Consider the following 71,937-nt stretch of genomic DNA (forward strand, 5'->3'; position numbering starts at 1 on the left):
GCGTTGTACCATATTTAGCAACACCCTTGATCTCGGCCCACTAGATGCCAGCAGCACCAACCTCCAAGTTCCTGCCTGCCTGAACAAGGTATGATAATTCCCCTGTGATGAAAGCTAGACCTTAAAAAAAAGCATAGTAGAGTCATGAGGGCAGACTTGGGGTCTGGTCCTGCCTCTGTTCCAAACTCCCTCTCTGACTTTGGGCACAGCTTAGGCTCCTGGTGCCCTCAACTACAAAACGAGAGGGTCAGAACAGATCAACCCAGGTTTTGTTCAACAACAAAATGCTCTCCTGCTAGGCCTGTTTTACCTAAGTGGGCATCGTGCTCGTTGAAGGTAGTAACTCAGGCTCTACCCTGTATCTTGTTTAGTCAAGGCCTGAAGTCCCATCTGTCTGAATGGTTTGACCCCAGTCTCCTAGGTCACATAGGGAGGCCTGCAGGGTCCGTGCTGGGGACAGGTGCTGCTGACAGCCTGGAAGAGTGTCTACCCTGTGACTCTGGAGGTGACTGAGTCTCATGGGCTGAGTGAGGGCACCTTCCCCACTGGAGCCTTCACTGAGAGCCTCAGGCCGGGGAGGGTGTGTGTGTGTGTGTGTGTGTGTGTGTGTGTGTGTGTGTGTAGGGGGGTCAGGGTGGGAGTCCAGAGGGTCCATCAGGCAGACACCAGGCAGGGATGTGAAGCCTGGCCCAGCTGCCTGCTTGGTCCCTCCAGGGTGCACAACCCCACAGTCCGGCCTGAACTGGGCTGAACACATGCTGGAGGCACAGTTACCAGCCACTGACCCTGCCGGGCTCTGTCCTTCAAAGAGAAAGGCCTCGGGGCGCCTGGGTGGCTCAGTCGGTTAAGCAGCTGACTTCGGCTCAGGTCATGATCTCGCAGTCCGTGAGTTCGAGCCCCGCGTCGGGCTCTGTGCTGACAGCTCAGAGCCTGGAGCCTGTTTCAGATTCTGTGTCTCCCTCTCTCTGACCCTCCCCCATTCATGCTCTGTCTCTCTCTGTCTCAAAGACAAAGAGAGAGGCCTCTATCCTTCTCAGAGATGGAAACCTGTGCTCGGCAGGCAAGAGCAACAGTGGGGAAGTCCCATTCTCTCACGTAACACAGAAAGTAGAAGGAGTTAGAGTCCACTGAAGTGGTGTCTGTATCACCAACGATGATGGCCACAACGATGCTAACCTGCTGAGGAGCTTGCTAGGTGCTCTGAACCAGGCTCAGCCCTTTATAAGAAGTATTTCTGTTAGTTCAGGAGACAGGTGGAACTGTCAAGCCCTAATGATTTCATCTCGGAAGCGCTGGCCCTGGGGAGACCAGCCCCTCCACCTGCAAATTCTCTTGTTCCCTGAAGTGTCAGTTGGAAGAATTTGGGACATCTTACGTTAGCGAGTGTGGCCCGTTTTCTTGAAGCACTTCAGATTCCTGGGAAAGGAGAAGGTGTGAATAGAAGGCCCAAGTCACTGACTAGGAGGTGATGGGAGGGTGGTCTCGCTCATGATACCATTTTACACTAGAATTGTTCACATTCGGTTCGTCCATCTCCAGCCATTTGTTAACTCAATCAGTGAAAAGTTAATAATAATCCAATGTATGTCATGTGTTGTGCTGAAGGCTAGGGATCCAAAAAAGAGTCTTACTCCATCCCTGTCCCAAAGGATGCCCAGTTGATTGGACCAGCACCCCTGGTCCAGTGCTGTTGGCTGGAGGTTGAGGTCAAAGCCCCGTGAACGCGCTCCTCTCTGGCCCTGACTCCTTCCCCAGATCCTGGAAATCTACCTGGGTTCACATCGGGCAATACCATCACAACTTGATAATTTGTTGTCAGACTGAAGTTCTCTAGACTCTTCCGTCTTTGTACTGAATTGGCTTCTGATCTGGACATGCCAGGCAGACACGTGGCCCACCCGTGGTGGGCCTATGGTTGGGGGCAGGGGCCCTGGGAACAATCTTCCCCTGCTTCTCTTGTCCCAGGACATGATCTGTGGGAAACAGCTCCCCAAACACAAAGTACTAACAGGGCAGATGTGTCCGGCCTAAACTGAGTCTGGAGAAAACAGCTAAGGGATCTGTTTGCTGCCTTGTCACCTTTGAGGTCTCAGGGCCCAATGGCGGGGCGGGCTGCTACTCTCCTCTCACCGCACGACCCCATCTTCCTCCCCTTCCTCCTCTTCCATGCAGCCCTGACCAGGGGCTGCAGGGGGTGCTTCATCCCACAGCCTTTGTGGTCGGAGGGACCTGTGAGGTCTCCCCTCCGACTCAGAGCGGGGAGTCCGAAGTCTTCCAAAGGGCAGAGCTCCTCCCTGTTTCTATGAGGTTTCCTGGCTCCCTGGTTGCTATGGTACCAGCCCTTCTGTCCTGTCTTTGAGGCCACAACCCAAAGAATCTGGACACCATTGCAGAAGTCTTCTCTCTAGTCCTCTTGACCCAGGAGTTCATCATGCGTTCCTAGAGTCGGGAGACACCTGCGCCATTGCCCCCCTCCCCGCTGCAGCCTTGTGCCCTCACGCTCATTCAGTGTTGGCCTCCACTTCCCTGAGGACTCCAGGACCATTCGGCCGGGCCCTGGGCCGCAGACCTTCTTGCCGGGCCTACAGCACAGTGGGCTCCCGGGCCTGCACCCGCGGGCCCTCTCTTCCTCCCCCCCACCCCTGGGAGGTGAGCTCCTTCTGCAGCAGGCTCACGTCGGGAGCGTGAAGGAGCCCCGTGCCCCACAGTTTTGGCCCTTCCATCCCCAGTCTTGGTTCGTCCTGAACTAGAAGACTAGACCAGACCAGACCAAGGCCCAGGTACCCCGGTGAGTCAGACACATCCCTGCACTCGGGGAGCTCCCAGTGCTGGTGGTGGGGTTGTGTGGGCTTAGTGAATACCTGCAGCAGAGCCAGGAATGGAGAAGACGGAGGGGAGGAGGCCACAAGGAGAAGGTGAGGCCAGAACTAGGCCCAGAAGGGAAGGTGATTGGGACATTCTCCATGGCAAGGGGCATCTGAGGGCAGCGGTTTGAGAATGATGATGAGCCTGCCCCGGTCAGAGGAAGCAGAAGACGTCCACCCAGACAGACCATCACCCCCCCCCTTCCTACCTCTGGGGTGGGGGTGCCGCTCACTACAACCTCTGAACTCAGACTCCCCAAGCTGAAGAGTGGGGATCCCGGCCTCAGGGCTGTGGCTGCGATCAGGTGCGTCAGCACAAGGAAAGGACAGAGTATGTTAATCCTCTTGTCGGTGCCCAAAGATGTCAACACCGAGCCACGGATGCTTTCTGGAGGAATAAATGCATGAGGCTGGAAAAAGAGGGCGACTGTAACTACACTGCCCAAGTGTGTGAGCTGCAAGGATGTGTGGAAGGGAGCGGAGCCCTAATAATAAAACATTACAATGTATGGGGCGCCTGGGTGGCTCAGTCAGTTCAGTGTCTGACTTCGGCCCAGGTCACGATCTCACGTTTTGTGAGTTCAAGCCCCGCATCAGGCTCTGTGCTGACAGCTCGGAGCCTGGAGCCTGCTTCGGATGTTGTGTCTCCCTCTCTCTCTGCCCCTACCTTGCTCACGCTCTGTCTCTCTCTCAAAAATAAACATTAAAAAGAATTTTAACAGTGCAACTTATGCACTTTCTACTATATGCAAAGCACTTTACAGTTATTATTTCTCCTCTTCTCTCTCTCTCTCTCTCACACACACACACACACACACACACACCCCACCAGTGATAAAAAGCTATAATTATTCTTACATAAAGATGAAAAAACTGAGCTGAAAAGCTGCCTCTCCTTCTGGTCAGGAGGCTCTTCTCTTTGCCTAGAATGTCGGCTGTTGACCTGCGGCTACAACCTTTGCTTGGAAAGATCATTTTCTCCATCAGCACAATACATAGTAAACAAAACCTCAGGTAAAAACTTTTTGAAGATGCTTTTGAGATGGTCAAGTTTGGTGATCTTCCGGCTCGAAGGGAAAGGCAGAAGAAGACCGCACAGCTACCTTTGTCTTACGCAGGAGTTCACGAGTCCCAGGCACTGTAGGTCAGAGCTGACGGTACTGTTTTACAGGCCCCCCGTGGGCCCAGTCGGACCTGGCCGTGGAGTCCAGTTTGTCTTTCTGGGCCGAAAGGTCATGTTCAGTCAATGTACAGGTGGTCGGGGGGGGGGGGGGGGCGGCGGCGGGCAGCCATGGCGAGGCCAATGGTGTGCTTGGGAAAAGAGCTCTGGTCTCTGGGCTGGAGCGAATCCAACCTGGTTTCTAAGCTGGCTTCATCACTTATTGACTGTGAGATCTGGACAAGTGACTTAACATTTTAGAGGGAAACTATAAATGGGGGTAATAACAACACGCTATAGAAGTGCAAGAAAGATCGAAGATAATGTATAAAAAGGATAATGAACATAGCAAAGGCTGTGACTTTCCATCATCATTTAATGAATGCAAATTTTAAAGTTACCAGATATTTTTCCATTCCTGGGCAAACATTTTCACTCCGGTAATGGACAACATTGGCAAGGCTGTGGTAAAGCAGGCCCTTCGCATGCTGTTGGTGGGGGTACGAATTAGTATAATAGCTGTGAAAGGTGATTTGGCATTAAAGACCAATTTGTTAAATGCATATAATTTTTGATGTACCAATTCCACTGCTCTGAGTTTGTCTTGTGAATATATTAATTTTAATTAGGATATTGGATTGATTTCTCCAGTACCCAAACTAACAGTGCCTGAAACACATTAGAGATATATTTCCTTCTGGAACATAACAGCCCAGCTTGATTAATCTAGGGCTGGGGTGGGGTGTGTGTGTGTGTGTGTGTGTGTGTGTGTGTGTGTGTGTGTTAGTGGGGGGATGACTCCATGGCATCGGGGGCATACGTTCCATTTTTGTTACTCCTCTATCCCAGCATGCTTTCACTTCCTCACGTGGTGGAAGGCAGCTCCCTACCATAGCCACATTCCAGCCAAAACCAATCAGGAAAGGGCTGGGGGGCACATCTTTCCTTTAAGGCCACAGTCCCAGAGTTTCACACATCCTGCTATTATATCCCATTGACTAGACCTCAATCATATGCCCATACCTAAATGCAGGAATGCCGGGAAATACAGTCCCTATTCTGGGCAACCATGTGTCTACTAAAATTCAGGGGCTGTATGACCAAAGAAAGCAGAGGGGTTTGGTTAACAGAGACCATTGAGCAATTGCCAGTAGAACACCCAGATACATAGGTATGGTGTAGGCAGAAGGGTGTTCGCTGCAGCATTTTTTATAATTGGTAAAACCCTAGTAATGATCCGAATGACATCTACAAGTATGAGACTGACTAAACAGTGAATAATACATTTGTTCAGTGGAGTACTGTGCAGTAGTCAAAATGAACGTGGTAGATGTTTATCTGCTAATAAGACGCTTGCCTGCTTGGCAGGCTAAAAAGAGGTAGATACACGGGAGTTGGGCTTCCAAAGGCCATCAGCCTCTTCTCTGGGCAGACTGAATGATTGGCCCCAATCCTTTACCCCTCCCTGCATCCAGACCGTTGTCTTGGCCTTAACACAGGCAAAGGGCATTTCCCTAAATATTGACTTTGGTCAAGGATGCGGATTGAAGTGATGCCTTCGGATGCCTCTACTTGTCTTCTTGCATAGCTAACTCCTGCCTCTTCAGCCTGGGCCCCCTCCTGAAGACAGGGTGGAGCAGAGTAGCCCATAAAAGCTCAGTGAGGACCAAAGTCATGCCAGCTGAGCTCAGCCCAGATCGCCAGCGGCATCCGGCCAACCCACAGATCCGTGATAACCAGTGATTGCTATTTTATGCCAGTGAGCGTGAACCAGTTTGTCCTGTGGCAAACTGATACATCCCATCCTAGCCTCCATGGTCTGCTCTGTAGAATGATCCAAGAGACTACTGGAGGACTCCCATGCTCTGTGAGGCTTTCCTTCCCTCCCTGCAGAACAGACTTTTCCAATGTTTCCTTTTTTCCAGTGATGGATTTGGATTTTAAAGAGAATTGCTTACATATCCTCATGTGTATATGATTGTTGAGCCTCAGTTTACCAGTTTGGGGTACAAATATATATATATCACTCACATACCTCCCTGTAGGAAGACTAACACCTTCCTCTTGAGGCCTTGAATTGTCCTTTGGACTGAGAGCTCAATCCAAAGGGCTAACCTCCTTCCAAACGTCATGCAGAGGGAGACCAGGGTGGGGTGTCTTGTCAGCCTCTTGCAGGACTGAGGTCTTCGTTGTCATTGCTTCTGTTGTTGCCACATGGCATCTTGATGAAAACTGGTCCCATAAAGCCCAATGTGACCTGGTCCCTGCCTTCCTGGGATGACACTCAACCTGGTCCATGTCCTAGGCTGACTGTTGTGCCCATGTTTGCAAGTCTTGAGGGGGCTTCTAGCCCATGCTACACTTCATGAGAAAAACAATCCCAACGTCAGGGAGGAACAGACCGAACTCGCCTGCTGAGCTCTTCCTTCTGATGCGTTTCCTCTCAGGGTCTCTGGTTCCTTTTGTTGACATTGGACCTTGGTATGGAGCATCTTAGCCTATCAGGAAGTTCTAGTAATATTAGCAGGATCCGTTCACACTCTTTTGTCTCTCATCATTCATAGAACCCGGGCATCATTCTAACAACCGGGCAAGTATAATGTTCGAAAGTTAAAAGCCTGACTTGCTTACAAATAGAACGGACACATGTAAAAAACATTAACTCATTCATTAATGAGGGAAACAATAAATGGTAAGGCTGGTTCAGAGAGCATTGATGGCCACACAATTAAAGAAAGAATTTAAAGAAAGAATATTGGATGCATAGGTTAAGATACAAAGCTGCTTAATGTCCTGCAGGGCAATTAACCCTAAACTTTGAGGTTATCTTTTCTACTGGACAGGAATCATTGGCATCTACACAGCTCTACAAGCTAACAGCCAACTTTCACAAAGCCTGAGCCCTTAACTAATCGTCAATAGTGTAGTCAAACCAGCATACATTCTCCCACAACGTGAATAATCCTTGGGTGGGCCTGGTGAGCAATATTTTGCACGGCCTTGAAAGGACACACAGATATCCTTGCGGCCTTGTTTCCAGGTTCTGGATAGTTTTTCTTAGCACTTGTCAGGTAAGCCTTTCAGCCAAAGCAGCTGGTCAAGGGCATGGCCTCGCAGCCATGGGGCCCTGGACAGATCCTTCACTGTCAGGCAGGGGAGGGAGGAGTTGCTGACAGTGGACGTAGAATGCCAACGAAAAATGGCCAAACTTTCCCCTTCTGTCAACAGCTCCAGAGTTTTGAGCAGGAGGTCATGCCCTGGTTAATTGGCTAGTCCTCCTGCCTGTCCGTTTCCTGTGCACCCACAGTTGTCCAAAGACAGGGCGCAGAAGAATAGGTCCCTTCTCTGAACCCCTGCACTGCTCTGTGCTTTCCTCGTAGCCTCTCTGCCAGTGACTTCTGTATATTTTAGAAAGCACGAATGTGCTAGCATTTGAAACGTAGTCACTTTCTTGTGGCTTCCTGCAGCCCCTACAGCATCTACAAAGTGTCCGTCACATAGTCAACGCTTTATAGACACCATTAACCACACATCTCTGCCTCATCATATGCGGTCAGAGGTATCAAGGCTCGGGCCCCAGATATTTTGCTCCAAGCTTCCGCCTTCGGCCTCCCCCCACCCAAGGCTGTACCCCCACCCGTCACCACCCCACCCAGCCTTTGAGACTCCGTTCTGTTTCCACGTCCTTCGTCAGGGGGGAAGGGGAGTCTTCTCCCTACTTGCAATGATTCCCTCTTTCCCAAACGGCTTTTCCCTGTACCCGGGGGCACCTCATCCTACTGTATCTCACGGGTCATTCACATTTCACACTACCCCAGGGTAAGGGGCTTCCAGAGACCAGGTATTAATCACCTTGATGTTCCCCGGGCAGGGCTTTGCACCTAGTGATGCTAACAAGTGCTGTCTGACTCAGAGAATAGCAGTGAGTTCAGGGCTGGCTGTTTCTAGTTTTGTAAGCAAGTTCTTTCTTGTTTGCTGTGGGTAGTGCAGGATTTGGGCCTCCAAGGTGCTGAGCAGGAGACACATGGCGCCTGTCCTTTCCCACAGTAGGAGTCCATGGCAACCAGCTGATAACTGGAGCACATCCTTTCATGCTTAATCAACAGCTCTTCGTTTCTGTACTGGGGGACGAGGGGGGAGGCGGCTGCTTGCTGCCTTTGCTATTGTCCTAGTCCGCAACAAACCCAGGACACGGAGCCGGGCCTGATACAGAGGCAAGCGCCCCTCAGTGAACACCCAGAGAGCCCAGTGGCTCCTGTGAGCTTCTGCCAGAAAAAGGCCTCGCCTTCCTTTGCAGCTGGATGCTACAGGGGAAGCAGTCGAGGCTTTGCAGCTCAGGCGGTGAAGTTCTAGAAGCAAGCTACTCCATGTGCGGTGCATGGACCAGCAGCACCGCATTACCTGGAGCTGAGGAGAGCTGCAGAGTCTGGGGTGCTACCCGCGCCTTCTGCGTCCGAACCTGCATTCGGGGAGATCCCCTGAGCCACGCGTGCGCGCAGTAAGTGCGAAAAGCGAGGCTCTAGTTAATCCCAGGCTCATCAGTAGGCGATCAGCCCTACCGGTGCGGACCCAGGGTCTGAACTTGGAACCCCTGCAATGAAACATCCTGATACTTCAACCAGGAATGTCCTAAGGCGGTATCACTGGGGGCCCCGGCTGGAGACCGGAAGTGCCCCCACGCAGTCGGATTTGTTACACCCGCGGGAGTGACAAGCACAGAACAGGAATCGATAGCTGAGCTGTGACCCAGTAACGTCTTTACAGTCTTTGCAGAACTGAGGCGAAAACTGGCTAGGAGGCCAGCGCCCGAGTCCCTCACCGGGCTCCTGACTCAGGGTCTCAGGCTGCACAGAAAAATGAAGCTGCGGGCAGAGCTGAAAGCCAAGGCCCACGAGGGCTGACCCTGAGCCCGCGTTCCCTCTGGGCCACCCAGAGCCATGGCAGAGACTGTGCGGGACTTTAAACAGGTGACAACTGGGATTCCGTGAGCTCCCCTGCACCGGAGGGAGGGTGTGGTGGAAGACAGCCAGCGTCACAGGCCGTTAACGACAGCAGACCCTGTGGCAGAGTCTCCGGTGGCCCTCTTGTCCCTACCTGCTCAAGTGTCCACAAAAACTCTTTGAGATACGTTCACTCTTTTAAAACTGCTTTATTGTGGTATAATTTACACACCATAAACCCCACCCATTTTAAGTGCACCATTCAATGACTGTTAGTGCGTTTACAGTCGCGTCACATCCCCACAGTCTAATTTCAGAACATGCCCATCACCCCAAAAAGGAATCTCTGTGCCCCTTTGCAGTCGCTCCCCGTTCCCACCCCCACCCCCTGGCAGCCACTAGTCTACTTCCTGTCCCTCTAGTTTATTTTCCTAAGTGTCCAGAAAACTGAGTTCGAGCACTTTCCTGACCCAGATTTCCCAATTACCCTTACAGGGCTCACCTGCTGCTGCTTTCTCCTGCCAGGGGAAGAAATGGTGTAGAAATGCACACAGTAGGCATATAATAAGTCTTTTAGAAGGAAAACAAATGTGCTCCCGTTTTTAGTGCATTTGCATTTTGTAAGAGGAAGGGGAGTGACCTCAAAGGAACGAACCTTTAACGGGGATATTTGGGACCCTGGGGCCCTCACAAACTCACCCCACGGGTGAGCTGCCGTGCTCCTTGAAAATCAGGACGTGGTGTCTTCGAGAACCACATGCTCCCTGTTTGCCAGTCTGGGCCTCAGAGCAGATGTTCCAGCCAGCACTTGATCTTGGACTCTAGGCAGGGGGAATGGAAGGAGCTCCCGTCCGGCACTTTAACCCCCCCCCCCCCCCCCGTGTCACCTGGCTCTTACCCTAGTTTCCCGTTCCCCTGTGTTTTCACAGCTGAGTGCCTGTCCCGTCTCACCAGCCTCCAGGCCCTCGGCTGTGGACATTTATTGTGCCATTTGCCTGGCATCTCCCCTGGCCCCTTTTCCGGAACCAGAACCCTCCCTCCTTTGGGGAACACTCACCTCCTTAGGATACTTCCTGTCTTTCTGTTTCAGACTTACCCTTCTACACCCTGCTCGGGGTGCTGGGGCTGGGACTCCACAGACACATTTCTACTTTGCTACTGCAAAGCTTGCTCCCTCAGGTCTGCAGAGGGGGGACTTTGGTCGGGGTGGGGGGTGTGTCGCTGAGACGCAGGAGGAGGGCGGGAGGGCGGAGGAACTTGCCGCTGCTTATGGTTTTCTGGCTCCAGTAGCTGCTTTCTGCACAGCCCCCAGCTTTACGGAGATATGATTGACGTGTTGTGTAAATTTAAGGTATAGGACGTGTTGATTTGATACACTTACCTTCTGCGGACTGAGTACCACAGGAGGGGTAGAGAGCCCCGGCATCCTACTATTTTTCTTGAGATGTAATTTACAAACGAGGGAATTCACTCTTAGCAGTTGCGCTTCCAGCACTACAGTCTTCTCTTACAACATTGTCATCAGCCCGGAAAGAAACCCCATGAGCAGTCACTACCCGCCCCCCCCACCACCACCCCGCCGCCCCAGGCAACCACCAATCTCCTTTCCATCTCTATAAATCTGCCTTTTCTGGATGTCTCCTAAAAATAGAAGCATCTAATCTGTCCTCTCGTGTCTGGCTTCTTTCCATGAAATGTCGCCGAGATTGATTCATCACTATTTGACCCCTTTTCACTGTTAAATGGTACGCCATTGTGTGGACGCACCACGTTCTGTTGCCCCATCAGCAGTGAGGCACACGGGTCTGCCATGCAGCTCTCCAACCCAGCTCCACTGCATCCCCCCCAGAGATGGGGTGCCCTCCTCAAAAGGCTGGGTCTCAGCGCCCGGGGTCCTTCTCCACATTCCTAAGCATGAATAATTCCAGCATCTTCCTCCTGTCCCCAGCCCTAGGGTTAGTCGCTGTTCCAGGCAGTAGGTAGCTCCGTGATCCAACTGAATTCTCTTTTTACCTTTCCAGTTATCCACTGAACAACTTTACACGTAATTAGAGGTTCTTTATAGAGGGGCGCCTGTGTGGCTCAGTCGGTTAAGTGTCCGACTCTGGCTCAGGTCATGATCTTGCGGTCTGTAGGTTGGAGCTCCACCTCAGGCTCTGTGCTGACAGCTCAGAGCCTGGAGCCTGCTTCAGATTCTGTGCCTCCCCCTCTCTCTACTCCTCCCCCACTCGTGTTCTGTCTCTCTCTTTCAAAAATAAATAGTAAACATTAAAAAAAATTTTTTTAAATTATTTGTAGAACTGTCTCTGTTCAAATAACAGATGTGGTTTTTGTCTCTTGACTGCGGTGATCCCCATATGTGGCCTAAATGGACCTCTGAGGGCCCCGCCTCTCGGTTCCTGCCATTTGGGGGTAGCATGTCCGTCCAGGTGAACTAGACAGTGTCCTTCCCTGTGAACTTTGTAACTGAAGCATGGCTAGAGGAGGAAGGTGACGGGTGACTTTCTCCTCTCCGTGGTAAAGTACAGTGATGGTGGGACTGGGGGCTGCCTGCGGCTGGAGAAAGTAGGCCTGAGAGCACAAGCAGCAAGCAGGAGGGGGAGGGGTGATAGCAGATTCAAGAAGCCCATGGAAAGTGCCTCCTGACAGCACTGGGGTCCTGGTTCCAGCAGGTGGTCTGGGGAGCGGCCCTCATTCCGCTAATCCAGGCCCAACTGTGTGAGCTAATTTCTATCTTTCTACTGAATGTCATGTCCTTTCCTGGTACCCCTAACCTAGCTGAGTTCGGTTTCCCGTTCTTGCAACCCCAAGTATGCAAGGTTACACCCTGACTGTTGGGTTTCTTCCCTCTGGGTTTCTTCCTCCAAGACCTGGATTTCTGCAGTGTCCATCGACTACCGTCTAGAACCTTCCCTGATCCTTCTGGTCTATGCCTGGCCGATAACAGTACTTTGGGGGCAAGGACTGAGCCAAAGCTGCAAAGGTTGAAGTCCTAGAGTGACCCATGTTACCCAGCTGGTGTGGACAACCTCCCCGCATGCAGGTGGCTGGCACAGCATGGTGGCTGGTGTGACAGATGCCTTTGTTCGCAAAGTATCGAAGTAGAGCACAAAACCCAGAGGCTCTGCCCAGGCTCCATTTTTTTTTTCTTTTTTTTATCTATTTATTTTGAGAAACAGAGAGGGTGAGAGGGGCAGAGAGAGGGAGAGAGATGGAATCCCAAGCAGGCTCTGCACTCTCAGCGCGGAGCCCAACGCGGGGCTCGAACCCACGAACTGTGAGCTCATGACCTGAGCCGAAGTCAAGCTTAACCAACTGAGCCCCCCCAGGAGCCTCCCCCGCCCCAGTCTCCATTTTTAATCAAGAGGCAGTGTGCACCCCAGAAGGGGAGCCAGTGCCATCCAGCTCTGGAAGTTGTGTAGGGGGATCTCCTCTCTCTGGGAGTGTTGATATTCACACCCACGTTCTGACTTTGCGCAAATCAGCAGGCCTGAGGATACGTGGATCCTGGCTGTGATTCGAGCATCAGCAGACACAGCTACCCCCACCTGTCCCCTGAGCTACTGCTTTTCATAGCGGTGCAGATTTGGCCACCATAGTGTGCTGAGATGCGATGGCCCTTTTCGGGAGGCAGGCCGCTCTCCAGAGTTGCTGCTAAGGTGCTGTGGCCAGCACTGGGAATTAAGAGTCATAATTCACATATTCATGCAGTCTCCGGTGTGTTTCTTCCTCTGGTTTCTCTCCTCCCTGGTACCTAATAATAACCCAGCTGCCCATCTGTTGAGCACTTACCATATCTGCCAGGAGCTGTGCTAAGTACTTTCCATGCACTATCATAGTTATCCTCACAACGCTGCGAGGTAGGTAATACTTTTTAAATAAACTTTTTAATTTTATAACAGTTTTAGATTGACAGCAAAATGACAAAGAAAATTCACAGCCTTCTTGTATATGCCACGGCTAGTTTCCGCTGTTATTAACACCTTACATTAGCACGCTACGTTGGTCACAATGAATAATTCAATATTGATACATAGTATTAACAAAAGTTGGAACTTTGTTCAGATTTTCCCGGTGTTTATATAATGTTCTTTTTCTGTTTAAGGATCCCATCTTGAATGTCACATCACATTTAAGTTCCTCTTGGCTATGATAGCTTCACAGAATTCTCTTGTGTTTTTTTTTTTTTGTTTTTTTTTTTTGTTTTTTTTTAATTTTTTTTTCAACGTTTATTTATTTTTGGGATAGAGAGAGACAGAGCATGAACGGGGGAGGGGCAGAGAGAGAGGGAGACACAGAATCAGAAACAGGCTCCAGGCTCTGAGCCATCAGCCCAGAGCCCGATGCGGCTCGAACCCACGGACCGCGAGATCGTGACCTGGCTGAAGTCGGACGCTTAACCGACTGCGCCACCCAGGTGCCCCAAAATTCTCTTGTTTTTTTAATGACCTTGACGATTTTGAGGAGTGCTGTTCAGAAATTGTGTAGACTATCTCGCTACTGTAATTCGATGTTCTTCTTGTGATTAGACCAGTCTTACTGTGTTTGGGGAGGAAGACCACAGATGTGCCTTTCTAATCCTATCAAATCAAGGGCACATGCTGCTAATATGACATATTGCTGTTGGTGTTAGTCTTGGTCACTCGGCCTCAGGTAGGACTTGTCAGTTTTCTCCACTGTGGTTACACTCTTCTCCCTCTTTCTGTATGGTCCTCTTTGGAAAGAAGTCCCAGTGCACATCCCACACCTCCTTCCGGGCAGCACATCTCTATGAATTATTTGGAATTCTTCTGCATGGAAAATGTGTCTCTTCTTGCCCGTTTATTTATTTATCCAAATCATTTCTTTATATCAGTATGGACTCATGGAAATTGATTTGGCACTTTGGGCTATAATCTGATGTTACTTTCTCTCTTTTGTTGCTCAGATTGTTACAGCTTTAGTCACTGGGAGTTCTTTTGCTTGTTCCCTGTGTCCCTTTGACAGACACATCTTTTGCCCCATCTTTGTGAGCTGGGGTGGGGGGAGCGGTGGGGGCGAGCGGGGTTGTGTTTTGTCTTTTCAGCACTTCCTTACTTCCTGGCACTACATGAAACTGCTGCTTGGAGAAGTTAAATAATTTGCCCAGAGTTACGTGGCTATGTTACTCCTTCCTAACTGTTCTCATTTCATTAGAAAGCACCGTCTGATTCCCGAGCTTTGTAGACTATAAAGTATTGCATCTGTGGGGCGCCTGGGTGGCGCAGTCGGTTAAGCGTCCGACTTCAGCCAGGTCACGATCCCGCGGTCCGTGGGTTCGAGCCCCGCGTCAGGCTCTGGGCTGATGGCTCAGAGCCTGGAGCCTGTTTCCGATTCTGTGTCTCCCTCTCTCTCTGCCCCTCCCCCGTTCATGCTCTGTCTCTCTCTGTCCCAAAAATAAATAAACGTTGAAAAAAAAATTAAAAAAAAAAAGTATTGCATCTGTACGAGTTATGGTTATTGTTATTACTGCCTCGTGGTTTGTCTGGTTGGTTGGTTTGGTTTTTATTTTTGCACAAACCTCTGTGATTGGCACATGCCGTATACAGCGAGGAGCCAACTCAAATGGGGATTCTTCCAGCCTTCCTTGTGTCCGTCCCCGACTAGGCCCAAGGCGCGCACAAGAGCTGAGTCAGGAGGTTCTTGGAGAGCGTCCGCCAGGCCCAGTGGCCCTGGAGAGAGAGTGGGTCAGCATTGCTACCTTTCTCATCCACCTGGCCTGCCATCAGCAACTATCTGCAGGGGATGGGAGGTGGAACTAACATTGGAAATTGCCAGAACTCTGTCTGAGGCCCCCCGCGGAGGGAGACAGAAGACCTGAGAAATGAGAGGTAGAACCAGCCAGAGGGAGAATTGCAGGCACCCCCGGTAGGGCTTGGGTTGGGGCACCCCTGTACATGTGCGCCGGGGGCGGGGGACACCCCAGTAGAGGCAGCTGGGACAGACCTGGTGCAGCTAAGCTGACCCTGAGCCGTCCAGTCCCCAGTGGGGCCCCTCCGCCGGTAATCAGCTCCTTTCCATCTAGTACTTTCCTTTGCCTGCTATGTTCCCCTTTGCTGGGGGTGGGGTGGGGGGATGGGGGAGATGAGCCCTGCAGCCTTTGTAGAAGCTCTCAGACTTGGACCAGCTCTCCGCATCCACCCTGGCCCAGGCCTGGCCCCCAGCCTGGAACAGGGGCTGGGTTTCTTGATGCAACAGTGGAGGGCGTGGGGGTGGGCAGTGATGTGCAGAGCCCAGGGCCCTGGGCTGGCTGTGGAGACCAAACACATGGAGGACGAGGGCGGTAGTGGGTTGGTGGCAGCGTGGGGGGTCTTGTCCTCTCTCTGTTCCTCAAACTGTCTGTAGAACGGTACCATCTATATCTTCACGCCGAGGGGAAAACCCAACAAAGCATGGATTCACCACCTGCAGAGACAGATGAATTTTCAGCGAAGTTTAGACAAGAAGAGGGGGCCTCGGGGGCCAGTGGGAAGCAGCAGCTGCAGAAGCCTCTCTCCAGGGGAGGATGCCAAACGGTTCACTCCCTCCCCAAGCGAGAGGCCCCAACCCCAAGTAACAGCACAGTTGGGCTCAGCGGATCCGGCCGGGCAACACCTCTCCCCACTCCCACGTCCTTGATACCCTCCAGGAAGGACTGGGCAGGACTTGTGTTCTTCCACCCATTAAGGCCTTCCTTCGGCAAACGTTTGCTAAGAGCTAGGTGCGAATGCTTCTTCCTTTCCAAATTACACGGGAATGCAGCTCGCTGACTAAAATAAGTGGCTCCCAGGGGTGTTTGGAATAGGCTTCCCCATCCTTGAGTTTTGGCTTCCACGGTAGTCCCTGGCCCTCCCGCCCCAGCTCTGGTTATGTCGCGTTGCTCCGAGGATTGATTTTTCCGTCCTAGTGTTTAAGCAGCAGCAGAAGAGAGTCTGCTGAGACCAGAAGGCAGCATGCGTGGGGCTGGGGATGACAGAGCCACGCGGCTCTATCCTCGCGCACAGTGGGGTGCCAGCTGCCACCCTCCTTGTACCCTGGATCAGCGTGCCACTTGGATGCAGCTGAGACAGTGAGGAGGTGTCTCGGGGACAGAGACTGGAACGAAATCCAAGCTAGACGAGGCGTAGGTTGGGATGGGAGTGGGATGTGTAGGTTCCTTAGATGTCTGAGGAGGAGTGGCCAGGTCACCTGCCGTCTCAGAGCTGGTCAGCAGTGCGGTGGGACCCGGGCCCAGTGAGGGCCTTCTTGGCAGGGGGAAGCTCACACACAAACAAGCCAGTGCACAAGCATCCGGGGACGTAATAAATCCTTGCCTGGAACCCTCTTCTGTCCACACTGCTCACCTCCTCAAGCGTCACCTCCTCAGAGAAGGTGTCTCAAAGCTCGCAGCCTGTCATTCCTGTTGTCACACAATTTCAGAGATCACTCCATACTCCTCCATGGAACTGGTGAGTTTTAAGTTGCAAATGTTCAGTGTGATTATTTGACGGTATTTGATAACCAGAGCTAAGAGAGGGGACTGTATCTGTGTTTGCTCAGCACTGCATATGGCATGTGCAGAGGTAGGACTTCTCGGCGGTTAACAAAACTCGGGCTCGGGACGCTCCCCTGCGCAGCCCCATTAAGGGCTGGTAGTCATTCTAGAATGTTCTAGTGTGGCAGGCTGCAATGAGGGAAGGATTTCTATATCAGCATGGCAGGCCATTTGCCCCAAAAGACCTCAGAATAAGGACCCAAATGCCCAAGACACTAATACTACGTTGTGACTTCTCTTTCCACATTTTGAAGGCCCGTCACGAAGAGAATACCCATGGCGTGACATGCTTGCCAACATTGCCCACCGTTGTTTTCTGATTGTTGACGGTTTGGGGGATTTCAAATTCTTTCCGCAGAATGCCATTGTAGTGAAAACTTCCAGAATCGGCTTATACTTTTGGTTTTGTTATTCCTGATAACACACTCCTAGTAGGGTCTCACCCTTCTCATCTTCCGAACACCCTTCCCAGTCTTCCTGAAAACACTCCCCCAGCTCAGGTGGAGGCGGCCAGCCCTCTGGAAGCCGGTGCTCAGGGATCAGCCCAACACGTCTCCAGGGAGATAGTTTTTTCCGAGAACAGCCCTTCCAACCAGTCAACATTTATTGAGTGTCCTCAGCCCATGGAAGACTCCAGTTAACCAGTGTTGAGCTGGCTGTGTCTGGAGGAGGCCGGGCGTCCCGGGAAGCAGGGAGGTGCTCATGATGGGGGCTGGGCTGGCCAAAACAAGCAGGGTCTGGGAGACGCTTGGTTGGAGAGACAGAGGTGAGGAAAGTGACATTCAAAGACGGGAATATGGCCACAAATACAGGCAGGAAATTACTTCCCAGGACAGTTGGGCTGTTGCAGAGAATGAGAATGATAATGTGCGGCTATAGTTTCTTGAGTGCTTACTGTTTGCCAGACATTTTTGTATGTATTTGAAGTTTATTATTTTATTTCTCACGGCAACTCCAGGAGATGTACACTCTTTGTATCCCCTGAGAAAATGAGGCCCTGAGAGGTAGAATAACTTTCCTAATGTCACCCAGCACGTAAGGGGTGGCTGCAGGGCTTACACCGTGGCGGTCTGAGCTTGTGGTCACCGTGCCCCCCGAAGCACAGAAGCCACCATTAGGGTTTCTCTGTGGCAAGTGTAACAGGCAGATCCCCGAGGACTTTGCCATCACGGACACCTCACGGGGAAGGCGCAATACAAAAGTGCTCTTGGACATCTATGAAGAAAGTGCTAAGCGGGGCATCCCAGGGAGTCAAGGAGGTCCTGGAAGAAGGTGGCATTTGAGAAAGTGGAGAAGGGGACGAGGAGATTCCAACAGGCAGAAAAGGTGACCAGGATGTGCCTGTCCACTCATCTGTGGCCTGGGAGGAGTGTGAGGAAAGCCGGAGGCCTCTGACTGCTCCCGTGGAGGGTGCTCGGTGGGGGGGGGCCTTTTGACCGGATGCTGCTTCTGCCATCTGTGGCCTGGGTCTGAGCCATGACTCATGGAGTCCACCCTTGGGAGCGGTGACGAGCTAAGCTATCTGTCTCGAAGCTGCTGGCATGCAACTGGACGGAAAGGCAATCCCAGTGAAGCCCTTATGAAGGGAGATGGGCCTTATGAAATCTGTCCCACCTGCAGATGACCAGGCTGACTGCTCCCACGCAGTGGGTTCATCAGAAAACGGTCCTTGCCACAGCCGCAGACAATTCTTTCATCAGGACTAATACTTCAACTGCCAGGCTGGGGGTTTTTTGGTGTTTTTTTTTTTTTTTTTTTTTTAGGTTTATTTTTATTAAAAGCTAGGTGGATCAGCCTGGGTCAGCACTGTCCAGTAGAACTTCCGGTGATGATGGTATAATCTGGGCTGTTGAGGGTGACAGCCATTAGTCACCTGTAACTATCGAGTGCCCAAAATGTGACCAGTGTGACTGAGAAACTCAATTTTTCATTTCAGTTAATTTCAATTCATTAAAATTTCATTGGCCCCCAATGAAATTGGCTAGTAGCTGCTGTATTGGACAGTGCAGGGCTGGGGGATCGTGGATCAAAATGAAGGACCACACAAATCTGGGAACACAAAAACAGTCCTCCAAATCTTATGTGACATTAGGTCTTATAGGTCTTATAGGTCTCATAAGACCTTATAGATCTTGTAGGACCCTGGTCATATAGAGTGGGTAAATCTTATACAATGTGTTTGTTTGTTTATCTTAATTTTTTTAATGTTTATTTATTTTTGAGAGAGAGCGAGCGAGAAAGAGAGAGAGAGAGCACACACAAGCAGGGGAGGGGGTGAGAGGAGGCACAGAGGATCCAAAGCAGACTCTGCCCTGACAGCAGAGAGCTGGATGTGGGGCTCGAACCCACCAATTGTGAGCTCATGACCTGAGTTGAGGTTGGTTAAGGACCGACTGAGCCACCCAGGCGTCCCTACGATGTTTTCAAAGGGGACAAGCACACGTGTTCCCCTCTCCAACTAACAGTGAGGTGTTCTGTAAACCCTACTGATTGTCAGAGTCTGGTTTGCAACCCTCTCAGGAGCTTCCTGGGTGTGTGATCTGAAATGAATCCCTATACTCAGAGGACAGAGAGAGACCCAAGAGAGGGGCAGGCCATTCCGGGTTAGTAGATGGACATTTTGTCTGTTTGTCTTTAAATTTTTTTAATGTTTATTTTTGAGAGAGAGAGAGAGAGGCAGAGCAGGGGAGGGGCAGAGAGAGAGGGAGACACAGAATCCAAAGCAGGCTCCAGGCTCTGAACTGTCAGCACAGAGCCCGACGCGGGGCTCGAACTCATGAACGGTGAGATCATGACCTGAGTCGAAGTTGGACACATGACCAACTGAGCCACTCAGGTATCCCTCTTTGTTTGTTTTTAAAGTTTATTTATTCTTTTTTGAGAGAGTGCACACATGAGCAGGGAAGGGGCAGAGAGAGAGAATCCCAAGCAGGCTCCGTGCTGTCAGAACACAGCCTGACGCAGGGCTTGATCCCACAAACTGTGAGATCATGACCTGAGCTGGAATCAAAAGTCAGCCTCTTAACCAACTGAGCCACCCAGGCACCACTAGGGGGCCATTTTAATAAGCAAAAGGAACTTACAGATGAGGCTTATCTTAGGCTGCAGTAAGATGAGTAGATCCCTGCACCCCCCAAGTCTTAAAAGCTTATATAGAGACCTTAACTGGATTCAGTCATGTGCACCATGCAGGTGTTCTCAGCACATCAGCATCTCAAGGCCATGTTCTTGGAGCAGCCGCTGGGAGCAGGGAAGGCAAGTGGAGTCCACATTCTAAGGACAGGGGACAGGTCTCTGAGTGCCCAGGTTCAGCTCATAGGTCAACTGTGGTCATGTCCTCTCAATGACCTTCCCCAACACAGATGCAGGGATGACCCATCAGTTTGAGGGTAGAAAGTATAGAATGGAAAAAAATTGAATATTCCTGAGACCAGGACCAAGGACCAGGACCAAGATGTTTGCTCTTGATAATTTTTTATTGGCAACCTTTTCTTCCCTTGAGTCACAGACCATCATTTTCTTTTGTGTTTCTTGGGGCGCCCCGGGGGGGGGGTTGGGGGGGAAAGTGCTTTGTGTGGGTACTATGTGTGATAACATCTTTCGTATGTTGTCTTTTATCCTCACATCAACACTCCAAGTTGGGTATGACTGAGGGATTGCATTTGAGGAAACTGAACCTAAGAGAAATTGGGTAATCTTAGGAGTGTAGAGTTCCAAGTTCTGAGCCCATTGTGTAGAACACAAGAAAGCGATGACCCAGACAGCTGAGGGGACAGAAGAGAGCTTGACCTGGACTCCATGTGATGATCACAGGATCGTCAATTATCAGAGTTGGAAGGGGACTCGGAGAACCCCCGTCCAAATACCCATTTTACTGATGAGCCTCTGAAGTCAGTGCGAACTATTTGCCCTGATTGATAGCAAGTCAGTACTGGGGGAAGGAGATGGGGTGCGGCAGTTACGTGTAATAATTTATGTTAAATCCACCATTTGGTTGAGTTCTGGGGTGGAGTCCCAGTCAACTGTCCAACCCAACGTAATTCCAAAATACTCAAGATATTTACTTGTATTTTTCTAACCCAGTAAAGCTGTGGTTCCCAGATTCTATGGTCTCTCTTCAAAATCCTTGGGAAACTTTCTCAACCACCTCCAGACCTTCCTAATTCTACTCCTGTTCTTTTTATCCCCCCCCCCCCGCATCCTATCAGACTTTTATGAGGCACACTGACACGCTTTCCCAGTAAATTTTTCCTTGCCTCCCCCATGTCTTTAATTCACTCCCTTTTGCCCATTATAAGTGGTCTTCCTTGCCCAAGAATACCATTTTGTCTGGGCAGTTTCTTTCTTTGGAGGGCTGGGGGCAGGAGAAGGAGAGGGAATGAAAGCTCTGGCTGACAGCCTGCTGGAGTGTGCCGAGTCGGGCACACCCTAGGAACATCCACGTTAACGATTCCCATCCCATCTCATTACAAAGTGCAAACACAACGTGTGACCAGGCAAGTCTGCACAAAGTCAGCTGCACCTTGCTGCGGCAGGCAGGCAGTGGCCAACCCAATGTCCATTCCTTCACCCCCTTCCCCTGCTAATACAACCCTGATTTGATTTAACAAGTTGAACAGATTCAGGTGATAAAACGTGATTCATCTAAGCCAGCCATGACTCTCCTGCTCCCTTTTACAGGCTAATTGATATATCAATCTCCCTTGGTGGCCAATGAGATCTGTTTGGCCAAGGACACTGTGGTGTGGTGCAGAATAATGACCTCCCAAAGATGTCCACATCCCAGTGTTTGGAACCTGAGAATATGTTAGATTACATGGCAAAGAGGAGTTAAAGTTGTAGATGGAATGAAGGCTGCTAATCAGCGGACCTATAGGGAGAGTATCCTGGGTTATCCGGATGCACCCAATGAAGTCGGAAGGGTCCTTAAATGCGGAAGAGGGAAGCAGAGTCAGCGTCAGTGTGATGCAGCATGAGAAAGCCTTGGCCAGGTGTTGCCGGATTGGACATGGTAGCTTGCCACGACTCAAGGAATGGGGGTAGCTTCTAGAAGCTGGAAAAGGCAAGGAAATGAATTCTCTCCTGGAGCCTCCAGAAGGAAGGTAATCCTGCTGGCACCTTTATTTTAGCCTGGTGAGACCCATTTCAGACTTGTGACTTCCAGAACTGGAAGAGAATTAATGTGTTCTTTTAAGCCACTACGTTGGTGGTGACAGTTGTTAGCAGCAATAGGAAACTAATACAGACACATCGGGACACTGCTGTGGGGCTTCTGCCAAAGCTCTTGGTTTTCCGACAGAAGGAAAAACATGTCTGGTCCTACCCTGTCCTTCACTCTTCCTGCCTTGAAAACAGACACCATAGCAGGACCTGTGGCAGTCTTCCTGTGACTATTAGGTCACAGCATGCAGATGAAAAGCCACCTGTCAAGGGATAATTGAGAGCGAGAAACAACGAACCTGGGAACTTCATTATATCGTGGAGTTACTAAAGTAACTGTAGAACTGTGAGCTTTCAGACTGTTGTTGTGTGAGACCACGAGTCCTGTGTGTTAAGCTTGTGGGTTGGGTCTCCTGTTAATTGTACGCCCATCAGAGTTCTTCCTGAACAGCAGATGAGCAAAAGCCCTCAAGAGCAAAACTGTCATTTCCCAAGCACCTACTATTTATATGTTAAGCATTATAGAAAGTGTGTTACCTGCTTATCTCACTTATGTCCAGTAAGAAGAGCAGGTGGTTTAACTGGGAAGGGAGACAAGGGGGCAGAGGATATGGGCCATAAAGAGCCCATTTGCAGTCCCCAAGCCTTAAGAAAAAGGGAAGCTGGCTCCTGCTCTTAGCCCCACCCCCTGGGAAAGCCTAATCCCTGTATTTGGAGTCTGGAAAGGAAGAAGGGCTTTTGGGCGATTCTCCCACCTGAGAAAGTGGTGGACTTCCCTGGGCAGGTGCTGAAATGTGGACTTCAGCCACCGGGCCACAGCTGGAGGCCGTGGACTGAGTTCTGGGGGACCTCCTGACACCCACCCACAGCCTCTTAAAATTTAGAGAAATAGGACTAGTATTTCTCTTTCAGCTTCTCCGAAGAATGGAAGGCAGGGAAGGAAAGAGAGAGGGAGGTCTTGTTCCCTCCAGGCTGGGTATGGAGCTGGGGTTCGGGATAGGGTCGGGGTGACTGAAGATTGCAGCTCCCAAGGCTGCCTCTGCAGTCGCTACCCTGTCACTTGGGTAGATGCCCAAGGGGAGCCCATTCACCCTTGTGTCCCTGGAGGGGGCAGGAAATTGCATGCAGAGACTGCCCCAGCACTAATGCTGGCCAGCAGCACCCTGAGTAATAGCAAACCACTCATTCTCCCTTGAGCCACTGCCAGCTGTGGGCACGGCTAACGGTCCCTAGTGTCCCTTCCTGCAAAGTGGAGTGAGTGTGCGCAGGAGAGGAATTGGACGATAAACCGAAAGTCCATTTAGTTAATACTGCGATATAGTGATTTATAACAAGAAACACATATTTGGTCTTTGTCTCCATTTCTGGCACAAGAGCTTCTAACCCTTGGAATGTGCTATAATGAGAGCGATAAAGATTTCTCTTGCTATGCTAATGAAGTAACTTTTGGACCACACCCAAAGATGGGAGCGGTTGCCTGGAGAACTAATCATGTAATTGAAAGGTTGAATCTTTTGGTCCCAGCCCCTTGAACTGGGGAGGGGAGGAGGGAGAGACTAGAGGTTGAATCCATTATCAAAGGCCAACGATTTAATCAATCGTGCCTTTGTGATGAAGACTTCATAAAAAATCAAGTGGAAGTGGGGTGCCTCGGTGGCTCAGTCCCTTAAGGGTCCGACTTCCTCTCAGGTCATGAGCTCATGGTTCATGGGTTTGAGCCCCGCATCCGGCTCTGTGCTGACAGCTCAGAGCCTGGAGCCTGCTTCAGATTCTGTGTCTTCCTGTCTCTCTGCCCCTCCCCCATTCATGCTCTGTCTCTGTCTCAAAAATAAATAAATGTTAAAAAAAAATTAAAAAAAAAAGCATTGCACACTTCAGACACAAGCAGGTCTCCCGGTAGTGGCTCCCAACTGCTGTCCGATGCCCAAGGCTTGTGGGAATTTGTGGCCACAGCTGTCTGTGGCCTCCTGAAGGAAAATGATGGAGAGAAACGAGGTGCTGGGTGCAAAAATCTGTGAAGCAAAGTGCATCCCCCAATTCCTTCCAAACTGCTGCGTTCTAATCCAGCAACGAGCACAAACTGAGCACCTACTACATATTCAGCCCTAGGCCTCTTCCCAGAACTCTCATGCTTGTTCGTTCATTCACTGAGCAGATATGTACGGGTCCCAGCTCTCTTCCACACACTATACATCAGTGAATGAAAGAGAAAGGAAAGCTTGCATTGCAAGCTCGTGAAGCTTGCATTGCAGTGGGAGACAGACGAGAATCAAAAAATAAGTTGCAAAAAAAAAAAAAATTGCATAGTGTGTTAGAAGGTATTAAGCGTTGGAAAAAAAATAGAGCAGGCACAGGAGACTCAAGGATGCTAGTTTAGGAGGCTCGCAATCCAGTGGTCAGGACAGGCCCGCTGAGAAGGTGACTTTTTTGGGTAACAGCTTTATTGAGATATAATCCACATAGCACACACCCATTTAACATGCATGCTCTGGAAACTAGTTGTATATAGACTCCTGCACTCAAGGACCTCAATCGATTTTCCAACATTTCATCATTCCAGAAAGAAACCCTGTACCCATGAGCTGTCATTCCCCATACCTGCCTTCCTCCAGCCCTAGGCAACCAATCTGTTTTCTGTCTCTGTAGAGTTGGACATTCTGAACATTTCTTATAAATGGAACCACCCTCTGTGTGGTCGTTTGTGTCTGGCCTCTTTCATAATGTTTTTGAGGTTCATTCGTATTGTAATGTGTATCGACACTTCATTCCTCTTGATGGCTCAAGAACATTCCATTGTATGGACATACCACATTTTGTTTATCCATTCATCTGTTGATGGACGCTGGCGTTGGTTTCACCTTTTGGCGGCTGTGAACAGTGCTGCCATGAGCACTCGTGTCTGAGTTTTTGCATGAAGGAGGTGACTTAAGCTAAGATGCGAAGGACATGAGGAAATTCAGCCGTGCACAAAAACGGCCCTACGGTGTGACCTGTACGGTGTGTTTGAGGAAAAGCGAGGAGGCCTGTGGGAGGCAGAGAATGGAAAGAGATAAGGTCTGAGGGAAATGGGTGGTCAACTCACGTGAGGCATTGCAAGCCACTGTAAAGATTTGGGCTTTTACTTGAGTAACACATTGGAGGGTTTTGAGCCCAAAGGGGGCATGACCTGACTCGGTATGAATCCTCTATTTTACCTGGAAGGGTTCTTGGAGGTGATGAAGAAGAAGAGGAAACACTGGCTAGGATAGGAGATGTGGGGGAGCCCCTCAGAGGCCAGGGACTCTGAATGAGCAGAGGTGGGGCCGCGATGCCTGAGACCCATTAGGCACTGGAGGGTTGACCTTGGGAGAGCAAGAGGCAGACTGAGCAGGATGGACAGGCTTCCATGTTTCCGTCCTCCTCTGACAAACACTGATGGTTCTTATCCAGAGCACTCCCCTGAGAGGCACGTCCCTCCCCTGTCCTGAGGTGGGCAGGTGCTGTCACAGGCCAGGTGCTCCCCATCCCCTGTCATCTGATCTCCCGCCCTCCAACGCCCACCCCCTCAGCTCGCAGTAACTCGGCCTTCCCCCAGTGACTCTACTCAAACCGCTGTTTTGGTTACCAGAGATCTTCTCAATTGCCTAAATGCCCCCTCTGGGGCTACCAAATCTCCTTGTCTACACCGTGGAGAGATTTGCTAGTGATGTTGGCACGTTGCCGGCCACGAGCAGCATCGACCTCAACCGGGAGCAGGTTAGAAATGCAGAATTCCAGGGGCGCTTGGGTGGCGCAGTCGGTTAAGCGTCCGACTTCAGCCAGGTCACGATCTCGCGGTCCGGGAGTTCGAGCCCCGCGTCGGGCTCTGGGCTGATAGCTCAGAGCCTGGAGCCTGTTTCTGATTCTGTGTCTCCCTCTCTCTCTGCCCCTCCCCCGTTCATGCTATGTCTCTCTCTGTCCCAAAAATAAATAAACGTTGAAAAAAATATTAAAAAAAAAAAAAAAAGAAATGCAGAATTCCAGGCCCAGCCCCAGCCCCACGGAATCGGTCGGCACCTTAGCAAGGGGCCCGGCTTTGAGAAGTACTGGTGTGGTTTTTTGTTGTTGTTGTTTGTTTTTTTCCTGTCCATCTTTAGAAGCTTCTTCTTCCACTTTGTCAAAGTAAGGAGTGGGAGCTGCCATCCTGTACATGATTTTACTCCCACGCCTCCGTGACTGGTAAGCAGCAGGCACAATTTGAACCCCAACCCTGGGTTTCCCTTCTCTGGTCTTGGGCTGGTAAGGCCACGTCCCGGTGGCGAAGAAGTCAGGATGGAAGAAAAAAGAGCCCAAACACAGAGGGTAGATGTGGATGCTTATGGCTGATCTATCAGGATTTCTCAGTTGCAATCAGCCTAGGTTTTCTGGCCAAAGAGAACTTATCTGAAGGATACCAGATTTTTACAGAATTGATGGAAGGTCTGAAGAGCCATGCCTGGAAATAGATGGGAAGCTGGGCCACTCCAAGGCCTCAGACGCAGGATAGGCAAGGATGGCCTTGTGGTGGAACAGTTTACTCAGAATGCACGAGAGGTGGGAATCCTACTCTTTGCCTTTTTTGTTTCATTCTCTTCGAGATTCAGGTTCCAGGGAGGGCTTGTAGCTTGGCCCAGCTAGAGGCACAGACCTGCTCGTTAGTTAGGGATGGGCCTGGCGGACTATATATATCATGGAAGAGTAAATGCCCCCAGAGGGAACCCGCGTGCTGGGAGGAAGGAGGCAGACTGGTAGACGCTCACAGAACAACCAAGGTCCCTTCAGTGGTATCACTACCAAGCACTGTTGGATTACGGAGCTCATCTTCCTGTTGTCCTTTCGTCTCTACAACCTCTGCTCTAGCAATTCTCTCCGACACCTCTTGCCAAATTGTCATTTTTGCCTTGAGGTTCCCTACATTGCTGCTGCTAATCAGCCAGATCAAGATAGTCTCAAAACCAGCCAATGGCTGCCCCCTGCCTGCGGAACAAAGTCCAAATTTCTTGGTGCGCGTTAAGCGCGGGCCTTACCTGGCTTCCCATCCTTGCTTTTCATTTTGACTCCTCACCCTCTCCAAATACACCCACATGAGACCCGACAGCATTTCTGGACCCTGCCTTCCCACCCTGGGCCTGCCATCTCACCGTGGCCGTTGCTGGAATTTCATTCCGCCCACCACCTCCCGGCCCATCACCTATGATCTCCGCGTCCTGAAATCCTCCCCGCTGCCAGCACTTCACCTGGTGCTTTCGGTCAGTAGGCTCATCCCAGGCGCCCCAAATCCCTGTGAAACTGAGCCATATATATAGGCCAGGGATCTCAAATAAGAACTCTCTGCCTTGGCCCAGATGGAACTGTCACTATGCATGGCATCCGTGCAGGCCACTTGGCTCATCCTCGGTTCCTACTTCCGGGAAGCCTTCCTTGGTTTCTCCAGTGCTAACTAATCTCGGGCTCTGCTCACTTAGCGGTTGGCACAAGCCTCTGCTATGGTTCTTACTGCATTTGCCTCCTGGGAACCTCTGCCTGATCCATTGCACCCCAAGGTCTTCCCAGGCAAGGCCTCTGTCTTCCAAAACCTTGACACTGATCATCTTATAGAGTAGTCACTCCACTGGTATTTGCATGATGTCCTAGAATCTTTGCTGCAACTCCAGCAAGTTCAATGGCCAGCCAGACCCCAAAGGGCGCTAGCCGTATACTTCACAACCTTCATCTTCCTCGTGCGGGAACCGAGACCCCACCTCAGGGCTGGGGCACCGTGTTTCTCAGCCTGATTCCTCACGATAATATTTAAAGAAGCACATTTTCAGAAAAATAGGGGAAATTCTTCATCACGTGACCTTGCCTGATGCCCTTCTAGAGCATTCCACTTGGAATAAGAATTCATCCCTCCATTTCCTTTTTTTTTCAAAGTGCCTTCATGCATGTCAGATTACAGCCGGCCTTGAAGAAGGTGGAGCAGACCAGGCTTTAACTTCACGTGGAAGATGAAATAATGAAGGTTCGGAGAGGTGCAGTGATTTCCCAAGGCCACACAGCTATTAGTGGCAAAGACAGGACCAGTGCCTAGATCTAACTTTCATCTCTCACCTGTCTGAAATTCCATAGCCCACGATCACTTAGGAATTTCATCTCCTTTGGAACTGTCTTTCATTAGATCCGTACTGGGAGTCCCGGAGTCCAACACTAGCCCTTCAACCTGATGACAGCCAGAGATTAGAGCCAAAGGTGGCTGTCACAGAGGTGACAGTTCTCCTTCCCTGCCCCTCCACCATAGGAAACCAAGCTTGGCAAACCTTGACTTCTCTGTAGTGCCGTTTGGGTTACCAAATCTCTGCACATTCTACTTCTGAGGATCTGAGAGGATGTCTTAGCTCAGGCTGCTACAACAAAATACCATGGCCAAGGCGGCTTATAAACAACAGCCATTAATCTCTCTCAATTCTGGAGGCTGGGAAGTCTAAGATCAAGGTGCTGGCAAATTTGGCTCCTGGTTGAGGCCCCAGTCCTGGCTTGCAGACAACTGGATGCCTTGCTGGGTCCTTACGTGGTAGCAAGAGAAAGCTCTGGTCTGTCTGCTTCTTTGGGCACTAATCCCATGATGGGGTCTCCACCCTCAGGACCTCTTCTCAACCTAATTACCTCCCGAAGGCCACGCCTTCTAATACCACCACATTAAGGCTTAGGGCTTTCGCATATGAATTTGGGTGGTGGAGGACAGATTTGGTCCATAACAGGAGATGTCAGCTCTTGCATCCATAAGCTGCAGAGTGTAGAGCCTGGGTCTCTGTGCCTAAAGGATTTGGTGGAGTAAATGCTGCCATCCAAGGGACAGAAAGTGAAGCCTGAAGTGCTGAGTGCTAATGCTGACGGCAGACATTGAAATAGGAGCACGGTGCCTTTAAGAAGGATGAGGGCACATCTCTGGGGTGGAGCCCGGCCCAGTTACCCAAGCGCTTGGAAGCTGCTAGGACCTGCCCTTGTGGAGACCAGGCCTTGCGGTTCTGATTTGCAGTCCGGGCACCGCTCGGGGCCCCGCTCCCCTGCTTCCCGGCTGCCACACGACTCAGCGTTGGCACCGGTGAGAGCCCTCCCACCCACACACCCACGAGCTCTCTGTGCCGTCTTTCCAAGCCCAGCGCTGACGGCTGTCATTTCCAAACTCTTCTCCAGGCCTTTCTTCTTCCTTTCAAGTTCAGGCCCTTCTCTTCTCTGTTTCAGATCAGCTTCCCCACATTTTCCCTTTCCTGCTGGTGCTGGGGGGAGCAGCTGAAAGTAAGGAAGAAAGCTGGTTTTCCAGGCTGACCTCCCCTGATGAAGATGAGCCACCCCAGGCTGCTGGCTGAGCGCATGCTTTGAAGTGTGTGTGTGTGTGTGTGTGTGTGTGTGTGTGTGTGTGTGCGCGCGCATGCTTTGAAGTGTGTGTGTGTGTGTGTGTGTGTGTCCTGAGCTGGAATCGATGGCTCTCTGGAAAGGAGCAAGGTGTCCAATGCCTGCAGTATTCCGGGTGCACACAGTAAGTGCTCAGCACAGCACCAACTGGCAAGGATTAAGAAACGCAGAGTAAAAGGGGCTCCTGGGGGGCTCAGCTGGTTGAGCATCCAACTCTTGGTTTCAGCTCATGTCACGATCTCACGGTTGTGACCCTGAGCCCCATGTCGGGCTTTGTGCTGAGCGTGGAGCCTTCTTAAAATTCTCTCTTTCTCTCCCTTGTTCTCATGCTCTCACTCTCTGAAAGGAAGACAAGAAAAAAGAAAGAGAAGAAAAGCAGAATAATGGAAGGAGGAGGACTGGCCTGGGGAGTGGAGACACCTGGCTTCTCTCTCCAACTCCACCTGTAGCTTGTTCACAGCCCCTCGGTGTCGCTAAGCAGCCTCACTCTGTAAGAGGCAAACAACCCCATCTCACCTCCTCCAGCTGACACAAGACCAAGTGAGAGGCGTGATGAGACCTGTTCCTCCAAGGACCAGGGGGCAGAATCAAGATGGGTGGAAGTTACAAGGAGGCAGATTTCAGATCACAATCAGGAAGACATTTCCATTTACCAAAGTCCTTTCTACAGATTCCTAATCACCCAGAAAGCCTTCTCCTCTGGGAACTAGTCGAGCAGCAGACTGGTCATCTGGCAGTGATCCTGCACGAGAGGGACTGAACCCTGAGCCATAAGGCCCCTTTGAAATGGGACAGTCTGCATGTTGGTTTATGTGGAAGGGCTTTGGGAAGAATCAATGTGAGGCTGTAAGTATGTCGATTTTTCCGTGCCGTTTCCAGAAGGCTGGCCAAGTCTTGGGATGGGAGTTGGGTACTAAAAGCCAGGGGAGAGCAAACTGGCAGCCTGGGTTCTGACGTCACAGAAATGCCCTGCCGTTTTCAGCGGCACCTTTTGAGTCGAGAGCTTCTGTGTCTGCAAAGCGCATTGATGGAAGGCACAGGCTCTTCCTGCCTAGGGTCCCAGCAGGCTGACTCCAGTGGGAGTCACCTCCCCGCCCTGCAGAGCCCAGGGCTTCCCTGGCTGTGCCCAGAGTCGCACAGGGAGGAGGGCGATGGTGGGGAGGGCCACTCAACGTGGTGTGCCCTCAAACATGAAATCTGACTCTGCAAAGCTGGTAAGAGATCAGTCCGCCCTGCCCTCCTGGTGCTTCTTAGACTGTGATCAAAGGAAACATTTTCTCCTACCTCTTTCAAAGCCTACCCTTCAGCTCCGACACTGAGAACGTGTTCCACTCTGTAGTGGTCCCTTTGGTAGGATTCTGCTCCAATGCGTAAGAATTGACCAAGTGCAGAAGGCCAATTTTGGCGGTGGGCTTCTGCCGCCAGTGCCCCCCTCAGGAGCCCCTGCTCTACTCCCCACCGTCCACACCCTCTGGTGTCTGCCTGCCTGTCTCCCATGTAGGGGAGACCATCTCCTTTGACTTGGGGAGGATAAAATGTTTTTGGTAGGGAAAACCGAAGATGAAGGGGATATCAGACATCCTTTTTTTTTTTTTTTTTTTTTTTTTAAGCTGGTCCTATAGACTGGTGGAGAACCCAGCTTGGGGGCAGGGGTGGGGAGGGAGGGCAGAGCCTTGGGGCTCAAGGAGATGGGTCAGGAAACCTGAACACAAGTGTAACTGCTCTTTGGGACTCGAAAGAAGATGCATGGCTGGGGGGGGGTGTGGTGGGTAGGGTGAAAGGGCCCCAGACCCCTCTGGCGCCCTGAGGTCCAGACAGATTAGGGACATCTGAGCCCCCTCCCCCCCCCCCCACTGATATGCCCACTGGGGATACCGGCAGGGGAGCGGGGCACCACAGAAAAACATTGGGAGACCTTGGGAGGTAGGGGAGGGGAGAGGAAAAGCCCAGGCTGGTTTGAGAAGCAGTTAAGGAAGGAGAGTAACCAGAGTGGAACACAGATTTGGTCTCATTAGGGTTTTGTTGTTGTTGTTGGGGTTTTTTATGTGAGAGTGACAGAAACATGTTTACAGGCTGAGGAGGAACTCACAGAAAGGCAGAAGTTGAGCGATCAGGACAAGGGAGATCATTGATGGATCAAAGATACAGGGAGGGCAGGAAAACAGGAAATGGGAGGGGAAAGGCAGGAGAGAGGTGGGGGCCCAGCGCTGGCCTTTATTCCGCTACGACCTGGAAGGGAAGGTTGCTCACAGCCCCGTCTGCGGCCAGGGTCTTGGAGAAGTGGGAAATGGTCGCTTTGTGAGGCTGAGGGGCCTCTGGGCCCCCCGCCCCGGTGTAAGCCTCAGCTGGGAACAGGGGACACGAGGGGAGATGGCCGGAGAATCACAAGTGGGCCTGGAGAGTGTAGACATTCACCTACCCAGGCGGAGGGGGTGGGGGAGGCTGGTCTGAAGACCCAGGACGCCCTGCCCTGGCTCTGTGCCTAAGGCTGTAACGATAGGACATTGGGCACACAGGAAACTTCGGATTTCCACGGACTGCTTGGTGGAGCCAGTGGAAACTCATTTGCCTGGCTGAGGAGCTGATGAAGGTGGGGAAAGCTGGCTGGAGACTCACCGCTGTTCTTGGGAAAAGCAGAGCCTGTTATCAACGGCACTACCCTCTGCCTGGAAGAGCAGATATTCAAGGCAAAGCAAATTGCCCACGGCCCATCAGATTGTTCCCTGGCGAGGCAGTGGCCAGTGGAAACAATGAGAATTCGGTGTTCAGGAGCCCAGCCTCACTCTGCCTCTGACAGCTGTGGGACTTCGTTGAGGTCATTGCAACCTCTGGCCTCGGTTTCCCCTTCTTCTCGGGGGTATATTTCTGGCCAGCTGGGAGGGAGGGAGGGCAGCTCCACGTCATCTAGTGAGGGAGCAGCTTCAGAGTAGTTAGACCTTTCCAGAAAGTTCAGGAAGAGCGTCAAGAGCGAGGTTCTCCCCTCCTCTCCCCACCCCACTGGAAGCACAGATATCCCAGTCTGTGTCCCCATCACACGCAGCCTCCCGTCTGCCCCTTGTCGCATGCCCCAGCGCTCGCACAAGCTTCTGTTGCTGCTGTCTCCAGCCCGGCTCCCAGGGCCGCTCCGAGCAGGCTGTGCTCGCTGGTGCGGTGGCTGCACCCGGCACAGAACCAGAGCCGCCCCGACTCACTGGCTGCAGGCAGCTTGTTCTCTGCCCCCTACGCTGACTGGGATTGATTTAGCCTGTTTCCGTGGCAGCACCAGCTGCATCTGCTTCCCCAAGAGGCTGAGTGAGTCACGGCCACCCACGCTAACCCTTGGCACAGCACAGCCCCGCCAGGAGCACGGATAGTAAAGTCAGCAAGAAGATGGCAGGGCACTTTGCACCATCTGGTGGCTTCCTGCGCTGGGTCCCAGGTCTGGTGCAGATAGTGCACTGGGAGCAGGGCCCTGGGCGGGGCTCACCCACCCAGAAACCTGGCAGGTCTGCCCATGAGAGAAGTTAGAGCGGCTTCAACTGACTCCAGAGGGGCCCATCTTGGCGGCGGTCAGCAGCTGCAAGGCCTTATGGGAGAGCACTGCAAGTTTTCGGACTCTCAGTCCAGTGCTCTTTCCACTACCCAATGACCCGCTCTCAAACGTGTTTTTCACGGCCACCTCTGCACCCAGATCGGCCCCAGGTTCCTCCTGGCTCCCATCCGGGGGCCTGCCTTGATGACACACATCTGCCCTTCCCTCTGGTCAGCAGCCCTCAGCCGGGACTCAGGCAAATTCTCAGCCCCCACCCCGGATGTACTGCAGCAGAAACTCCGGAGGTGAGGGCTGACAGTCTGTGTTCGCACCGGCCCTCCAGGTGGTGCAGATGCCCGCCGAGTTTGATCACCCCTGGTCTAAGGAATGGGTCTGAAGCGGTGTCTTCCTGACCCCGGGAGGAAGGGAGCGTTTTGGTCCCTATCTCTGTCCTCAGAGCACAGCTGCAAGGGTCTCTCGGTTTTGTGTGAGCCACACTGGAGGGCTTGGGTAGGCGAAGACCCCAATGGCTCCAACTCTGGGGTCCTAGAGTTTTCCTAAATCATGTCCTTCCTCTAGATGGTTTGTGTCCCATGGTGAGAAACTGGTGCTTTTTTTCCTTTGTGCAAAAGGGCAGCACTACCTTCCTCACCGGGCAGAGGGCCTCGTGGGGAGAAGGGAACCCACCCATTGGAAATGAACAACCCTGCCATGGTGGCCAGGCCCAGGACCCGCAGAAGTACTTTCCCGAAGAGCTGAGGGATTCCAGCTGAGGCAAAAGCCCAAAAATACTTACCGATGTGCATTATTTTTTGGTCTATCAGCCGCCCCCCCCCCCTTTTTTTAACGTTTTCTGATCACCTCTGTGCCGGACCCAATAAAGGACCCAGTGGCCTGAACTTCAAAGAGCTTACAGGAGGGTGGGAGCATTAGAATAGTTTAGGCCATGCCCAGGGAGCAAAAACCCCCAAAGTCTCAGTGTCTTAACATAACAAAGGCTTATCCCGCAAATGATTCCTATGAAGGTCTGCTCTGCTCCACAGAATCGCTCAGGGGCTCGGACTTCTGGCTACCTTGGTCACTGCAGCAGGAGGAGACAAAGCTGGAGGGGGCGTCAAGCACCCGCCCAGAAGTGAATCCCGGCACTTCTGGTATCTCACCGAACGGAATTAGTCACGTGGCCCTGCCTAACCTCAAGGAGGTGCATGCAGGAAGCATATGCAGAAAGGAGAGAAAAATGGATAGAGTCTGACATTATGAGACGTAAGTACATGGAGAAAGACCGCTCATTTATTCATTTGCTTACTCTTCAATCAATCTTGACAGACTGTTTACCACACATCAGGCGTCTGGCCAGACCCTGGGGATAGCGTGTCCCCAGGGCAGCTGGTCTCCCGCAATCCAGGGAGTGCCATTAACATTGTATTCTGCAGGAATAGCTCCCCCCCCCCAGTGGTGTGACGCAGGACCCCTGCTTTGATTCTCTTTGTTTATGTTCTGTCACTATTATCTGTCTTCCACACCAGAAAGAAAACTCTGAGAGCAGGGATTTTTATCTGAGTTGCTCGCTGCTCCATTTCTAGAGCTGAACACAGTGCCTAGGGGGGCTTGGTCAGTACTCGTTAAGTGAATGATTCAACATGGATCGTTATCAACTGTTTCCTACCAATCCCTGCCTGCGAGGAGCTTACGATCTGTGTCAAGAGTGGTATAAACAATTGACTAAAGTCTAAAAAGAAGTTTCAGGGCAGATCGAGTGAAACACGTGTCAGGCAAAAGGTGGGCTATATAGCTTGGGGACACAGAGAGGCAAAAGGTCATTTGCAGCACAGGTGAGGTCGGGGAAGCTGGCAGACGAAAAACAAAGGTGCAGGGAGGTCAAGGGGCCCGACAGAGGGTGGGATGCAAAGCGGGTGGGAGGACCCTGCCATACCTCTTGGTCTGGGGTTTTCTCTTCTCCCCACATTAGTAACTGGAATCTTTATGCAGCAGTTTGGTTTTCCAGTAGCCTCCGTGTGGAACCACAGCTTCTCTGGAAGGCTCCAAGCCCCCCAGGCTCAGAACTTGGTTCGCTTTGGGAGTTTCCTGACCATCTGGCAGGAGAGGGGGGATCATCTAGCCCTCCCTGCCCTGCCCTGCTCTGCCTCGAAGCACTTTCCCCCACGCCTGCTGCCCAGACAGCCTCCCAGAGGCAGTAGCCAGCCAGAGGGGCATCTGCGGAGAGGCTGGGAAGGCTCCACCTCAGCAAGGCTGGCCAGAGGATGGTTGAGCCAGAACCTTCCCTGCAGGCGAGAATGGGGTTCATTGTTTTCACTTAAGCTCGCAGTGAAAACAGTGACAGAAGCTTCCCATCTGGCTTCCAAAGCGCTTTTGAAACCATTCTACCTACGGCAAGGCCATTAATTTTGCAGGGGCTCTAAAGACAGGGCACTTCCCGCCATTCAGGCTTTGTCACTCACTCCATCCCCACGGCTGTCTCCCTCCTGCTTCTCTGCCCTTTCCTCTCTCGCCTGCCCTCCTTCCCTCCTGCAAACCTCTCCCTGACCAGCAGGCAAGCATTGCCCGAGGGCCTGCTCTACATCAGGCCCCCGCTTGGTGTTGGAGATTCCTGGAGGAGCAGGACGAAGGCAGAATGTCAGGGGAACTTCCTGTGAAATGGCTGTGGCCCAACCACCACACCTGCCCGTGATACCTGCTTTCACCTGTTCCACCTTCTGCCCGCGCCCTCTCACAAAACACCTGCCTTCCTCGGATTCCCCACGTGCACCACGCAGTGAGCCAAGAGTTCGCGTGCATTCTTTCCTTTCATTTTTCACATCAGGGAGATTCTATTCGCATGGCCATTACCTAGATAGGGAGATTAAGGCTCAAAAGGTTATAGAAACTGTCCAAGGTCCCACAGCTAAGAAATGCCCAGCTGGGGTCCCTCCCAGTTTCTTACTGTGCCGCGCTGTCTCCACCGAAACTCGGCAGTTGACCGTCTGCACTCAGAACAGAGAAATGGCTAGAACTTTAGCACTATCGCTACCACCCCTTCCTTTTGAGAGTTAGCTTAAAAAAAAAAAAAAGTCTAGTGATTTTTTTTTTTCCCCCTAAAGACCAGGGATTAGAGATCAATGTCTCCTCATATCCCTGGCGTTTTAAAACCTGGATGTTTTGACCATTTCTCTACCCCCTAGACAGTAGGAGAAGCCTTTCTGACCCTGCCACTTTAGCTTTCTGGTCCAACACAAGGGCTGTGGCCTCTGCCTCAGGACTCATTCCTGGAGTTCCAGAGACTGCATGGGGCCTGGGCTGTCTTTTCACATCTTGGGGGGGGGGGGGGGGGGCGGCGGTTCGATGGTCTGAGAAGTGACTGGCACTGCTGGTCTACTGGCAGGCTTCACTCGTGTCCTCTTTTCACCCCATCGTCCCCTGGGAAGGGCAGGAAGTGGCAAAGACCCCCGTGGAGGTTTCTGAGGGGTCGCCTCTGGGAAAACGGGAAACCCTGGAGGGCCGACTGCGGGTTGCCGTGTGATTTGTACGTTGCATGTGGTCTTCAAGCATTCTCATAAACTAGCCAAATATCTACAGCTGGGTCCACAGCAAGACTTAGTTATTGTGGTGTTTGAGGCTGTCAAGTCTTGATTTGATTTGGGGGGTCATGTTTCACCACGCTCACCCGCTCCAGCCAGCTCCAAGTCCCTACCCCAGAAGTATGGGGAGAAGAGGAAGTTGGTGGGGGGGGGAGGGGGGGAGTAACGACTCCCCAGGTGGTCTTTTCGTGTCACCCAGCTCTCCCAGACAGTTTTGGTGCTGACTGCCTCCGGGAACACTGACTCTCCCCCTTTTCTTCTCATTTCACTCCTCCATCAGTACTCTGCAAAACCTTCACACTGAGCTTTGTCTCGAAGATAGCCTTCGGAGGGGCGCCTGGGTGGCGCAGTCGGTTAAGCGTCCGACTTCAGCCAGGTCACGATCTCGCGGTCCGGGAGTTCGAGCCCCGCGTCAGGCTCTGGGCTGATGGCTCAGAGCCTGGAGCCTGTTTCCGATTCTGTGTCTCCCTCTCTCTCTGCCCCTCTCCTGTTCATGCTCTGTCTCTCTCTGTCCCAAAAATAAATAAACGTTGAAAAAAAAAATTTAAAAAAAAAAAAATAAAAGATAGAAAGAAGATAGCCTTCGGAGCAGTAATCAGGCCTCCATTAACTACAGCAGGAAGGGGGGCAGCTGTGGAACTAAAGGCATGCATCTGGGGATTCAGGAAGCATTGGGGAACCCACCAGCACCTGGTAAAGCTTGGGACCCGGGCCAGGTACAGGGGAAGGACCCCAGCACCTAAGGAGTCCGGTTCTAGAAAGACTGAGTTACTGAGGCAGGCTACCAAAGTGGGGACTCATGTGGTACAGGGTGAAGAACATTACCCAGCTTTAGCAGTCCAGGCAGGGATTTGTTATCACATCCATGGCTTGTTTTCTAGAGCTGAGGCTTAATAATATCTGAGTCCCAGAAGCAAGAGTAACTCTATGCTAAGTGGCAGGAAATTAAAGTCGAACCATTGACGTCTCTCCAGCTAAAGTCAGGCATACCAGACCCATAATTTTGTCCGCCCATCTCCCCCCATCCCACCCCACCCCCAGGTGGTGAACCCTCTGCCCAGTTACCTTTCCCCCCCGACCCCACCTAAGCATGGCTTCTACAGAATCATCAACTGTTTTGTATAACATAACCTTTCCCCCTTGGCCCCAGTTAACCAGTCCAAGGGGGAACATCTGACCAAAGATAGGCCGACGAGGGCCCTTCCTCGAGATATTTAACTTGGGAAGCATGGTGACTTCAGTAGACCCCATCAATGCCCAGTACATATACCCTCACCTTTACTCTCTGTTCTGACTTCATATGATGAATTTTCTTTAATGGATTCTCTTCTGCAATCCATTGGCCAAAAGATTCTCCGAATGGGTAACGTGCCATTGGTAATCTGATGTGCTCCTTTTTCACTTAGGCCCAAAAGCCAAAGGATCAAGAATTTTGTCGTTTTCTTCATTGGGTTTCACACAGCTTCTTTTGGAGCGGTCAAAAGATTCTTGCTTCATTTTGAAGCCAAAGGGTTCCTTTCAACACTACAGCTCTCTCCCCAGCCTCCAGAATCTTTCCTGAATCCAGAACCGCTGAGTGGCCCTTTTTATATCAGATACTGGGCCAAACCTTCCCTGATTTCAGTTAAACTCCTTAAGCTAGGAATTAGGTGAACATGGAGTAAGCTGTCTTTTTAAAGAAACAGACTGATTCTGACCTAGAGCCATATTTAGCTATTTTTGTGCCGTGCGCTTATTTCATTTAGTAGATTGTAAACTTCTGTTACTGTTTTGTTAGTTTGAGAGAGAGAGTGCGTGCAAGTCGGGGGGTGGGGTAGAATGAGAGAGAATCTTAAGCAGGCTCCATGCTCAGGGAAGATCCCTGGGATCATGACCTGAGCTGAAATCAAGAGTTGGACGCTCAATCGACTGAGCCACCCAGGCATCCCTGTAAACTTTTGGAGAAGTGTTGGATATCTTTGTTTCCCTTGGCTCCTAACACTTGGTCAATATTCAATAAATCTGAGTTCAATACATAAATGAATCATTCAATCACATTCCTTATGTTAAATATAAAATTCATGATTCAAGTATCATTAATCAAATAGATAAACCCATAGGATACATTTTAAAGTGTACTGTTATATATACTAGAGTGGTTTTAAAATAGACTCCAATATTGGGGCGCCCGGATGCTTCAGTCAGTTAAGCGTCTGACTCTTGATCTCAGCTCAGGTCACGGTCTCACAGTTTGTGGGTTTGAGTCCCCGTGAGGCTCTGCACTGAGAGCGTGGAGTCTGCTTGGATTTTCTCTCTCTCTCTCTCTCTCTCTCTCCCCTTCACCCCCCCCCCCCCCCCCCGCTCCTGTGCATGCACTCTTGCTTGAAAATAAATACTGGAAGAAATAAAAATTAAATAGACCCCAATGTTAATAAAATTGAGCAAAACAAATTGGTACTTTTACATATAGCACAGGGGCACAGAAATTCCTACCGCCTTGAAGGTGAGAGGAAATTGGAGGGCCCAGGCGAGAAAAAATATGCTATAAATTTATACCTTTGAGGGGCACCTGGGTCGCTCAGTCGTTTCAGCCGCCGACTCTTGATTTCGGTTCAGGTCGTGATCTCACAGTCATGAGATCGAGCCCCACATCGGGTTCCAAGCTGAGCATGGACATAGAGGCTGCTTAAGATTCTCTCTCTCTCCCTCACCCTCTGCCCCTTCTCTGCTTGTGCTCTCTCATGAATTAATTAACACCTTGATTCTACTTGTAGGCTGGTGACCTGGGTGAGGTGCATACACACGTGTGGATGAACACATAGGATTCTGGGCAGCTCAGTGGAAGCACAGAGGTGGGGAGAGACCCTTTGCTCCTGACTGCCTCTCCACGCCTCAAGTGTTCCCAACTATACCCTGCTTTAGAACAGGTCTGATTGCTAGAGGATACCGTTTTTCTAGCCTGCCCAGCACCTATCCCCCCCCCTCTTCTGGTAACAGCACCCTGATTTTCTGCTGGGGAGCCACTCTTCCTCTACTGTCCATGCTGGTGACCTCATACTCCTGCTCTGGAAGTGGACACATGTCCCTGTCCCGGCCAAACGGTGGGTTCCATCTCCCTGGCCACAGTGTTGACTTAAGAGGAGCCCTACCAGTCAGCTCAGGCTAGGTGGCTGGAATAGAGCAAAGAGGGACTCTTTCCCACAGGCTGAGCCCAGAGATTCGGGGTGAAGTGGGGAGAGGAGGGGCACCGAATGGGGAGTTGGTGCCTGAGAATAAAAGCGACCCGGGGTGGTCAGTTTGAGCCCGGGGCGGCTCAAATTCTGCTCAGTTGAGCGCCCAGGCCGAGAACCTCCCTTATTCTCAAGCCAGATTGAGTGGGTTCTCGGCAGAATTTTTTTTTTTTTCCAACGTTTATTTATTTTTGGGACAGAGAGAGACAGAGCATGAATGGGGGAGGGGCAGAGAGAGAGGGAGACACAGAATCGGAAACAGGCTCCAGGCTCTGAGCCATCAGCCCAGAGCCCGACGCGGGGCTCGAACTCACGGACCGCGAGATCGTGACCTGGCTGAAGTCGGACGCTTAACCGACTGCGCCACCCAGGCGCCCCTTGAGTGGGTTCTTAATGCAACAGAGAATCCCATGGATGAACACAACTGCTGATGGTCCTGGCAATCAGAGCGGGGAACGAAGGGAGAGAGGGCCCTGCCAGAGTCACGTCACTGTGGTGCCAACCTGGACGGGCTCCACTTCCGTGCCTTCCCCAATCTCTCCCCTGACGGCATCTCACACGCAGGCAGTAGTCCTTGAGAGGCTGCCTGCAAATCCCAACAGCCCCGAGGGCCCCTGGCTTCCCTCTCCCCTTCCTGCAAAGGCACCAGTGTAGCCGGCGGGGAAGGGGTGGGTTTCCTGTGAGGGCACTTAAATGGCGTTCAGAGCCATTTTTAGACTTTTTATTCTATAGACCAGAAAATTGCTGAAATTAGGAGACATTTGAAGAGGCTGTTCATCAAGCCCAGAAGCGATTTCTGCTGCCGCTATATTTAAAAGCCCAGCAGCAGGTTGTTTGGGCTTATGTCTTGCTGTTATGTAATAAACATAATGTTAAGCTTTGGAAGCCCCGCACGATGGTTGTGAAGAAGGAAAACAGCCTCACAGCAATGCGTGCCCTGGAAATGCTTTGTAGAGGCTGGGGAGAAGGCAATAGAGCTTTCCGTGTTAAATAGTGTTAAAAATAACAGCGTGTGCACCGCAGATCTTAAGTACTATGTAAATTCCCAAAGGAAACAGTAGAAAAGAAAAGAAAATGGAAAGGAAGTGGTGTATTAATGTAAGGGGGAAATGTAATCAACAACCAAATAGCTGTTTTTAACAGGACAAAGGAACTCAGGTGTGGGCTGATCTGTTGGAGGAAAGGAGATTGTATTCGTTTTCTCTGCTGTGTAACAAATGACGATTGGCCTCGTGGGCTTGAGACAGTGCAGCTTTATTATCACACAGGTCCGTAGGCCAGACCTCCAGCCATGGAGTGGCCGTGTTCTCTACTCAGGGTCTCGGGAGGCTGAAATCAAGATGTCGGCGGAGGAGCCACATCTGAAGCATGGAGTCCTCTTCGGAGCTCATGTGGCTCTGGACAGAATTTAGGTGCCTTTGGTTGTAGGACTGAGGCTCCCATTTTCCTGTTGGTTGTCACTGGGCACTGCCCTCAGCTCCCAGAAGCCTCCCACATCTCCTCACCATGTGGCCCCTTCTACAGGCTCTCTCACAATATCAGCTGTTAGCTACTTCAAGGCCCCAGCAAAACCACTCTCATGCTTCCAGTCTCTCTGACTTCTTCCATCTCTGACCTCTACACTGTCTTTTAAGGGGCTCACCTGATTAGGTCAGGCCCACCCATCTCCAGGAAGGAGCTACCCAGGATGTACACCCTGCGGGGGCAGGAATCTGGGGGGCTATCATAGAATTCTACCTCAGTGATCAAACTTTTGCACAAAAGCAGAGCCACAAAACATGTAATCTTAATACACTTCTGTTATGGACTGAAAGTTTATGTCCCACCAACATGTAGTTTTGTGCCCCCATTGTGATGGTATTTGGAACAGGGGGCTCTCAGGAGGTGATTAGGTCTAGACAAGGTCATGAGGGTGAGGCCCCCACAGTGGGAATGGCATCCTTATGAGAAGAGGTGGAGAGGCCAGAGTTCTCTCCTTCCACCATGCAAAGACAGGGAGAAGACAGTCATCTTCAAGCCAGGAAGAGAGCTCTCACAAGGAACTGAATTAGCCAGCACCTTGATCTTGGACTTCCAACCTCCAGAATCGTGAGACATAGATGTCAGTCTGTGGTATTTTGTTATAGCAGTCTGAATTTGACTAAGACAACTACAATACTGAAGGTCCCATTAATTTACCTCAATAGGAGCCTTCTAGAAAACAAGTTCTTCAGAGGCTGTGGAAACATCCAATATCTGGGGCTTTCCAATGAATGCGTCCTTCCCTGTACACCTCATGTGTTTATTCATTCAACACGTGAGCTCCTATTCTCTTGACATTGTGCTTGACCCCAGGACCGGGCTTCTTCCCTCCCACCCACAGCATAGGGCTGAACCACTCACTAAAATCTGATTTGCCATCTTGTAGGTTGTTTAGAATTCCTCTCATCTGGCTCTATTCCGGGCTCTGGTGGGGGGCGGGGCTTGACTCAAAGGAGGATTGAACCCAGCGATCTCAGCCCTAGAACAGAGCCCAGGAAAGGAGACCACCCCCAAGACTTCTTGCTCAGGGTCTTTCAGTCTCTTTTAGGCTCTTGTGATGAACCTTTCTCCACTCACTGTTCTCCACTTCCCTGCCGAGCGAGAAAACGAGCCCCATGTGAAAGCAGTTTTGGGACTGGGAGTCCCGCCATATCCTTGTTCAGGTTAAATTCACTTAAGTAACTGAGAACAGACAGAGTTAGATTTCCTAGGGCATTTCTTTATGCTGAGTGCTTAACCAGGAAGAATGTTAAACAGGCTACTGAGCTGAGGGCAAATAGGTGTGACCAGTTCCCCAACCTCAGTCACAGAAGGGACTTGAGGGATTGGCCCTTGGGGGTCCCATGTGTCTCCACAACCTAGATCTGCATCTTCTAGAATTCTTTGCACAATAGCAGACCTATTGTGAAGACTTCCCTGATCCCCACCCTCATGCCCCAAGCCAGTAAGATGTTTACTTCCAGCACCAGAAGAAGGAGGGGTGTGGCAGAAATGGGAGACATGCTAACCATAACTAACCTAAGTCAGATTGCCGGGCTGGCCACTAACCAGAGCTCTGCCTTGCCCTCTGGGGACAACATAAACACAAGGCTGGATCTCCACACAGTAGTCTGAAGGGTTAGAGCTCTGACTCAAAGTTAGCCATGCCCCCTCTGATGCTATTTTCTATTCCTCCCTTTGCAGAAGAGGTGCCTTGGTATAGACAACAAAAAGACCTCTCTACCACCTGTCAGAACTGAAGGGGGTAGCTTAATTTCTCTCAACTTCCATTTCCTCATCTGAAAACATAGGGGTAATTATACCTGGCTTACAGGATCGTTTTTGAGAACTAGAAATTATATACCTGGCATTGTGCTTGGAAAACTACCACCCCTTTAAGAAAGGGTTACTCCTGCTGTTACTGTTATCTCTGGCTCTGGGTATATAGTTTTTATGGCTCTGCCTCCTCACCTAGGCTGCGAGTTTGAGATCAAAGATGACATCTTTACTGCTGCTGACAATTATAGTACCTGACAAAGAGGAGGTGCTCAGTCGGGGAATAAGTGTCGAGACTCTGGAATTTGAGCAAGGGGCAGCAGCCACTAGGAGCTAAGAGTCTCCTGCAGACAATAGGTCTGCAATTTTACTCTATTTTCTGGGTCAACGGTTCTCAAATTCTTTGTATTCAGGACACAGCCAAAGAAACAGACATATTCAGACACTTGTGAGTCAGCAATAATTGTAACTCTCTCTTTACTACTGAAGAACAATGTCTCTCAATATCTGTGAAAGCGATCGTGTGGTCCCACCATTTATTGGGATGCCTCTGATTGACCCTGTGGTTGGGTAGCTTACTTCCCTGACCTCCCTCACTAATGTGCACAAGAATTCTCACATGGTCAATTAACCACCATATTTCTTGGTCACTGGCTTGACAACACAACTTCCACTTTTTCACAGCACTGTAGGTGGTAGCTATGGTGGAATGGCCTGCCAGTCTCAGGCAGGCACTTCGCCATTGTCCTTGGAATTTTGGGGATTGAACTTTACAATTTTTATTTGTCAACAATCCTGAAGGTCCTTGACATGTAACCATTTGTAAATCATTTCGCTAAGATGCCAATTTTTAAAAATTAGTTTATTATACAACTAACACATGAGTATATAAATACATATATACACTGCAGAATGCTCTTACAATAGAGAAATACACAGAGGAAAAACCTGTAGATGTCTTCCTCTTTTTGTATCAGTCAGAAGAAGTCATGTTATACTACAGTAACAAACACTCCCAAATCTCAGTGGTCTTGTAGCCACAAATGTTTATTTCTTGTTCACATTACGCATTTTTTATGAATCTGCTACAGCTGTGTCTCTTGCCCTCCTCACTCCAGAACCAAAGCTGATGGAAAAACCTAACTCTGTCTGGAGCATTGTCAATCTCATGCCAGAAAGAAAAAGACAAGGCCAATGGTGCCCTGACTTCCAGAACTCTGTACAAAAGTGACCAATGTCACTTCTTTGACTAAAGCAAGTCGTATGGCCATTCCAGAGGTCATCAGCATGGGGATAACCTTACAGAGAGGAGCATGACAAAGGAAGAAACTGGAACTTTTGGTGAATGAGAACCTGTCTCCACCACCTCTTCCTAGGATGACTTCTTTCCCAGAGGTAACTGCTCTCAACTGTTCAATCCCTTTTCTTACGTATTTCAATTTCTATTTATTTATACTTATATAGAGAGAGGCAGACACATTAACATGGAATAGTACCCATATTTCTCTGAAACTTTCTCTGTTCACTTAATATGTCTCAGATACCTTTCCACTTCTGCACCTAAAATCTACCCCACTCTTTCTAACAACTGTATGGCATTTCATGCCATAGTATCTTTACATTCTTGGTGTACTTTTGGATATTTTCAAAATTGTTTGCTATTATAAAGCCGCGATAATTATCCTTATACATGCACATATATTTGTGCACACGTGTGTTTCTGAATAACAGGTTTCTAGAACTAAATTGTTAAAATAGAGCGTGTGTGCGTTACAACTTTAGTATTGCCAGTTTGCCTTGAAAAATGCCTTCATCAACACACACAGCCGTCAGCAATGTAAAAGTTCCTGATTTTCTGAATCCTCAACGACTCAATATTATCAAACTTTTTGTTGATCTGATGAATTGTAAAAGTGGTAGTTCCTTATTTTCCAGTATTTAATGCATTTCTCTCTTTATCGATGAGGTTGGGTATTGCTTGCATTTACCATCTGATTTCACATTTTTTCTGTTGTGAATTATCTGTTTCCATTCTTTGCCTGTTCTCTAGTGGTTGTTTTTTCCTTCACATTTGAAAGAGCTATTTGATATATTTTCTCAATAGTAATCCTTTGTCTGTACCACTGGTTGTAAATACAAACATCTCTTATTTACCATCAGGAACTTTCTTTTTTTTTTTTTTAATATTTATTTATTTTTGAGACAGGGAGAGACAGAGCATGAATGGGGGAGGGTCAGAGAGAGAGGGAGACACAGAATCCGAAACAGGCTCCAGGCTCTGAGCTGTCAGCACAGAGCCTGACGCAGGGCTCGAACTCACAGACCGCGAGATCATGACCTGAGCCGAAGTCGGATGCTTAACCGACTGAGCCACCCAGGTGCCCCCATCAGGAACTTTCTTTAAAAACCAGACACTGATGTTAAATGGTAAATGTTAAATGTAAAATGTAAAAGCAGGCCCTCTCCTATCAATTCAACACTACTAACCAGTTTCCTACAACACAGAAAAATGTCAATATGTGTAATATATCAGCATGTCAGTTGCACGAAACGAAACATTGCTTCCTGATGACCAAATGGTGAATATGACTTTTAAGGGATATTTACATGTGTATAGTCACATGGCCTGAGTATCGTTGATAGCTGACTCAATCCCTTTGTTGACATTGGGCACTTTCCACAATATTTGCATGTGATTCTGACATTCTTTCCGAATGGAAAGTTACTAGAGAACTCCCCCCTTCCAACACCGCTTTGTTTAAAATGTTATATTGAGGGCACCTAGATGGCTCAGTTGGCTAAGCATCTGACTCTTGATTTCAGCTCAGGTCACGATCTCACTGTCGTGAATTGAGCCCCATGTAGGGCTCCAAGCTGAGCATGGAGACTGCTTAAGATTCTCTCTCCTTCTCTCTCTACCCCTCCCCTCTTGTGCACATGCGCTCTCTCTCTCTCTCTCTCTCTCTCTCTCTCTCAAAACTTAAGTTCAAATTTTAAAATGTTCTATTGAATTTAGGGGATGTACAAATAAAACTTTCTGTATAAACCTTGCTCCAAAGCACGATGTATTGGAGAGCAACATTATGCTCTGTGAAGTCTGAGTGTCACAGCTAGGGGGGGTTCTTCTGAGGAAAACTTTCCTGGGAGATTCTTCTCATAACTAGAAGTTGACCACCCTCTACCCATTTCTTTCCCTGTCCCTAGCAACCACCATTCTACTGTCTGTTTCTGTGAGTTCAGCTTTTTAGATTCCACATACAAGTGAGATCATATAGTGTTGGTCTTTCTATGTCTGGCCTGTTTCACTTAGTGTAACGCCCTTAAGGTCTATCATGGTGTCACAAATGGCAGGATTTCCTTCTTTTTATGACTGAATAATATTCCAGTGTGTGTGTATACCACATCTTCTCTATTCATTCATCTGTCTATGGACATTTAGGTTGATTCCATGGCTTGACTATTATCAATAATGCTGCAGTAAACACAGGGGTGCATATATCTTTTCAAACTAGTGTTTTCATAGTCTTTGCATAAATACCCAGTAGTGGAATTACTGAGTCCTATGGTAGTTCTATTTTTAATTTTTTTGGGAACCTCCATACTGTTTTCCACAGCGGCTGCACCATTGTTTATAATTTTGTTCACGGCCTCTTTTGTCGTTGCGCGATTTGCCATTCTCCTGTCCTCAAATTTGTCATTATTTTGTTTAAGGTTGCTGGGTTTGGAGTCTTGCTTTAAGTGACTTTCCTTATCTCCCAGTGTTATTTTTTTAAGTCACCTGCGTATACATATATTTTAAGATTGTTAATTTTGTTTTACGCCTGGCTCTTTAGTCACAAGGAATTAATTATTGGGGAAGTGAAGGAGGTCCACCTTTCCTCTGTCCCCAAAGCAGGCAGCATATCGGCCCAACACCTTTCTCCCACTGGTTTGAAATACACCATACATTAAATTCTCAGCATTTAAGAAAGTGTATTCTGTATCTTCAGGCACCAAATTTTACAATGCAGCCTGTGTGTAGGAGTGCAAATGTTGGGGAGCATTTACTCTACTAATCTACTCTACTACTAATCACCAGCATCTGTGCATCAACACAGGCATTCTCCGCTCATCGTACTCACTGTCACACAGGTAAAAACTTTTTTATGTGACAAACTATTCTGAGAGCAAGACAACTGCTAATGATGCATGGCAAGGGATCTAAGTGAAATACCATTGCAAATAACGAGTCCTGTCCTAATAAGATCACGGAAGTTGCTAAGGGGTCATTTTCAGAATGCATTTTACTTAGGACCTTTATTGATATGATACTGTTGAAGAATTCAAGGATTTAATAGCTCTGGGCTGAGTCCCTGGAAACATTCAGGTTCTACTGTTTTGGGAGCTTCCTGGGTCCCGGAGATTCTCCTGCAGCTGTTACCACCTCAGGGCTGGTCGGGGTTGAGACTTCTCCAGGTGTTTCCATCCCACATGCTTTGTGACGGGGAAGGCTGCCCTCTCTTGCCTTCATCGCTTTCTGTCCCCATCAGTCGCTCCTCATCCCAGGGCAGTCTGAGTGCCCCTTCTCCACGCCTCCAAAATACCTCCTACAAATCTAGTCTAAGAAGTTTGAAGACGCGGAGTCGGGGTAGAGGAGCACAGGAGAGTTCAGATGATGGCTGACATTATGGCCGCTGCCTTTGAGCCCACTGTGTCCAGGGGGATGGACTTAAAACACGTAACTAGCAGACGAGTTGACAGTTGCTCAAAGAGAGGGATGAACGGAGTAGAGTAGGAAAAGGGAGTGATCCAGAAGTGTGTTTCCTCTCCTCTTCTCCTCCCCTCTCCTCTCCTCTCCTCTCCTCTCCTCTCCTCTCTCTCTCTCTCTCCGTCTCTCTCTCCCTCCCTCTCTCTCTCTCTCGCTTGCTCTCTCTCTCTCTCACACACACACACACACACACACACACACACACACACACAGAGTGAAGATTAGATGACAATTTAGAACAAGAGGGGCCGTCTGGGCTGAGAAGACCATCTGAAAGCTGCGTCAAGAATTTTGAGAAAGCCGTGGCCAGTTGGTGGTGGCCAATCCGGGCCAGGCACCTCCTGGCCATGGGCTGCCCTCCAGCCAGCCCATAGGTACCCTTCTCATTCCTTCAGAGGGTTTCACCCCCAGAGACCAAGCCCTTGTGCCCCAGCCAGGGCCACTCAAACGTCCTGCTCAGCCACACCAAGCTACTTGAAGCCGCATCCCTGAACCCTGAAGGGTTCCCACCCTTCCAGGCCAAGGGGAGACCTCTCTGCTGTCCCCAGCTTTATCTTTAAAACTGAAGCCAGGTTTGTGTTGCTGATCATGTATCTGTGCTTGTTTTGATGTAAACATTATGTTTTCAATTTCATGCCTAACCCACCCTCCCCCCTCTCACGAGGTCCCAGTGTAAAATCCAGTACTGCTCTGTGCTTCCTGGTACTCATTACAAGTGTAATTAATTCGTGTTTGCCCAGTCATTTAGCTGCTGTCCTTCCCACAGGACCGTCAGCTCCTACAGGGCAGCTGCTGTGTCTTTCTTGCTCACCACATTCTCACTGGCTCACCAGTGACTGTTGAGGGTGTGACTTTTAGCCTCCGGGGTTATAAGAGCCTTCTTATAATAAGGCTGACATGGAAATTCCAGTCTCATGCAGATCAAGTGTCCCTGCGTCCTTTTACAAGCAGAAATATCTGGACAGGTGGCTCACGAAGAGGTCATGGTTCCCCAAGGGACCAGGTGAGAGGTGCTATCACTGCTCAGGGCCCTGTCAATACTCTTGGCGCTCCCCATTGACCGTGAGACTATGATGTCACCTGCAAATACATACAAAAGGTGCCTATCCTGTAAAGCTCTCTAAGGAGAATTACTTTAAGCTCGTTCTTGCTGTATTAAGTACATAACATCATAACTCACAGTTTCCCAGATTCAGTTCAAGGGCAGAGATGATTTGGTAGTTATTTGATTTATAGAAGTTTTCTCAAGTTGGAGAAGAAATTGAAGCATGTTTTGCTGAGGGTAGGAAAACAACTCCATTTGGAAGAGGAGCTAATATCTCAAAAAAGTAATTGTAAATTATATCAATTGCGCTCACCTTTGGGTCTAATTTTCCCATTTCCTACACGGTTTTGGTGGCAAGCCTTATCCTTACCATTCTTGATATTCACAGAGCACTATTCAGAAGATTTATTGGTTAAAAAATGCAAATTCCTTAAAACAACCAAGTGCTGTCTCTGAGTTCCATGCAAAGATGTGGTTAGACAAACTAGTCAGAATTTGAAGACAATGCTAGAGAAAAATAGTAAGAAATCAGAATTGTGGAATAATTACCAAAATTGCTTGCATTTACTGAACGGCTGTTATATAGCAGGTACTGGGCTGAGTTCTTTATATGGATTAGCTTGTTTAATGGCAACCATTTGAGGTAGGGAGAATGATTATTCCCGTTTCCTAGATGAGAAAACTTATATGTGGAAAATGTATAACTTTCCCGAGATCTTGCCTAGTGGAAAACAAAGTCTGAGCTTTGAGGCTGGTTTACATCATTTTCTGGTCCAGGCTCTTCCCACTGGTCATGAATAAGCAATCAACATTGGTGTTTGAGAAAGGAAGAAACTTCCATCACGCCAAGTACAAGTGCTAGTGAGCTTGTATTATTCAACCCAGGGCCTAACAGATTTGTTTCAATGAACAAATACATAAAGATCCTTTGTAAGTGGCTCATTTATTGACTCTTAGGTGACTGAAAAATCTGTTGTTCCCTGAAAACGTTAAGCATTGTCTCTCCCATCCAAACCCATCACAATCTAACAAATAACATTTTCGTGAGTTTGGTCCGTTTCAAAATTCCAGCAAGACACAAATTTCTGTTTGGCCAGCCATCAAACAGAAAGTCCTGACTAGTGCTCTTTTGAACAGTGTGTTGACACCCACAGTCTCTGTTTAACTTCTTTCTCCGATAGCAGCAGCCCTGGGGTTTCCTTTGGTCACTGGAGTTGGTTGGAGTTCATAGATGTTGCATGCTGCGTTTATGGAGGACTCACTGCAGGCCCGTTTTGGGATGGTATGACCCTTGCCCTATAGCCATTGGTCTTCCTGTCCAACCTGGTCCACAACCATCCTCCACTTTGGAAAGCATTTTCAATTCCATTCTGTTCAATGCAACTGGGGTAGGTTGAACAGACACTATCGGCCCAGTGTTGTGCTTCTCCAAGTCAGGGGCAGGGGACTCTAGGTAAAATATCAATGATAGCTGGTATTTATTGACTGCTTCTGTCAAGCATGACTTCATTTTATCCCTCACAGTCACCTTCCTGGTCCCATCTTTCAGAGTGGTAGAGCCCCAGGTCACTGAGGAGGTAGGTTGATTGTAGATCTGACATCACAGTCTGAGCTTTTAACCTCGACTCTTTGGTACCATTTCTGTGAGTGCCAGGAAGGCTGAAGACAAGGGCTGGAGGAAGAATCAAGGAAGGAGTGGATATCGAGCTGGATTTAAGGATTGCATTGGAAAGACAAGGATCGCACTGGGAAAGAGGCAGGGCAGAAAAGCAGAGAGGCTCTCTTGCTTCTGTTCTCACCATAGAGCAGTGGAGAAGGTGAATTAGACTATTTTGTGGTTGGCATAACCAATTAAGTTTAAATTCAACACCTGTCTTGCCGTTTGAACTTAATCTTATTATACCAGATCTCTTTGCATTTCTTTTGTTTGTGCAGATTTTACACACAGGGGTTTTAAGTCAATCAAAGAGCATCTGTGCTGAAAGGAATTATTTTTGTGTGTGTTAAAATAATTGGCCCAGTTCTTCTCTCAACTAATAAGTAAAACCTCTCTAATTCCTGTCTTAGAGGGAAGGTAATACAGTATAGGGAAAAAAGCATTCACCTAACTACACCTTTTATTTCTAGAACATGGTATGATGTCCAAGAAAATGAATTTACAGTCTGGAGAAAGAGCTGAGATCAGCATATCTATCCTGAACTTAGCATAGACACCGTGTCCTTGACAGCCATGCTTAATTTGCATGATAAGTGAGCAAGGTATGCTAATAACAGAGAGGGAACATACTGAGAAACAAATTTGAACTTAAGTATCCTGCACATGACATCAGAATATACCACTGCCCTCTTCTTCTGCTTTGTACCATACCACCATAAAAGTGCCTCAGATAAAATATTCTTTCTGAAATATCTGGACTTTGTTTCCAAGTCATTTAATTTTCCCCTGGGTGTTGACTCTGTGTCCTTGTTTTCAAATCATCTATCACTTTCACAGTTTCAATCTTCCTGTCTTTTTTGCAGAAAGTAATTTTTCCAAAGACCTATTTCAATGCATATAAGGGAGAAATTACCTGACTTTTATTTAGTGTCTCCAAAAGAGCTTAATTCTGTTTCAGAGAACACCAGAGTCAGGTGACTTCCTTCTCTATATCTGGGCAATCCAAATCTGTCCTTTTATGGAAATAAGCACCATCGGTGGCAGCCGCGTGGTATGTATGGGACCAGGCCTACCTTCAGCTCCAGCAGATAGCCCTGATTGGTCTAGACCCAAGGCAATCCAATTGTGGTGGCCACAGAATTTGATGTTGGGATGAGCCAATCAGCACGAAGTTCACTGTGGGAGACAACCTCTCCTGTTTCATGGGAGTAAGGCAGGATGGGGACCTCACTGCAGCCAGGCCTCCTGCAATCACCAGGGAGTTAGCCCTAGAAGGCAACCAACAGTAGGTGTGAATGAGAGGGACGGGAAAAAGAAACTGAGTCCTCATGCCATTGTAGCAATCAGTGACATTCACTGTACCTCTGGACTCCCAGTTAGCCAATAAATCCCTCCTTGTTTATGAGTTTTAATTCAGTTTTCTGTTACTTGCAGCCAAAAGCATTTTATCTGATACACCCAATGACTAGGCAGTTGAACTGAAACATAATTCCACTTCTCAGAATGCAACCTATCCATTCCAACTAACAATAGCAATAGCATATTGGGTAATTAAGTTGCATCCGTTGATGGTATATGAACTAGGACAGTTTATGGTACAAACCGTGGCCTCTCAGAAATGGTACAAACCTTTTCCTCTCTCCTTTGGCTAAAACCCAGTCATGTGGCCACATCTAACTGCAAAGGAGCCCAGGAAGAAAAAGTGGATTTTTGGTAATTGATTTGTAGTCTTGCCCAGGAAGAATATTCTAGAAGATTATTACATTACATGGGGAAAAAGCTCAAGAACAGTGTGCATAATATCAGCCCAAGTTTCCAAATGCCAATATCTGTGAGGGCAGAAGCCACGGCTTTTTCTGTGTCCACATTTGTTCTTTGTTCCTCTGCAGCCATGTTCTACTTCTGGCGCATTCATGGTGACCCCATTTGCAAATACACTCCACCACTCTCTGGTGAGCAATACAGATTTTACTGAGGATCTTGTATTAGAAACAGACATGTAATCAAATCCCTCTATGGACATCTGTTCTTTCCTCCAAAATTCTCAACCCTTGTCAGTGGTCTGTCCTCACTGTCACTCTTCTCTGGCCACATGCTTCCCTTCCACAATCACCAGCCCCTGAAAGTCTCCTGACTGAGCAATTTGCCCCTGCCCTTTGTTATATGTCCTCTCTGCAAAACAAAAACCTGGTAATAAACTCAAAACCAAGGATATATTTTTTCCTCCAGCATCCCCCTCAAGGAACTTAGCAAACAACTCACTGAACAGAAAAAGCTGCCTTCTTGGGGTGGGGAGCTGTTAAGTAAGAAAATAAATTTAGGGGGCACCTGGGTGGCTCAGTGGGTTGAGCATCTGACTCTTGATTTCGGCTCAGGTCATGATCCCAGGGCATGGGATCGAGCCCTGCATTTGGCTTGGTGCTGAGCATGGAGTCTGCTTAGGATTATTTCCGTCTCTCTCTCTCTCTCTCTCTCTCTCTCTCTCTCTCTGTGCCCCTCTCCCGCTCATGTATTCTCTCTCTCCCTCTCTCAAAAAAAATGAATTTTTGCCTTAACATTTCATTTACGTAGAAAAAAAGACTGGAAGGATATTCCCAAAACGTTAACAGTGTTTATCTCTAAGAAACTAGATTACACGTAGTTGGTTTGTTTGGTTTTTTTTTTTTGCCTCCTGTGTATTCCTGTACATTTCTATAACTTTTCTTTTTGTATTTTTCAAATTTTCTATAGCACATGCTGTATTTCTTTAAGAAGCTGAAAAAAAAACATCAAAGAAATTTCTTTTTTGCTCAACTTCGGTGATCATCAGGGAAATGCATCAAAACTACAGTGAGGCACTGCTTCATGCCCGTTAGGGTGGTTGCCACGAAAAAAAGAAAACCAGCAAATAGTAAGTGTTGTCAAGGATACAGACACATGAGAATCCTGTGCATGTGGCTGGGAACCTAAACTGGTGCAGCCTCTGTGGAACACGGGATGGAGGCTCCTCAAAAAATTAAACATAGAATTACCATACGATCAAGCAATTCCACTCCTGGGTTTACACCCAAATTAGGGAAAAGCAGCATCTCAAAAAAGTATTGGTACACCCATGTTTCTAGCAGCATTATTCACAATAGCCAAGAGATGAAAGCAACTCAGATGTCTCCCAGGGGATGAATGTATGAACAACACGTGGCATACACATATGGTGAAACGTGATTCTGCCTTGAAAGGAAGGAAATTCTGACCCATGCACATGGATAAACCTTGAAGACATTATGCTGGGTGGAATAAGGCAGTCACAAAAAGACATATATTGTATGATCCACTTATATGAGGTACCTAGAGTAGTCAAATTTATAGAGACAGAAAGTAATATGGTGGTTGCCGGGGCTGGAGGAACGGGGAGTGGGGAGTTAGTGTTGAATGGGTAAGATGATGAAAGATGAGAATGTTCTGGAGATAGGTGGTGGTGATGGCTGCACAATAGTATGAACGTACATACTGCCTCTGAACTAAACACTTTAAAATGGTTATTTAAAGCGGTAAATTTTATGGTATGGGTATTTTACCATAATCTGTTTTAAAAGAAATGTATCTTTCCAGAGGCGACTTTATGAGAATTTTTGACTTGGATAGCTTGTGATCTCTTTGGAAAGCCAGATATTTCTGTACTTTGGGCTTCCCCACTAGTTAGTATTACTTTTAAAATGAATTTGTAGGGGTGCCTGGGTGTCTCAGTCGGTTGAGCTTTCGACTCTTTATTTCGGCTCAGGTCACGATCGCATGGTTCGTGAGATCAAGCCCCATGTTGGGTTCTGTGCTGACACAGCGGAGCCTGCTTGGGATTCTCTTTCACTTGCTCCCTCTCTGCCCTTACCCTGCTCTCATGTGCATACACTCTCCCTCTCTCTCTCTCAAAATAAATAAACTTTAAAAAATGAATTTGTAAGAGACGTAAGGAAAAATATTTTACCCAAATTACGCAAGGCTCAGGGATTGATAAGCTATGGCTTCTCTTCCCCAAGGATTTACTATCTAGTAAATGAGAAAGACAGGTAAGCAATTAACTGCAGTCCACAGGGAAATGAAATAGTGGCCTGATGTAGAGACGCAGGCAGTGAATTCTGCCTGGGTGCTTAGCGGGGCTTCCCAGAGAAAGAAATGCTTAAACCGGACCGTGTGGAACACTTAGGAGCTTACTAATAGAGAGGAAGGGGTGCACATTGGAAAGTGGAATCGAAATGGAGGGACAGGACTGGGACATGAGGAAAGCAGTCAAACCACAGGTGCCATCCCCCGAGGCCTCTGACCCAGTCATGGGGCATCCTGGCACTCTGAACATGCCTGGCTGAATGCCTTCGAGAAGCCAAGCTCAGGCCTGCACGTGGCAGTGTTGTCTTTCCTGGGCAGATGACCCAGGAGGTGGGCTGAACTCAGAAAGCAAAACGAGAGCCAGCCACGTGTCAGGGCCAGAGTTGAGACCTCAGCCGGCTCGGTGGTGTGATTCTAGAGAAAGAGCACGCCGGGGCTTCCCATGCAAACAGGGACATGGCTCCCTGCATGTTGGTGCCTGATCGTGTGCAGCTGCCGGTTTTTCAGGCTGACCACAAAAAAGAAGCCTTTTTCATTCAATCCAAAATCTTATGTAATGTTTTGCTGGCATCGTGGACGCAGCCAATCTGAGGCACATGTCTTCCCCCAATACCCACATGCATGGACTTATCTGGGGACCATGGCGTGCAAATGGTGCATCACCAGAGCACGCTTGTGAGCCGGAAGTCCGTGGACGCTGTGTCAGTTACTCTGAGTCGTGGGATGGGGGAGATGGGTTTAGGAAAAGGAGGCAGAGGGCATGTGGGATTCTGTGTGATATATGAATGTGTGATATTGGACCTGGAAGAGCTTCAAGGTCAACTCACTCACTAGCTTATTGTCAGTTGCTGAGGGTCACTCTTATCTCTCTGGCTGTTTCTGCTCTTTGAAGCCTCTACTATGTGCTGGTCACTGCCTTCTGTTGGGCACTTCTATTCGAAGCAACTGCAGAGATGGCCCTCACCGCTCTTCTGTGTGTCCCCAGGCTCCCCTATGAGGACCCTTAACACCGCTCCCAGGGCCATGACAGTGAGCATCCACAGCCATGTCTCATCGGGCCACGGCTGGGGCAGGAAGCGTAGGGAACAGGTCATGTGGAGAATCGCACGAATCCAGATCCAACCACCCCTTGGGGATGAGGCCCTGACACTCTCTTATCCACAAATCACAAAGACCTATCTTCCCTTACCTTCTCGGAAGCCTCCTTAATTCCCCCAGGTGGGCCCGATGCACAAAGGACTGGAAATTCCCTGCCTGGGGTCAGGACAGCCAGCTCTGGGAACACAAAGCCCTGGCTGTTTTCCCTGGAAGGGAAAGGGGAAAATGATCTTTTCATTGTTTTTCTTGAAGGGTCAGAGTAGCAAAAAAAGATAAGCTACAATTAACTTCTCAATATCTCATCTTGTTGCACATTAATGATCTCACTTGCCCCCCCCCCCAACACCTGGAGACAGATAAGCTGGGCTCCTCAACTGATACCATGATGTCAGGGGAGCCGTTGGCCCTACTACCCGCAGCTTTATTTCCTTTAATTTAAATTCTGCTTTGCTCTTAGGACACACTCCCACCCCATCCTACCTCTCTGTCCGTGCGTTCTCCTAGGTTTTCCTCTGCATCCTCGGGCACAAAGCCCCAGAGAATCTGATCTGATTTTAGGGCAGAGTCAACAGTGACACAGCACGACCAAACCCTAGCAAAGCAATGTCTAAGGGTTAAGAATCTGAGGTGTGAACCCTCTTTACTTCCATACAAATTTATTTATTTATTTATTTATTTATTTATTTATTTATTTTAACGTTTATTTATTTTTGAGACAGAGAGGGACAGAGCATGAACGGGGGAGGGTCAGAGAGAGGGAGACACAGAATCTGAAACAGGCTCCAGGCTCTGAGCCCCCGACCGGGGCTCGAACTCACGGACCGCGAAATCATGACCTGAGCCGAAGTCGGCCGCTTAACCGACTGAGCCACCCAGGCGCCCCTCTTCCATACAAATTTAAAACTACCTTTGTTACTAAGAATCCTGACATGTCCGACCCCGAGGAGTAGTGTCATTTGGGACTAGCCAGCTGTCTCCAGGCCCAGGTCAAGAAACTATGAGATCAAATGGCCGGAACTAAGCAAAATGGACAAGGCCCTTCTCTCCTGGCCCTTGAAATGACTAAATGGCTCAGCGAAAACACTTTTTCTTTGTTTAGCAAAGGCCTTATTGGTTCCCTTTTTCTAGAGTATTCTTTAAGGAAGCTTCCAGCTTACTAGAACCTGTATATTTGATTTTCCATCTTGACTGGTTGCTAGTGAAGCTGAAGCCAACCTTCCCTCTGATGTCCCTACTCAGGGACTTTATAAGTTCTTTACGTTGGAAGATTTGCAGCATCGGGGCCTCTCCTCAGGCTTCCTTTTCTAGCCTCTCCTGACAGTCTCTGAGCCTGAACACTTCAGTCTTGTGTCTGGAGCCTGGGATGTATGTCAACAGTTTTAAGGCTCCTTTTGCACGTCAGCTGCTGCCCTCCTCATCTGCTTTCCCAGGTCTGGAAGCCATGACCTTTACCCTCCGCCTGGGTGCAGCCCTCCAGGGAGTTGGAGGGCATGTCTCTGTGCCTGCTGCAGCCTCTGTGCATGGACAGATATAGCATCCAACAATCTGATTTATGTTTTCCAGATTTATCGCATCACTCGCATACCCAGGCCGGCTGATATTTTAGGAGCGTGAATCAGGGTGTCTGGCGTGGCTTCCTCTGCAGCGGAGCTCGGGCTGCAGGCATAATGAAGTTGGGCGGGGGGTGGGGGGGGGAGAACTCAACTTATCAGGGAGGAAATTTGTGTCAGTAACAAGTCTGCCTGGCAACAGCACTATGAAAGAGAGATGCTAGGCCCCAGCATCGGGGCCAGGATCTTCACGCGGGTGGAGAGCATCACACCGTGCAATCTTCCTCCTTGGCGAGCTGACTACACTCTTAAAAAAGAAAAAGAAAAAAAAAAAAAAAGGAAAGTAAGTGTTCTTACAAGCATTCTCCCAAGGATATCCCCTCACCTGCCACCGAGCAGGGAGACTGCGATAAACTGAAATGTCACCAGGCTGTAGCTCTCCATGGATATGTCATGAATGAATAATATGGAGGGAGCTTGTGCAATGGAATGAGAGGTGCAAAGGCAAAGCTTTGAGGGGCAGAGCTAGCGGACCCCCCGTGACTCAGTAGGGGGCTCTGCTTGGGGAGCAGAGCTCACGATGAGGGAGACAAAAAGACGTTCCTTTATTCTTTATTTTTTCCTAGTCTCTTAAGCATCTGCTGCTAAATATAGAGTTCCCCGTTTCTCAAGGAGTGTCATCAGAATGAGGGAGAAGGGATGACAAGGACTGATCTGGACATTCAGTCACTTGGAGGTGCCTTAAAAGCAGCAGGAGTTGTTTCTTCTTTACCCTTGGACCCCAGCACCCAGATCAGTGGTAGGCACGACACAGAAGCCTAATACAGGTGTGTTGAACCGAACCTGGCTCCAGCTCTGTTTGTACTTGGAGTGCCCTTGAGTGTGTCACTCTACCCTTCCAGGGATCCTTTTTACCATTCACCAGTGATCCCTTCGAGGCCGTCCCAGGTCTGACGTTCCAGGATTCCAAGGTCAAAACTAGTTTTAAAATCCTAAGAAAGCAGGGAATTAAAATATTTCCATAAATGTTTATGTCTCAGATGCCTGATCCTCGGTCTCTCCATTAGTATCACAATGTGTGCATGTAAGTCTTCAGGCTTAAATGTTCCCATGAATACATCATCCAGTGGTATCTGGGATACATTTACATTTTTAGCATCAGTGTAATTCTGTTTGGTTTTATGCCACAGGAAGTTCAAGCCTGATTCAATTAAGGGGTTTCGTAAAATGAGTTTTTAAAAAGGAAAGACAATGCGTTGCACATGTGATACCATTGTACTTTGCATTGTTACCCAATCAGGGATCTTGGGGGTGGCTCCAGCTTTGGTCCAAGAATCTGTTAGCAATCCATAAAGTTGAATATTTTACTATCTTATTTGGAAGCATGGAATTTAAGAGCTGGAACGGACCTTCAAGTAGGCAGGCATCTCCGACTAAAACAAGGGCAGGAAAGTTTTGGGTACATTTTTGCATACCGCTCGGCTCCCAATGCAGCTTTGTGGGCCTGAAAAACTGGTCAGAGAAAGCCCTGGTTGCTAAACCTGAGAATGAGGAGAAGGTCGGGAGCATAAAATAGAATAGCGTCCGATCTGAGGGTGCTTTCCTTTTCAGCAAAATCAGCCATCCCAAGAGTTCAAATCCCACGTGTGAGAGAAGGAACAGGGGCAGCCGTGTGGGAGCACACAGAAAGAGGACCGTCCCAGGCAGCAGCTGCTTTTGCAAGAAGCACGCACCAAAGAGAAGCTGCCCTCCGTGGACATAGAGCTGACGACAGACAACTCAGCACCTTTGGGGGGAACTTTGAGCCAGTTCAGACAGAGAGACTGAGGACTCACAGCAGTGGAATCAGACCCCTGATGGGAGGAAGCAGACATGGCAGCAAAGGAACCCAGAAGAGAGACTCAAACCAAAAAGGAGAAAAGCAAAACTCCTGAGATGCTCCAAAAGAGGTGTGGGATGAGAGGGACACAGGGACGCTTGCGTAGGTCCCGCGAGGCAGTGTGGCTGCAGGGAGACCCCGAACCTTCACCCGTGGGAAGTCTAAGCCCCAATGGAGGAGGCTGTCCTCAAAGTGAAGCCTGAGGACAAAGGGAAGTTGCACACCGGCAGGAGAAAAAACAAATCCAAAACCAGGAGAACTGAGAGCAGGGGAGGGTCAGGGCAGCAGATTGAGAACAAAGACTTTCTGGAGTTCTTCTTTGTGATGCTTGACCTAGGACTGGGGTGACCGTTTCAAGGCACCGTGTAGAGGTTTGGACGAAGACGGTGGAATAAGGGATCCAAACAGGATCAGAACAGAATCATCTCCTTTAGAAGGTGTCCTTGGGTACTAGAGGGTGAATCGCAGAGCCACAGTCTGTATGTATCTGTCTCCATTGTACCTTTGGCCGCAAGTAACAGGAGACCCGGCAGAAAGGAACTTGAATCATAAGGGGTATTTATCATGTCCTAAAACAGGTCGTGAGGTGACACAGGGCAGCACCAGGGTTCTTCCCGCCAGGGATCCCAGGCCTGTGGTGAGGACCCCTTTCCTCTCTCCTCTGCAGACCGACACCCCCTCAGGATGGCTCTCCTCATGACTTTGGCAGTTTTTAGGCATCCACGCAGATCCTAATAGTCAAGACAGAAAAAAGACAAAGCCCTCACTTATGTAACTTCTTAAGAGCGAAGAATGCCTTCCCAGAAGTGCCTCTGACAACATTCCCTCACATCTTTCTAGGCACAGCTGTGTGACACCCATGCAGTTGCCCACAGCAATCTTTTGGCGAGGGAAACCAGATAAACAGGCCGAGGCCGATAAGGATTCATTCCGTGGGGCCCTCCCCTGAAGCACAAGGCCATCCGGGCCCAGGTGAACAGGACCAGGAGTCATTTTTAAAAACTTAAAAAAAAAAAAAAAGAGGGCACCTGGGTGGCTCCGGAGGTTAAGCATCTGACTCTTGATGTCAGCTCAGGTCACGATCTCACGGCTCATGGGTGCGAGCCCTGCATCAGGCTCTGCACGGACAGCGCGGAGCCTGCTTGGGAGCCTGTCTCTCCCTCTCTCTGCCCCTCCCCTCTTGGAATCTCTGTCTCCCTCTCAAAAATAAATAAATAAAGTAAAAGGTTAAAATTAAAATTAAAAACAAAGAATTGGGAGTCAGCATGTGAAAGAGAAGGCCTGAGGATCCAGACTGCACGGGGAAGCAGTTGTCCCGGGTGCCAGCAATGGTACCGAAAGGGGCGTCCGCAAACCAGGCCTGCTAAGCCCCTCAACGGACTCTGTACCTCAGGGACAGCACTAACAGAGGAGTGACTGAGGTCAGTGGAAGTGAAGTGACGTGTCAGGGCTTCTCAGGGAGGAAGCACTGAACCCTCCCCCCTGACTCAGCCCTATTTACCACCACTGTTCTTTCCCGCTAACATTTTACACCACCTCAGTTAAGGCCCAATACTTTTTTGTCCAACTTTCTTGAGACATAATCGACATATAACATTGGGAAACTTTAAGGTATAGACTGTGACGGTTTGATACACATATATTTTGCAAAACGATTACCCCAGCAGGTTAGTTAATACATCTATTACCTCACATAATTATCTTTTCTATGTGCACACTGAGAACGCTGAAGATCTTCTCCCAGTAGATCTTAAATAGTTTCAAGCATGCAATACAACATTGTTAACTATAGTCACCATGACTGACTTCACATTCCCAGAACTTACGTCTCTTATAACTAGAAGTCTGTACCCTTTGATCAACCCCTCCCTCATTCCCCCACCCCCCACGCCCCCAGACCCTGGAGACACCATTCTACTCTCTGGTTTTATGAGTTTACCTTTTGTTAATTCCACACGTCAGTAGGTTTATAAGCCGTTTCCGCGTCTTGGCTATCGTGAACAACACTGCAGTGAACATGGGGGTGTAGGTATCTCCTTGAGATAGTGATCTCACTCCTTCAGATACATACCCAGAAGTGGGATTCCTGCATCATAGAGTAGTTCCGTTTTTAGTCTTCTGAGGAGCCCTCGTACTGTTCTCCAGAGTGGCTGTACCAATTTGCATTCCCACCAACAGGGCACAAGAGTTCCTTTTCTCCACGTCCTCACCAACACTTGTTGCTTCTTTTCTTTTTGATAATAGCCATTCAAACAGGTGTGAAGTGATACCTCACTGTGGTTCTGATTTGCATTTCCCTGATGATCAGTGATCTTGAACATCTTTTTTTTTAATTTTTTTTGATAAATTGATAAAATAATTTGATAATTGATAAAAAAATAAATAAAAATTATTTATTTTTGAAGGAGAGACAGAGCATGAAGGGGGAGGAGCAGAGAGAGAGGGAGACACAGAATCCGAAGCAGCCTCCAGGCTCTGAGCTGTCAGCACAGAGCCCGGCGCAGGGCTCGAACTCAAGAACCACGAGATCGTGACCTGAGGTGAAGTCGGAGGCTTAACTGACTGAGCCACCCAGGCGTCCCTTGAGCATCTTTTCATGTACCTGTGGGACATCTATATGTCTTCTTTGGAAAAATACCTATTCAGTTCCTCTGCCAATTTTTTAATCAGATTATTCAGGGAGTTTTTTGCTACTGAGTTGACTGGGTTCCTTACATACTTTGGACATTCACCCCTTATCTGATATATGGTTTCTAAATATTTTCTCCCATTTCGTAAGTTGCTTCTTCATTTTGCTGATGGTTCCCTTTGCTGTGCAGAAGGTTTTCAGTTGGAGGTAGTTCCACTTACATATTTTTGCTTTTGTTGCTTGTGCTTTTTGGTGTCAAACCAGAAAAAAAAAAGTGTGTGTGTGTGTGTATATATATATATATATATATATATATATGCATGCTAAGACCAGTGTCAAGGAGTTTTTCTTTATGTTTTCTTCTAGAGGTTTTATAGTTTTAGGTCTTTAAGTCTTTAATGCATTTTAAGTTAATTTTGGGGAGTCGTGTTAGACAGGGATGCAGTTTGATGCTTTTGCACATGGATTTTGCTTCCCCAGCACCACTATTGAAAAGATTAACCTTTCCTCTATTGAATATTCCTGCTCCCTTGTCAAATATTAGTTGACTTACTATGCATGGGTTTATTTCTGGGCTCTTGATTCTAGTCCGTTGATCAATGTGTCTGATTGCATGCCAGTACTCTACAGTTTTGATTACCATAGCTTTGTAGTATAGTTTAAAATCAGGGAGTGTGATGCCTCCAGCTTTGTTCTTTCTCAAAATTGCTCTGGCTATTCAAGGTCTTTTAGGATTTTTTTTTTTCTTTTTCTGTGAAAAAAAAATGCCATTGGAATTTTGATAGGGATTGCAACTGACTCTATAGGTGACTTTGGCAAGTGGACACTTTAACAATATTCTTCTAATCCATAAACATGAGATTTCTTTCCATTAATTTGTATCTTCAATTTCTTTTACCAGTGTCTTATAGTTTTCAGTGTACAGATCTTTCACTTCCTTGGTTACATTTATTCCTAAGTACGTGATTGTTTTTGAAGGTATTGTGAAATGGGGTTGTTTTCTTTATTTCTCCTTTAGATATTTCATTATTAATGCATGGAAATGCAACCGGTTTTTGTGGGTTGATTTTGTGTCCTGCAACTTTTGGTGGAATCTTTAAGGTTTTCTGTATGTAAGATCATGTCATCTGCAAAAAGGATCATTTTACTCCTTCCTTTCCAATTTGGATAATCTCTCTCTCTCTCTCTCTCTCTCTCTCTCTCTCTCTCTCTCTCATCTCTCTGCTCTGGCTAGGACTTCCAGTACTATGTTGAACAGTGGTGAGAGTGGTCACCCTTGTCTTGTTCCTTATTTTCCTTTATGACTTACTTTCTTCTGATTTTAAAGAAAAAGCTCTTAGCTTTTCACAGTATGATGAGTGTGATGTTAGCTGTGGCTTTTTTCATATACGGCCTTTAGAATGTTGAGGGATGTTACTTCTATACCTAATTTGTTGAAAGCTTTTATCATGAGAGGGTGTTGACTTCTGTTAAATGTTTTTCCTGTATTGGGAGGATCATCATTTTTCTTGGAATCATATGATTTTTAACCTTCATTCTATTAATGTAGTATATAATGTTTATTGATTTGTATATATTGAACCATCCTTGCATGCGAGGCATAAACCCCACTTGATCATGGTGTAAGATCCTGTTAATATGCTGTTGAATTTGGATTCTAGAATTTTATTGAGAATTTTTGCATCTATATTCATCAAGGATATTGATTTATAGTTTTCTTTTCACATCATGTTCTTGTCTAGTTTTGGTATCAGGGTAATGCTGGCCTTGTAAAATGAGTTTGGGAGTGTTTGCTCCTCTTCAGTTTTTTTGGAAGAGGTTGAGAAGGATTAACATTAATTCTTTAAATGTTTGGTAGAATTCACCAATAAAACTTTCTGACCCCAGGCTTTATTTTGTTGGGAGGTTTTGATTACGTCTTCAATATCCTTAGTCATCAGATTTTTCTATTGTTTTATGCAGTCATGGTAGGTTGTATGTTTCTAGGAATTTATTTCTCCTAGGCTATCTGATTTGTTGGTGTATAATTGTTCTTAGTAGCCTCTGCGGTCCTGATATCAGTTATAATGTTTCGTCTTTAATTAATAACTTTGTTTACTTGAGTCCTCTTTTTTCTTTTCTTGGTTAGTCTAGTGAAAGGTTTGCCAACTTTGTCTTTTCAAAAAACCAACTCTTACTGTCACCGATTTTTTTTTTCTATTCCTACCCTGTTTTATGTCTGCTAATCTTTATGATTTCCTTCCTTCTGATAACTTCGGGCTCAGTTTTTCTTTTTCTAATTCCTTAAGATGTAAATTTAGGTTGTTTATTTGAGGTTGTTTTTTTTTTTTTAAATGTGGGCATTTATTGCAATATCCTTCCCTCTTAGAACTGTTTCTGCTGCATGGAATAAGTTTTGATACGTTTTGTTTTTATTTTCATTCGTCTTAAGGTACTGCCTGATTTCCCTTTATATTTCTTTTTTGACGCATTGGTTGTTCAGGAATGTGTTGCTTAATTTCCACACATTTGTGAATTTTTCAGTTTTCCTCATATTGTTGATTTCTAATTTCATACCATTGTGATTTAAAAAGACATTAGATATGATTTCAATTTTCTTAAATTTGTTAAGGCTTGCCTAGTGACCCAGCATATGATCTATCTATGTGCACTTGAGAAAGATGTGTATTCTGCTGCCGTTGGATAGAATGTTCTGTACATGTCTGTTGGTTCCATTTGGTCTGCATTGTTATTCGGGTCAAGGAAAACTTATTTTGCATGAAATTGGAAGATACATCTGATGTGGCAACAATGGGATGTGGCCACTTGGGGCAAACAGCATGGGATTCAGAATCAGAGAGACTTGGTTTTTATCCTTGACTCCATTTTCTAGTTGAGAGGCACTGGGTGGTTACTTAATGTCTGCAGATCTACCTCCAGCACCACAATATCTTTGGCATGTGAGTTCGTTCATGGGAGGCAGTGTTGTGAGAGATACCATGACAATGAATGAGGCATTCTGTAAGTCCACAAAAACAGTATTGGCCTAGGGGCTGAGAACAAGGAGGCAGGAGAAACAAATGTCCCCATTTTTCTCTTCTCTTACCCTTTGATCTCCACTACTATTCCCCACGTTGACCAAACCCAACAAAAAGCTGAAGGGACAAAGAAGGGAAAAGAATGGGTGGGGGAGGGGCAGTATGCACATAGGAGAATATCCAGGACAGTTGTTGTATGTGCCTGATACATACTACCAGATGTATGGATATAAATGGATATTATTTGTATTATTTCTTACTTTTCAGAATCCTAAAGTCAAATTTTCATAAAAAGAAAAGTCAAATTCCCCATATATAAGAAAACCAGACCATGCGTTGTGGACCACATCCCCTGGCTTTCCTCTTCCTCTCTTCTCTCATCCACAGACCAAAACATGCTAAAGGAAAATTAGTGTCTATTGAAATTCAACTATTTGAGGAAAGTTGCGAGAAGTGTGTTTGGAATAGTTTTGTGATCGTCCTGCTCATGGAAATCCAATATGGGCCACCTTCTCAGACTGTCTTTATGTGTCAGACAAGTTCCTCTGCTCTAACTAAACCAACCTGTCAGTGTAGCCAAACACTTGGTAAACAAGTCTGACAGAAGCTGTGGCAATGACAACGTGGAAGGCCATCTATCTTCTGCTATGATGACATAATAGTGTGTGCATCTTGAACAGTTTTTCCTAAAGTGATGAAGATTCCAGATGACCATTTGATACAGCCACACTCTCTGCCCCATACTCATCAATGGCCAGCAAGTGATGACAGGTCACTCTCCATTCTAAACTCAAGAGCCAAACTTCTGTAGTCAATGCAAATTTCTCCTAGCTCAGAGATGAGTCAGTGTGCAAGAGTAAATGGATTACACATGGGATCTGATGAGTGTAGACATTTACATGCACACCCCTCTCCTGCCTCCTGTTCTCACTCCTTCTCCTTTCTCCTTTTCTCCCCATGGTCTCAGATTTTTGCCTTCCTCACCATCTTCTTATCATAGAGCCATTACTTTGTGGTCCCCACCTGTGGATCCAGGTAAACTGAATTAGCACATCCAACCAGACATCCCAACCTTTGAGGAGTGGAGCACATCTCCTGACCCCAGAAGAGAACCAAGTTAGTTTCTAAAGCAGATCAGTTTTCCTCCTTGACACAGTAACTGATATAGCTTCCAATTTTGATTACTTTAAGACTTTGGGTGTTGGTTCTTGGTTGTTTATTCCACAAATTACATTCTTATGGTGGCTTGACTTACCAATAGATATGCCAGATACTGACCAAATAGATACCAGATACTGTTCCCTCAGGAACTAATGTTTGAATCCCTCCCATGTCTACTCCCTACCCAACTGCTGAATGAGCCAGAAAGTATAGAAAGTATTTTTAACTGGATTCCTGTTTTGATAAGATTTTATGTGTTGCCTTTAAAATAAAATAAACACATAAAGGGATTCCCGTCCTCCTGCTCCTCCAACTTGTAGCAAAAGGAACAAAAGGAAAGCACATCGTGGAAAGACAGGGAAAGAAGGTATTCTCTTAAGAATAAGAAATATCTCAGCAACTACAACTTAACGTAGAAATTTATGGATAATTCCAAAGAGGGAAAATTTTAGTACAAAGTATGTGTCTTCTAAATGCAGCCTTTGTCTTTATGTAATGGATATGCAGAACTTTTTGTCATCTGTGCCTAGAGCTATTTGCTTCAATTATCTTGGTGGATTTCAATTCTACCTCCTCTTTTCTTGAAAGAGTGAACATTGTTTATTAAAAAGGAGATCCAGTTCCCTTCTAAAGTATCAGGTGCCTATAATGTCACAGAAGAAAAGTGTCTATAAACAGCCTCCTCTGCCGGAGTGGGTGTAGGATCCTTGCTCAGATAAGATTATTAGATCTTAGCATCACATCTGAAGGAGGTACAAACTTGAATGTTACACACTTAGAGGAGTGTTTCCTAACCCAATTTGCACATTGGCATCACCGGGGGATTGGTTTGGTGGTATATACATACACACTTATTTCCTGAGCCTCATCCTGGAGAATATGATTTAATTGGTCTAAGGTAGGGCCAGACATCGGTAGGTTTTAAATGCTCCTTAGTGGTTCTAATGTGCATCCAGGTTGAGAATCACTGCCTTAGAGCCTCAGTAAATATGCCCATGCCTGACTTTGTTGCCCTGTAAACTAGATAACTTTCTTCTGAAATTCAAAAGAAGATTCCTGAAACTATTTTCCTATCTATAGCTGATGACATCCAGCCCCAAAGTAGAAAGGAATGTAACACTTGACGCCTACAAGGGCCAGAGTTGTGAAAAGCCAAATATTTGAACACTGGGCAAACTGCGATGATGTTTCCTTCCCTCCTTCCCCACCCCACCACACATGCATGCTTGTGTGTGCATACTTACATACATACACACACACAATGACATACTTGGTTCTACAAACAAACCCCAGTTTGGGCCCACCTGGCACAAAGCACTGAAGCAGCTAATGTCTGTTTGTCCAAATGGTCTTCCTGTCCTTACTGGGCTGCAGGTGGCCTCCTTAGTGACAAGTTGTCTTCCATCTTAAGTTATTTTTTGTGATTCCAACACACGTTCTCACAGAAATGGTGTGATTATGGTGATACGTTTCCTAAGTCAGCTCATTATAGTTGTTAACCCAAAATATTTCTGAACCAAATCAAACAAAAAATTCTAGGGTAATCAGCGTGGAGTTAAAGTACAAACCACATGGGTCCTTCCTGTTGGGTTCCTAATACATCAAGGTGTTCCTTGAAAGAATAAGGGCAGAGTCAGGAAGAGTAACGTAGAATGGCAATGATACAGAGAAAAAAGAAAGAAATGGTGAGAACTGGCTTTGGAGAAGAGTGAGCATAAGCACTGGATTTTAAGATCTAATGGGTAGGCTGAGGAAGATGTAGGTGAGGTGGTGTGATGGGGGGGGTGCCTGTTTCACAGACCACTGACATGCACAAGGAGGCATTTGGCAATCTTAAAAATTCCCAACTATGTAAACAGGGAAATCTTTACGGAGGCTCTGTGTTTTTTCCAAATTACACATCCATAGAGATTTTTCTCTGATTTTTGTGAAGGTCTTGGTACCTTTGACCGTGTTTTCAATTGAAAGAGAAATTGAGCGCTCTCTTGCCATTTTTCACAAAGAAACAAAACGTTGTTACCGAGAAATGATGGGGACTGCAGCTAACTAGAAGCAGATGCTCCGTTTCCTCTCCAGCCCGAGCTTCCAAGATAAGCTGCTGGCCTATCTCCATTTTTTGTTCAAGAAATAAAGACATCTATATAGAATACCTTGATTTTATCCTGGAAGTACTAGTAAATGCAATAAGAAAAGAAAATGAAAGATATATAGGTTTAAGAAGGAAGAAATTAAACTATCTTAATTCACAGAAGACATAATTATCTATGTAGAAAACCCCAAGGAATTGGAACCAATAAACAATTATAGCAAGTTTGCAGTGTATAAGGTTAATTTACAGAAATCAATTGCTTTCTATATACTAGAGATGAACAAATGGGATTCAAAATTAGAAAGATACTGGAGCACCTAGTGGCTCAGTTGGTGAAGCGTCCGACTTCTGCTCAAGTCGTGATCTCACAGTTTGTGAGTTTGAGCCCCATGTTAGACTCTGTGCTGACAGGTCAGAGCCTGGAGCCTGAAGCCTGCTTCAGATTCTGTGTCTTCCTGTCTCTGCCCCTCCCCCACTCATGTTTTTTTTTTCTCTCTCTCTCTCTCTAAAATAAATATTTTAAAAAATTAAAAATAAAATAAAATTAGAAAAATGCCACCATTTCCACTAGCACCAACAAGCTTTAAATATTTATGTACAGATATAACAAAATATGTACAGGATTTATATGAGGAAAACTGCAAAACCCTGGTGAAAGAAATCAAAGAAGATCAAAATAAATGGAGAGGTATTCCATGTTCATGGATAGAAAGACTTGACATTGTTAAGATGTATGTTCTTCCCAACTTTATCTATAGATTCAACACAATCACAAATTCTGGAATAAAAATTCCAGTAAATTATTTTGTGGATGTCAATAAACTGATTCTAAAGTTTATATGAAAAGGCAAAAATCCCAGAATAGCCAACACAATAATAAAGAAGAAGAACAAAGTCAAAGGAATTAACCCAAATTCAAGACTTACTACAAAACTACAGTAATCAAGACACTTTCATATTGCCAAAAGAATAAACAAATAGATCAATAGGACAAGATAGCCCAGAAATAAACCTACACATATACAGTCAACTGATTTCTGACAAATGAACAAAGGCAGTTCAATAGAGACCAGATAGTCTTTTCAATAAATAATACACACATGTCAAAATTCAGTATGGATCAACCTTTCACAAAAGTAACTCAAAATGGATCATGAACTTAAATGTAAAATACAGTACTTCTGGAAGATACCATAGGAGAAAAGCCAGGTGAGCTTGAGTTTGGTAATGACTTTTTTTTAATTTTTAATTAAAAAAAATTTTTTTTAATGTTTATTTTTCAGAGAGAGAGAGAGAGAGAGAGAGAGAGAGAGAGAGAGCATGAGCAGGGCAAGGGCAGAGAGAGAGGGAGACACAAAATCTGAGGCAGACTCCAGTCTCTGAGCTGTTGGCACAGAGCCTGATGCAGGGCTTGAACCCACTGACTGCGAGATTATGACCTGAACTAGAGTTGGACATTTAACCGAGTCACCCAGGAACCCCATGACATACATATATACATATATACATACATATATATATATATATATATATATATATATATACATATATATATATATATGTAAGCTATCATTACTTTTTAATGTTTATTTTTGAGAGAGAGACAGAGAGCACACAAGCAGGGGAAGGGCAGAGAGAGAGAAGGTGACACAGAATTCAAAGCAGGATCCAGGTTCTGAGCTGTTAGCACAGAGGCTGACACAGGCCTCGAACCCATGAACTGTGAGATCATGACCTGAGATAGAGTTGGACGCTTAACTGACTGAGCCACGCAGGTGCCCCAGTAATGACTTTTTTGATACAACACCAAAAACACATGATCCATGAGGGAGTGGGGGAGGGAACATATCAGATTTCATTAAAATTTAAAACTCTCTTGCTCTTTGAAAGACACCATTAGGATAATGAAAAGGCAATACACAGACTTGGAGAAAATCTTTGCCCAACACGTATTTTGTGGAACTTGTATCTAAAATATACAAAGAACTCTTCAAGTCAATAAGTAAACAAACAACCCAATTAAAAATGGACAAAAGATCTGAAGAAAAACTTCACCAGAGGATATACGCAGATGACAAATAAGTTTATAAAAACATGCTCCACGTCATGTGTCATTAGGGAACTGTAAGATAACACAACAATGAAATACCACTACACGTCTATTAGAATAGCTAAAATCCAAAACACTAGCAACACTAAATGCTGGTGAGGGTGTGGAACAACAAGAAATCTCATTTATTGCTGCTTTAGAAGACAGTTTGACAGTTTCTTATACAGCTAAACATAACGACACCATACGGTCCATCAGTTGTGCTCCCTGCTAAGTACACAAATGAGTCGAAAACTTGTGTCTGCATAGAAACCTGCACACGAATGTTTACATAAGGGTTATTCATAATTTCTAAAACCTAGAATAACCAATATGTCCATCAGTAGGTGAGTGGGTAAACAAATAGTGGTATATCCAGACAATGGAATGTTATTCAACAGTAAAAAGAAATGAGCTGTCCAGCCAAGAGAAAACATGGAGAAACCTTAAATGCATATTGCTAAGTGAAAGAAGTCAGCCTATCTCAGCTATATAACATGTTGGAAAAGGCAAGACTAAAATGATCAGTGGTTGCCAAGGGCTCGGGAAAAGGGAGGGAGGGATGAAAAGTGGACCACGGAGGATTTTTAGGGGAGTGAAACTATTCTGTATGGTATTCCAGTAGTGGATACCTGACAGTATACATTTGTCCAAAACCTATAGAACTATACAAAAGAGAAAATGAACCCTATATATTTTTCAAAAATGAACCCCATATGAACTCTGGACCTTACTTAATAAAAATGTATTCGGTTTTTTAAAATGTTGGTAACTAATGTGTTTTTCTAAATTTGATACAAATCCACATTGAACTGGGCCAAACAAATCTGAATCCAATTACCTCTTTGAGATACAGGAGGCTTTCCCCTCCGGAGTCACCAAAATTATCAAGTGAGCAACAAACAACAAAAGCTGTGTTGAAATGTGGTAGGTGGTCAGGTAGGTGTGCTCATCTTCAAGTGACTTACTGTTATACACCAGGCAGTGCTGATAAATCCATGTCCTAGGAAGATCATAAATTATGACATATCATCAACCTCGTAGGCCACTCATAAGTGGTCACAACCACGGGTAAGAATGGCCCGCTATGTTAGTACTCCAAATTAAATGCATATATGAAGATGTGCCAGCAGTGGGAGATGGAAGAGGAACTCTCTATGGGACTAAGCTGTGAGTTAATCAGAAAAAGGAAGCTAGATATGCCTGGCCAAAACAAATAAACAAACACACAAAACTTTCAAAGTTTTAAAATAGAATGAGGGGCAGGTGTTTTTTAAGCTTATTTATTTTGAGAGAGAAAGAGATACAGCAAGAGAGAGAGGGAGGGAGAGAGAGAATCCCAAGCAGGCTCTTCACCGCCAGCACAGAGCCTTACACGGGGTTCAATTTCAGCAAACATGAGATCATGACCTGAGCCGAGATCAAGAGTCAGACGCCTAACCAGCTGAGCCACCTAGATGCCCCAAAGGGCAAGTTTTCGAGAAGGAAACCACTCTATCTCCAGGTAAGGTCCAAATCAGTTCACTGCAAATAAACTGAAATCATCTCATTTTCTATGCCCAGTACATGCCTTTTGCATTGATCTGCATTTGGACTGTCCTCTGGTAGATTGAGAGAGACAAAATAACATTTGCAGTTCAGTAAGAGAAGGCAGGTACACAAATAACTAGACTTGATAAAAGTCACATCTTAGAGGATTCTCTGCAAAGAGGAAGATGAGGGAGGAAATAAATGAAAGCCTGCGGAAGAGGGGCATTTTGGAAGGGCCTTGAAGGATTGGTAGAATTTTTATAGAAGGAGATCAGACAAGGTGACAGTCCAGGTCAAAAGAGAATTGTGAGCAATGATCCAGATCAACAAGGACAAATGTTAAGTGATGCAATTTGGCTGGAGTAGGGCATAAACAGAGGGATAATGGAAAGTGTGACTGAAGGGCAAGATTTGAACATTATGTGAAGAATTCTGAATGTCAAGCTAAAGCATGTGCACTTAATTCAGTAGGCATTTATCAAGCATTAAGCACTAGATACAACTCAAAAATTGTCCTTTTCTCTGTCCTTGGGTCTGGTGCTGATGGAAAATTTGCTTTCTTCCCATATGTATCTACCTTTCTTCTCTTGTTTTCCCCTCATGTCATCCTTCTTCTCTCCTTTCTTCCTCCATTCCTGACGAATTTCAGATCTGTCTACTCCTCTCCCCTTAGCAGGGAGCAATGGCTGTGGCCTAATCTAATTCCATTCCCTTTGGCCTTATTTTTAAGGATTTTTTCTTCTGGGCTGTTTCTA

General features: G+C 47.6%; 1 long non-coding RNA gene across 1 annotated transcript; it reads left to right on the forward strand.

The window, feature by feature from the left end:
* Positions 1 to 28,623: 28,623 nt before the first annotated feature.
* LOC121031999 (uncharacterized) lies at positions 28,624 to 46,988 on the forward strand. Its single transcript, XR_005791032.1, has 5 exons — positions 28,624 to 28,732; positions 29,394 to 29,889; positions 33,598 to 33,817; positions 43,733 to 44,009; positions 46,604 to 46,988. It is a non-coding gene; the product is annotated as an uncharacterized LOC121031999 (long non-coding RNA).
* The last annotated feature ends 24,949 nt before the right edge of the window (positions 46,989 to 71,937 follow it).

This window comes from Herpailurus yagouaroundi, unplaced genomic scaffold (genome assembly GCF_014898765.1).
Source record: "Herpailurus yagouaroundi ecotype Mexico unplaced genomic scaffold, PumYag 141, whole genome shotgun sequence".
In the NCBI taxonomy this organism is placed as follows: Eukaryota; Metazoa; Chordata; class Mammalia; order Carnivora; family Felidae; genus Herpailurus; species Herpailurus yagouaroundi.